This window comes from Medicago truncatula, chromosome 6, assembly GCF_003473485.1.
Source record: "Medicago truncatula cultivar Jemalong A17 chromosome 6, MtrunA17r5.0-ANR, whole genome shotgun sequence".
NCBI classification, from domain to species: Eukaryota; Viridiplantae; Streptophyta; class Magnoliopsida; order Fabales; family Fabaceae; genus Medicago; species Medicago truncatula.
Window position 1 is genome coordinate 39145715 of NC_053047.1, and position 60948 is coordinate 39206662.

Sequence of the window (60948 nt, forward strand, 5' to 3'; positions counted from 1 at the left end):
CAACAAATAACATATATATTTCACTAATAAATATCAACATATAACTTAACAAAATATCGATCATCTAATTTCCAAAACAGCCCCCACAACTTTAATCTTATTTTATTTTCAAATCTTATTCCATTAAATAATAAAATAAGCCACTTAATAAATCACATAATCATATAAATATATTCTAAACCTATTAAAATAATCAAATAAATCGAATAATTCAAAGAGGGCGTTACAAGTACCCCTTTTGTTGAACTCGCCATAGCGAGTAGAGTGGCTCGCCTCACGAGTTACTCAGTGGCAGTTAGCCTCACTTGGTGTTCTTGCGATCTTTGTCGCACGTGATGTTCTGAGTTGGTCTTTGGGGTAGGAATGAAGTTGTTTATAATTATATTGTGGTTCAGTGAGTCTGAATTAAAATGATTAATGTTGTTGGTTAATTTGAAATACATATATTATGTGGAAAATGTTTGATATAGAAAATATTGTTGTTTATATCATTCAAATTGTTATTATTAATGTTGCTATGTTACAAGTTGTTTTATGTTGCTGTCTCTGCTGTTGTTGATTATTAATATCATTAAGTTGCAAGTGTTGGTCTAAGTTGCAAAGTTGTAAGTTGTTGTTCCAAGATATTGGAGTCATATAAGTTGTCTAAGTTATAAGTTGCTGAGTCCATGCATACTCATTTAAGTTGAGGGTTTGATGCCCTGTGAGCCTATTTGCTCTTTAAGTTGAGGGCTTGATGCCCTGTGCGCCTATTTGCTCTTTAAGTTGAGGGCTTGATGCCCTGGTTGGTACCACATGCATGATTTAAATGTTGTAGTTGCAGTGTCGAGTTGAAGTCGTTGTTGTCGCATTGTCGTTGTTATTAAGTTGTCATCTATCAATGAGTTGTTAATGAAGTACTATATGAAGAATTATTATTATTAATTGATGATGTCTAAGTTGTTAAATGCATTTGATGAATTATATGCTTATTATTATTGAATGTGAAATCTCACCCCTTCTGTTTGAATGTTGCCTCTACGTGGGTAACGTGCAGATAACCAAGGATAGGTGTTGAAGTGAGTGACTCTCTCACGCGTCGTCTTAGGGTCGCACTGATACGTAACGGGATGGGGACCTTACTTGTTTTCCATGTGTTACGTAATTGTTATGATTTTATGTCAAAGATTTGCCTAGACTGAATTTTAATAAGTTGTTTAAGTTGAGGCCGTTGTGTCATTACGATATTTAATTTAATGTTTTCCGCTGCAATGAGATTTAAATTGATGACAGGAGATGATTGAAATAAATAGTAATTTTACTATAATTACATTTTAAAGAAGTGTAGCATCCTGTTTTAGTTGTTTACTCTGATTTTATACTAAAATTTTCAAGTTGCGAAAACGGTGTGTTACAAACGGCCGAAAGTAAATAAATTTGAAATGACTGAGGTTGAATGGAAAAATTCACAAGAAAGAGAATGACATTCAAAAACTAAAATTTAAGATTGAAAAGTTAAAGACTTAATTGCAGTTTTAGTCCCCTATTTTCATCAACTCATGAACTGGTCTGTTCATTTTAAAAGCACTCAGTTTTGATCCCTTTATACTATTTTTAGACTCAAAAGCAATGATGTGACATATTTTAAATGACCTTCTGTATAGTCTGATGATGTAGAATGGTCAATTCCAATGTAATTACCTGAAAACTCCCTTAAAGTGTCAATCTAAGTATGACATATCACCATTTTTAAGTTCAAAAATCTGAAAGAGGGACCAAAACTGAGTAATTTGAAAATGGAAGGACAATTTCAGTGAGTGAGTGAAAATAGAAGGACCAGAACTACAATTAAGCCAAAATTAAACAAATGACATCCAAAACTAAAAAAAATAGTTCATCATATTGTTGTGAGTTTCAGGGATTCTACATTGAGTTTGATCATCACGTTAGATTAAAAAAAAAATCAAACAAGTGATTTGACACCACATCTTCACACTAAATCTTAATGTATTAGGTATATGAATCATATCACTTGTATGTTGTTCAACATCTACTCTTGCATCCAATGTGAAATTTTAACTCACAATTGACACATTAACTACTTTTCCTAAAGTATGCGACTATATGCATTTATGATCTACCACGATGAACTACTCATGTTTCCCCGACAAAGTTGAACTGTGTTATGATATTGTCGTTGGACTTTACATGATAGCCAACACCGATGTTGATCGACTCAGTGAACACAAAGCAACCACACAAATGAGCATTATACCACGTATTTACACAATATTTTGAATTTGACAAAATTATAGCTCGTTCTTGAGACATGTATCCATACCAGTTGATTAAATAATTTAACAACAGACTTATCGGGCATATAAGATAGAATATATAGGACAAATTACGTATTTGTACATGTATTTAAGGGATTTTTTCGAAAAAAAGGATAGCTATATTTTTTTTAAAGTTATATTCAGTGTATGTAAAAAAAAAGAGATTAAAAGATAATGAAATAAACAAGAATTGATATATATATATATATATATATATATATATATATATATATATTTGTGTGTGTGTGTATGTATGTATGTATAAACTAAGATTTGGGTTTAAACTAAGACTAGGGTTTAGATTTGGTACCATATTCTAATATGTTGTCAATTGTTCATATATTATTAAATAAGGGAGAAAATTACATAAAAATTGGGGGGACATAAAACCTGACCCAGTCAACAACCCTAGCGGGCAAAACATAAAAAAAGATCTACCAAATGGATTTAATCCTGAACAATTCTAACAAACGATTATTATCAAACTGGTCTAAAGTTTGACGAATAAATCAATCGTCAACACGAAGTCGACTCACGTACCATCAACTCTCTGCAAAAACGACATCAAATTTTAACGACTTTTTCAAATTCATATAGTCCCATGACAATCAATCTGTGAAGCCTGGATACGAGATACAATACGAATACGATACTGCACCGATACACCGATACGTGAAAATTTCAAAAATCAAGATACGATACGGCTGGAATACGTTAATAAAAAAAATTATATAATTAAATGTATAATATAATTATAACCTTTTTTTTAATATGCAAACATATTAACAAACACAAGAAACTAGACTCGTAGCACATTAACATAAATATAAGGCTTAATACATCCTTTGGTCCCTTAACTTATTTTTGGTTTTCAATTTGGTCCCCTAACTATAAAGTGTTTCAATTTGGTCCCATAAGTCTTCTGCGGTTTACCATTTTGGTCCTCTCCGTTAGTTTTTAACCTTAAATGTCTAATGTGAACCAACTTTATAGACGGTCCACCATAGATTTTATTAAATCACAAATTTTTAACCATTTGATATTTTTTTTAAAATGGAGACCGTTGGATCATGGAGAGATCTATTGTAGCTTATAATGAACCACAAACACCTAATTTTTTCCTCCATCTTCTTCCCTATGTTCTTCTTCATCCCCGGATTCCAATCTCAGCCCCAATTTCAATCCCCAAATCCAATCCAATTTAAATCTAAACATCTATCTCCAACAACAACATCAACAATTTCTTCATGGCCAACAATAACAATAGCTGCAGCAACAACAACAATAAGCAAAATTCAAAAACTTGTGGAATACCCATTAATCCACAAGCAATTCACAATAGACAACACTGAAATCAACAACATCATTAATCCACATATCCACAGCTCAATTATCATACACGGATACATCAATTCCACCATCACAATTTCACCGTTGTACAGAGGAATTAGAACAAACCACTATTTATCACAATCTGCAATTGACAACACTAAAATCAGCAACAACATTAAGCATAACTCCACAAATCGCACATCAAAATTTTACATAAATATGGTTCCAATCCAAAACCAGAATTGAACAAAACTCGCAACAACATTGCCAGATTAAAACCTCCTAGCATACTCCTCAGCAACAATCATAACAGCAACACATTTTCTCTGAAGAGCATCACGCTTAGCTTTCATGGATGCAGATTCATCAACCACATCACCATAACCACCACCGCTAACAACAACAATTTCAGGCGGCGGCGGCACCACTTTCGGCACCGCAACTTGAATCGTTCCACCATCTTCCTTCCGTGAATCACCGAGGACGGAAGGGGTGTAGGGTTGACGGCAGCGATGACTTCAATTTGGGCTCCAGCGGCAGTGTTGTTTCCGTTTGGAATGGAATTCGTTTCCATTGGGAGAAGGAAAAGAATGGAATCTCAATTCTCACATATTTTGTTGTTACATCTTTTTTTCCGTTAGGGTTTTAAAAAAAAAAAAGATAACTCCTGTACACGTGTCACCTTGTCATTGGCTCTGAGTTTTTTTCTTTTTTTTTTACAAAAAAAATTATTTTTTTTTTAAAAAAATCCCAAAGCCAATGACAAAGTGACACGTGTCCCAGAGTTAACACGTGTCACCTTGTCATTGGTTCTGGAAATTTTTTACAAAAAAATAAAAAATATATATATATATTTAAAAAAAATTAATTATTTTTTTTTATAAAAAAAATATAATTTTTTTTTTATAAAAAAAATAAAAAAATCTCAGAGCTAATGACAAGGTGACACGTGTCCACACTTAACGTTTTTTATTAAAACTAACGGAAACCTAACAGAAGGGACCAAAACGAGACTAAAAAAAACTTAAAATCCTCAAACAATCTTTTTTTTAGTTAAGGGACCAAAGCGATACCAATTAAATAGTTAAGGGACCAAAAGAGCATTTAAGCCTTTCTTTTTTTTCATGTACGATCTTGGTGATGGTTGTTCTACCTCGCTGATTTTACTATTTTTGTTATGTTGTAAATGAATCTTTTATTTGTTTGTTGTGTTGAATGTGAATTTTATTTTTGGTTAAATGTTAATTTTTTCTGTTTTTTTCTTTCTTGGTATATTGTGTGAAGAAGTGGTGGAAGGAAGAAGATGAAGAAAGAAAAAAAAATTAGGTGCTGGTGGTTCATTGTAGTATATAATGGACCTGCAATCAAATGCTCACAATAATACAAAAAATATTAGACATTAAAAAACAAACGGATAGGACCAAAATGGTAAACGGCATAAGATTTATGGGACCAAATTGAGACACTTTATAGTTAAGGGACCAAATTGAAAACAAAAAATAAGTTAAAGGACCAAACCATGTATTAAGCCTAAATATAAATAATATTGACGATAAAGAGAGTGGGGATTAGTCATTTGCATACGCAAAATATACCAAAAATAGCACAATCAGTGTTATACATCAATGTTATATTATATCCAAAAGGAACATTGTTAGTGCTATACTATATCGATCCAAAAAAGAAGCACTATATCCAAAGTGGAAGGCGACCATTTTGGAAGAAAAAGTTGAAACCCTAATTTTTTAGAAAGGGGAAGATGAAATTGTTTATGTGGTGTGGTGTGGGTCGTACTGGCACCAAAGAAAGATAAAGAAAATGTGTATATATATATATATATATATATATATATATATATATTATAGTAATTTACTGTTTTTTTTCTTATTTTTTACAAAAAAAAAGGCTTAATTGCACTTTTGGACCCCTATCTTTTCAAAAGTTGTGGTTATGGACCCCTAATTAATTTAAATACAAAACAGCCCCCTATGTTTTGATTCTTTGACATTTTTGGACCCCCAAGGCAAAAAAATAAAAAAAAAAATTGACACGTGGCACCTCACTTAGAGTGCCACGTCAGCGTTGACCGAGTCAACAATGGACTAGGGGTCCAAAACTACCAAAGAATCAAAACATAGGGGGTTGTTTTGTATTTAAATTAGTTAGGGGTTCATAACCGCAACTTTTGGAAAGATAGGGGTCCAAAAGTGCAATTAAGTAAAAAAAAAACACAGAAATCAAATTAATATAAAAAACACGAGTATTCGTGCGTATCGGAAAGTATCGGAAAATTATCTTCTTAAAAAATAAAATTTGATATTTAGACTCTCCCGATACGTATCGGGCAGGTATCGATGCATGATGCGTAGGGGATACGATACGTCATCCATTTTGAAGTATCGGAACTTCAGAGCAATCAATAGGATGACTGAAATACATAACTATGAAAGCATCACATAACTCAATCTAAAACCGAGCATCAACCATTTCTTCAAAGCAGGAAGTGGAAATATTATTTAGACAATCCAAAGTTGTCCGACAACCAAGTAGCTATCCATATGATTTTTTTTTTTTTTATCAGGTAGCCTAATAGTTAGAATTCATCTTATAAGGTGAATAAATGGGATGTCCGAAATTCGAACTCCAATCCCTACATATAATAATGCATTGTCCTACCAACTGAGCTATGCTCAAGTGAACTATCCATATGGTTTATCTACCTTCTCTTTATCTTTTGGTTAAAAAAAATCATCTACTTTTTCTTTATTTTAACATTATTTTCTTTCAAAAAAAAAAAAAAATTTATCAATTTGGATTTACGTGCCAAACTAATATTTGGATAAACTCATACGATGTGCATACACAACAACCGTTTTAGGTTGTCCGTCCATATAACATATATAACTCTAACAATAAAATAATATATTTTAAAATAAGAGTATCAATTGTTTTTCTCAAATAATCTAGTAATTAAAATTTACTTTTTAAGATGAATAAATGAGATGTTAAAAGTTCAAACTTTGACCTCTATACTATACAATTCAGTTTAAAAAAAAGAAAAAATAATACATCAATTTTTTGTGGGAAATGAGACATGAAGTATAGTTGTAAAAGAGAATCAAATTTATTTGTTTTTTTTTAATGGACAATGTGCGCTTGGGTATTGTTAAGGCAACCAAAGTACTCCCTTCGGTCATTTATACAAGAGACAATTTGAAATATTTTTTGGTCTTTTTTATAAGAAAATCTCTTTAAATTTAAACTTTATTAAATATGTAATTTCATTTATACCCTTATTAAGTTGGAGACATGCAACCTATTCCAATGCAAATGCATTTATTTTGATACATATTCCCCATGTTGAACTACTTTAGCCGTACACACAGGCCAACACGTATTTCTTCTTGTAGAGGAAAATTATGGTTCATGTTCTCTTCAACATTAAGAAGATATGGGGGATAATTTAAATTAAACTCAAATTCTTGTGTTTCTACATTTGATGGTATTGTTGTATCATTATCAGAAATTGAATGTTCATGTGTAAAAGTGAAAGGAACATTCAAGTCTATGTTAAGAGGCATTTTTAAGTATGGCTGAAAGTTCATACAAAGCTCTCTTTATATAGAGAATGACTGGATGGTTAAACTTCATTTCTACTCTATTCAAAATTTGAAATTTCAAAAGTTTATTTGCTCAAAATTTTGGTCGAAATTTTTTGGAAAAAAGTGGTGGGAGTTTGCCTACTTTTTTCAATTTGAAATCCAAATGAGCTGTGAGAATATCAATAGCCACATTAAACCATAATAAAACCGATGTATTCTTGTGAAGAGGGAGAGGCGTGTTTGTGAGGCTTGAATTGGTACTCATACAATAGCTTTAATGATAGAATTACATTAATTGTAGGCGGTAAGGAAGGAGTAGTTTAGTCCAAGGATATTTTTGGAATATCAACTAGTATTTTAAAATTATTAATAGAAAAAATACATTTTCTTGGTCTGTGTGATTTTCTCAAATTGTCTCTTCTATAAAGGACCAGATGGAGTAATATTTTTTTATATAGAAACTTGTGTATTTACTAGTTTTACTTATGTTTTCAAGATAAAATTTCTTATAATGAATTTATTAAACAATGCCTTTAGACCATTTTTAATTATGAGGTCTTAATCTTTTAAGACTCGGTATCTATTACATACCGCATTAGATACCCCATTGAGGAGAAACTTAAGACCTTAGTCTTAAGTGTAACCCCCCACCTTTTTAATATTAAAAAAAAAATTGTGTTATTTGAACAACCATTTATGTAACCATTTTTTAGACAATCCATAAATTTAGAAAGAAAAGTAGTTATTGACACGGAAACCAAAAGAATAAAAAAAGAAAGTAAAACATAATGTGGTATGAGATATAAAGTTGTCAAAAAAATTATTAAAAAAAGGTTGTAAAAATATCATTTCTCTTAAAAAAAATGATATGTAACTATGTAAGGATCTAACGTTATTTATAGCTGACTAATGAATCCTTATTTAAGAAATTTGTGTGAAATGCTGAGTTGAAAGAGTTGAGTGTTTATTATATACTGCCATTAAATAATTATAAATAAGTGATGTATAAACGTGAAACATATTAGAACATCCACAATGAAAATATCCATTTTTGTGTACCAGTCTCGCGTGTATACATAATTCATTTATAATATTTTAATAGTAGTATCTAATAAGAACTCAATCCCTTCAACCGAACATCTTACACAAATTTATTAAATGAGATACATTAATCAACTATTAATAACTTTATATCATTACATATATATAAAAAAAAATATTAAAAAGTCTTGAATTTCACTTAAGAATGTACTCCTAATGAAAATACTTGATAGATGATACCGAGTCTTTTAGATCCATTCATTGAGGATTAAATGAGTATCTTCTCTTAGGATGTTTTTAGGGGTAACATTTGGGTGTCATAGTTTTTTGATGCTATTGGTGTCATAGATAGTTTTGTGTCTATCTCTCTTTTAACAACTTATTCTCTCATCTAAATAATTTATTTTAATCATTCTCTTTCATCTAAAATGAACTTATGTTACCAATGGCAATAAAAAAACTATGGCACCCAAATATTTTTCTTTTTTTAGAGCACTTGTTGGTCTAACTTTTTAAATTCTGTGTCGGCAATCGGACAAAGACTTGATGCAAAAGAGAACAGGTTCCCTATTTTATTCAATTTTAACATTGTGGGTCCCACTGATTTTCCCAAAATAGAGATTTTATACTGCAAACATGTCATACACCTAGTACCTTCTTCATCATTATACATGCAATTTCAGGCCAAGTCAGTCAAGGGCGCATGCGTAATTTAAAAGACTGTGTCACTTTCCAAATATCTATTCTAAAATATTTCATTTTTAAAAATAAACTCTCTTATTGTATAACAAGTACAATTCAAATTTTTAAAAAAATAAAAAATTCTTTATTCAATTGTTATTATAAAAACAATTGTTTTGTAGATTCATCGAATAACTTAGGTAATTGATGTATATTATAGATCAATTACATTGATCTATATTAAAGACCAATTACATCGACTATTCAACTAATCTAAAGTTCAAATTGTTTTTTATAATAACTAGTAACAATTGTTTTATAATAATGATTGGAGAAAATAAATTTAAATGATAAAAATTACAAAAACTTTTAAATGTATAACAATGAGATTTAAACTTGCAATTCAATACTTTTTAAGTAATATGTAACTTTTAATCCACACTTCTTATACAAAAAACTTTCTCTCAAACATGCGTTCATCAATTCATCTACGCTTCTTTTCAAACGAAAACTCTTTCATTTGCATTGATCAGGATTGATTGTTGTGTGGTTCTATACACAGTTTCACGCAGTAGTTAATCTCGATCGTAGATTTGTGATCCAGTTGTTCATATTTATCCAATGTTGATTTGACCGTTTAACACAGTTTATGATCTTGACCCTTCATTTTTAATCGGACGGCCAACAACAGTTACTCATCCACGCAGTAACTTTGACGCAGGAACTATGATTCATTGAGCATCACATTATATCCATGTGTCAACAAGCATGAAAGATCTTAATGTCATATTACAAATCTTTAAGCATCCTCTTGTTGTCTTCAACTAAAAGATACGTTGTGTAATTGTTAACACAATAAAAATGTGTGTGTGTGTGTCTGTGTGTGTGATGAAATGAAAGGTGGTTATAAAGAGAAAAAATGAAGCTTGTGATTGAGATATATAGCTACATCATTCATCACTAGATTGGTGGAGAACGGAGATCCAACCACGCCAAAAAACAGAAGTGTACGTACAAGAATGTTTATCATCCTTTAAGTCATGATAATTAAAGAATTTCTTTCTTTAATTTAAAAGTATTTTAGTGATTGACATTTGTCTACATCTATTTTTTCATATGTATCGTCGGTCAAGAATTAAACTCTTGATCAAAATTATTAAGGGTGTGTTTGGTTCAGCTTTAGATAGAATTGATTCTGACAGAATTGATTATGATAGAATTGATTGCATCATAATTGGTTTTGAGATGATTTATTTATGTTTGGATACGATAACGTATAATTGATTAAACAGAATAAATGTTGTTTGGATAGTTTTGATCAAAATTGCTTTTGAATGTATAATTACTAAAATGGACATAGCTAAATAAAAATAAATGGACATAATAGTTGAATGTATGTGCAGATCAATGTAAATATATTATTTAATGTAAATAAATAATTTTTCCTATATATTAATTTAAAAAATAATAAATACGATCAACTATTAGTCAATGATGGAATTAAATTTTTTTGACAAAATATTTGTTCTATGTATTTTATATTTTATGATAAAATATATTTAAGTTAAATAATAATAGAGTTTTTTTTTAAAAAATAAAAATAGAGATGGTTGGCAAAAATGATAAAATGTAGCGTAAAAAAAAAATACAGCAAATCTGAAAATAAATACAAAGAAATATAAATTACTAAATTAAGATTATTAAGTGCAATATAGTCCTAAAATATAAGTTATTACAATACTAACAGCATGAAAATAAAAATTACAAATAGATAATAGAATTTAAAGTGCAATAGAGTATTAAAATATTATTACCAAAACTAATTTAATGTGTATCATAGTACTAAAATATTGATATAATAATTTAAAGTACAATACTAATTAAGATTTCATGTAAAAAAAATCGATGTGGTTGGAGAAAGGGTTAGAGAAATTGATGATAATTAAGAGGGCAATGATGGAATTGATGACAATTAAGAGGGCAGTGATGGAATTGAGGATGTAGAATTGATTCTAGAAAAGCCATAAGTTAGGAATTGTAGCTATATGGAGAATTGCTTTTGGAGGATAGAAGCAATTTTGAAAAGTCAAACCAAACATATTGGAATGTTGTAGAATTGCTTTTGAAAAGTTGTAGAATTGCTTCTTGTACAAAAGCCAAACCAAACAGACACCAAGAAACATAACGATCTATTATTTCACTTGAACATAAAGAATGTTTTATAGCGTATTAGACAAAGTAAAATATTATTTTTTTGTAATGGTTGAAAGATAAAAAGGTTATCTTTGTATTTAATGAACATTCGTGGTGGTCGAGTCAATTGTCGTGTTTAGGTATTGGCCAGCCACTTTTTATATCTCGTGTGATCTGCTTGTTTTTTTTAGTAGTTTCTTCAGTACACCTCGTACTGACTGTTTATATCAGTCTTAATATAATTCGGTCGAACAAAGTTATTTAAACATTAAAAAAAATGGACAACCGTATAAATATATATCAATTATAATTACTTGTATAATAAAAAAAAAGGAAAAGGTAATTCACAACAAAATCAAATAATGCTTATTCTATATTAGACAAACTTTTAATTGTCAACTTATCTTTCAAAAAAAAAAAAAAAAAAACACTTATCTTGTGTCACACCATGTTGTTAGTTATTTATACATTGGCATTATAAGTTTTTTTTTTCTTCATGTCAAACCAAATAAATCCCTGAAAAAAAAAAAAAATATCTAGAATATCCCTTTGCCGTACTAATTTTAAAAATATCTCAACATCTATTATTATTATTTTTTTGATAGATAGATAAAATGACAAAGCCATTATAAACCTCACACACATAAGTGAAGGTACCGGGGTTCGAACCCCGATCATGGCATCCGGCCTAACAATTTCGGCATTTTACCAGTTGAGCTAAGATTTCTGAATATCTATTGTTTTATTAAATCATATTAAAAAATTATTCTTTCGATCATTATAACCTATTTTGAATCTGAATCTACCGACACTGCCTTCTTGAATCATTCGTCATAATTTTTTGAAGGTACGTTTTTGCTTTGCCTTCTTACAAAAAATCAAAAGCACCTGTGTCTGCATGTGACTAGCTATGGAACCCTTTCTCTAGGTCATCTGATTAGTACATAGTATATATTACTATATTCTGAGAGAGTCTTCGTATTCACGATAACAAAAATTAGATTAATAATATTTGTATGATTATTTTATTGTAATTTTTGAAACAATCTTTTTATCTCTTTTTATTAGTCAAAACCAATTGAGAAAAAGAAGAATATAGAGTAAGAACACAATATCGTTATGAGAGAGAAATTTGTTTAACAATTATTTTAAAATAGTTATATAAATATGATTTCTCAAAAGTTAATTTTGTATGAATTAATTTTATACTATTGATTTGATTAAAACTTAGTTGAATGTAAAGTGATTTTATTAATAAAAATGAGTAGAACAATATCATATGTAAAAGTCGTGTTTGAAGTTAAAAATCACAAATTATAGGTTTAAGTTAGAAATGGTACAACCCTCATAAAAGTGAGTTGATTATTTAAAATCTGAATGGAAAAATCATGTTTGGAATCAATAGTTCCAGGTTATCGCTTTCAAGTTAAAATTAATTTTGAAGGAAAAATAAATTTTATTTGACCTCAGTGAAGTATGTGAAAATCAATTTTATATCTCTAAAATCAAATTTGCTCTCAGCGTGATATTTAAAAACTTTACTTTCTTCTCATTCATCCGCCAAAGAGAGATGATTTAGGGTCAATTTTTGACCAAAAGACCCCTCTAACTCGTTTTTCTCTTTCCTTTTAATTGAAATAAGTACTTTCACATCTATTTCGTTTTTTATTTTGTGATTTCGACGTCTTCGTGCGACATTGGTTTCTTTGTCGTCTTTGTGCGACGTTGTTTGTTTTTCTTGTTTCTCTCATGTATTTGATCAGTACAGATTGTCAGATCAGCTTCGATCAAGTGCAGATTCAATCATTGACTTCAGCGTCATCCTCGTTGCAAATACGGAGATATGGTTATTCTGGAGATTTAAATATAGTCATATGTGTAGGCATTTGTACTTTGCCGTTTTATGCTATTAACATGGATGTTGTGAGCTTGTTCACAGATTCATCCTTTTTGTTTTTAGCGAATTTGCATTATATCGATGTACTCTATCAATTTGAATGAATAAATATATTTTATTTTGTCAAAAAAAGAAACTTTACTTTGTAACTTGAGCCCAATTGTACTACGTTTATATCATTCCCACCGCAAAAACAAACACATCATATATAGGTTTTATGAGTTATTAATTATATTTTATCATAACCAAACATTTGAGCTCATGAGCTTAGATTGGGAGAATCCGAATTCAATTTTTGAATGAAACAATTTTTAGTTATATTATACTTACCTCGTAATTGAACTCTGAATTATTAGAGTTCATTTTCCCTAAAAACCAAAGATTAACAACCAAAATAATTATATTTCATCCTAATTACACGAGTTAGGAAAGAAAAACATTTCTTTTGTTTGGTTCAATAATATTGTACCCTTATGATAACCAATGGTTTTATATTGTTATTTTCTGTATTTGAAGAAAAGAATAGTCTAATAGTCTATAATATACGCTTAAAAAACAATTAAACATTCATGAAATACACTCCCTTAAAAAAAATCATAAAAAACACACAAAAATAACTTCTTATATTCATTTGATCACGTGGCAATGCATTAGATGCACATCTAAAATGATTTTAGACTAATAAAATATATAAATTAATTAATAAAATTGAAGGGAAAAACTGAAATGACTACATGGTGGGCAAAAGATCTAAATATCAACAATCAAAGACAGACACATGGCAAGTATGCATCAGAATCATGGGTCTTTTTCAAAAATATTGGTAACTCCCTCTAAAAAAAATTATTGGTAACTCTATTGAAACAACAAACACCATTGAGACTTCTATATCTCTGAGAAAGTCTTGCATATGATCACAAGCTTTTGGACATAATACTTAGACACACATATAAAAATAAATTTTAATTTATTAATTAAAGATTAAATATCATTATTTTAGTACCCAATTCCTTGTGTCTAAATAAGTATTTTTCTCTGTTTGGAAGATTCAACCAATAATGAAGTTTTTAGACATTATATTAGAAGGAATGATATTTGAAAATACATTTTGTGATAAATTTTTTTACAACTTTCTATTTTATATTTATATTATTTTTTTACTTTATCTCTCTATTGTTTTAATTTTCGTGTAAATATCTATTTTTTCTTTGTAAATTATGGTTGTCTCTTAAGTTGTCAATCAAATGATTGTTCAAATAACACCCCCCTTATATATATTAGAGTGTTAGTGACACTCCCCTTATATTAGAGTGTTAGTGATATGGTCACCAAATTTTTCGGAGTAATATTCTTCGGCCAATACAGAAAATTATTTTCACATTTCTTTTCTGTAAAAAAAAAAAAAAGTCACCTCTTAACGTGAATAAATAGAATATTTGAAACTTGAACCCATATCATGCAATATTTTTTCCGGTGAGTTAGTTTAGTTGATAGGGTTAATGCAAAATACATGTAAGATCTGAGGTTCGAATCGCGGACACCACGAAAAAAAATAATATGCAATGTTTATATCAATCGAACAAATCCATTTTTCCTTCTCCGACTTCTCTCTAAAAAACCAACAAATCCACTGCCTTTACCTTTCTTCCCTTTCATCCAAATTTAACGCATCAAGATCTGGTTTTTTTTGTATCGTTTTTCTGTTTCTTTTATCGTTTGCTGTGTTTCAGATCAGAGAGTTCGGTGGTGGTAGATTTGGCATTTTTTGTGGTGGTTCGGTTTCGTAAACCCGAAAGGGTGGTTTCGTGAAATCGGATGGGTTGATGTTTCTGTGCTTGACTCTCTGATTCTCCAGCTCTGTTGAGATCTGCAGGTCTCAAGTCTTCAGGGTCACCTCCTCTCCGATACTGTCTTATTATCCATCTCAGTAAATATGTCTGTTATTGGATTGTGCTCGAAAGAGCTATTATACCTGCTGCTTTATTCAGGGGGGTTGCTGGTACGTGGATTTGTTACCGTGTTGGCGGTCGATCCATTCGCCAATTCTATACCTTTTTTGATTCTATGGATGTCCGCTTTTCACATTTTTTTGTAATCTGATTTCGTACTCGTACGAGGGTGCGCTGGGTTGCGTTCGTGAGAAGTGTTCTGTCTCTTAGGATTAATCAGGGTTGAGCTACCTGGTCTGGATTGTATTGTTTTATTTCCATTTGGGTGGTACCTGGGTCAGGCCTAATGTCCCACAGTCTCTGTATCTTTTGTTTTTTATTTAATATATTTTTGTTTCTTGCCTAAAAAAAAATTAAACTTAGAGGACTAGTTTTTCACTTTTAAAAACACTACAAAATTCTTTATTATTAGACAAAATTAAAATTTTAAATTTATTTAATAAACGGTGTATCAAGTTTATATTAAAAACTAAATATATCATTTATTCAATGAACTTAAAAATTAAATATACTTCGGTTGATAGCTATATAAACATTGATATATAGAGGTTGACATTTGAACAATTGATTTATCATTTCTCCATGCTTCATCTGTGTGGTTGCAACTACTTGACTATTTAATAAAACAAATTATAACGAATAGTTTTTCATTTTTATCAAATACGATCTTTTTGAATAAGTAAATAGATCTTTAAAATATTTACAATGAAGATACTCAATTTTAAATATTTAAACGGATCTCATGTGTAGAACGTGACTTTGTTATTGTTAACACGATGAGTAAATAAAGATTGATGGATTCCTTTACGGCACGTGTAAGGAGGAGCTTTATGAGTTGGCGCATTTGCATGAATAGAAGCTAAAGACACCGACTCCTGTTAAAAGCCGTAACTTACGGTATCGGTTCCTTTTGTTTTTCTTTTTAATTTTCCAGCACCTCTTGCTCATATTATGAAACTACCAATTCAAACCAATGATGTTGTGTACACAGTACACGTTAGTGTCAAAAATATTATAATAATCATTATGAGTAAAAAATATATAAGATATCAGCAGAATAGTTTGATGACTGGTTTGAAATGTATATTAAGTTCAAATGTTAGTGTTAAGTCTTACATTGTTATGATTAACTAAATGTTGCACATATAAGATAATGATTTGTATAGCCAGTATGTAACTCATTTAGATTAGTTTGGTGATGTTGAGTTTACTCACGTTAGCCAATGAAAGAAATATATAGAAAGAGACTTTTTTTCAATTACACAGTATATATCATAAGGAAAATGCTAACAAGTGTTATGAAGATATTTGATCTTAAAAATATTGCCAGTGGTCATCATCGAGAAACCTCTCCAATCACATGATTATGACATACAACCCCGATTTTAAATATTTGCAAAAGTAAAAATGAATTTGGTCTTAATTTGGACTAAATATGTTTTGTCTTTCGTTTATATTTAAAATCGGATAGAGTAGTTTGACTTTATAATATTATAGTCCGTCTGGAGCCTTGTGTTTGGATAACTTATAACTTTTTTGAAAAGAAAAGATATTTCACTACCTACAAACCCGTGATCTTATAACCTCGGGCGGGTTTGACCACCGACATGTTTACATTTTGAAAATCAAACCCTACCATATTTCAATGAAATATTTTTTTCAACCGAAGACACAAAAACCCATATAACACATGCTTGATGCACCAAATTTTATCATGTTTTATATGAATTTGACCAATTCAAATGTTTTTATTCACCTTTATTTCTTGGTTTGACCAACCTTTATTCAACTATCTAGGCATCGATCCTTTGAATTCGACGGCTTACCATTTTCAACTACATTTCATATTATTTTAAAGGGTAAACTTAGTCATTATTAAAACTTGGGTCATGCAAACTTGCGTCATAAAGACACAAGCTAAGAAGTTTAAAAGAAAATGAAAGATAAAATCGAAGGAAGTAGCTTAAAGGTAGACGTTAGCTTTCCTCTAAAAACTTTTATATTTAAAACCCGAGGAAGTAGTTTGATTTTGCAACATTATATTCTATCTTGAGTCTTGTGGTTGAATAACTTGTATCTTTTTCGAAAGAAATGATGTTTCCCTACCTAAGATATGATAGACCAAACTCGTGGTCTTACAACATTGTCAGGTTTGATCATTGACATGTTTAAATTTCCAAAATCAAACTCTACCATGTTTCAATGGAGTAACTTTCCAACTGAAAATACGAAAACCTGTATTAATATGTCAAATGCACCAAATTTTATCATGTTTAACATGAGTTGATCAATTCAAATGTTTTTATTCACTTCTAATTGATTCTTAATTTTACCAACCATTATTCGACTATTTAGGCATCGATCGATTTAAATTTGACTACTTATCATTTTCAACTACAATTCATACTTTTCTTAAGGATAAACTTTGTCATTATAAAACTTTTATATTTAAAATTGGAAGAAGTGGTTTGACTTTGCAACATTATAGTCCATCTTGAGCCTTGTGTTTAAATAACTTATATCTTTTTTTTTTTTTTAAAACGATGTTTCACTACTTAAGATATGATAGAACAAACTCATGATCTTACAACCTCAACCGGATTTGACCACCGACATGTTAAAGTTTCCAAAACTAAACTCTACCATGTTTCAATGAAGTCTATTTCTAACTAAAGACACGAGAATTCATATAAACATGTTGGATGCACCAAATTTTATCATGTTTAATATGAGTTTGATCAATTCAAATGTTTTTATTCACCTATAATCGTTAATTTGACCAACCTATATTCGACTATCAAGGCATGGATTATTTGAATTCGATTGTTTATCATTTTCAACCACAATTCATATTATTTTTAAGGGTAGACTTTGTAATTAGAAAACTTTTATACTTAAATAGGGAGTAGTTTGACTATGCAACATTATAGTCCATCCTGAGTCTTGTGGTTGGATAACTTATATCTTTTTTTGAAAGAAACGACGTTTCACTATCTGAGATATGATAGACCAAACTCGTGATCTTATAACCTTAGTCGGGTTTGATCACCGACATGTTTAAATTTCCAAAATCAAACTCTACCATGTTTCAATAGAGTATTTTTTTTTTCTTCAATTGAAGACACAAAAACCCATATAAATATGTCGGATATACCAAATTTTATCATGTTTAATATGAGTTGATTAATTCAAATGTTTTAATTCATCTCAAATCCTTAATTTGGACAACCTTTATTTGACTATTTTGGTATCGATCGATTTAAATTCAACTTCTTATCATTTTCAACTACAATTCATGTTATTTTTACGGTAAACTTTGTCACTAAAACGTTATTAACAAACTAGTGCTTAAACATCATTTGAAGGTAGTTCCATTATTGATGCTCTGAAAAGAGACGGCAATGAATAGCATAGCAGAGACGTACTGATACTATAGTACATTTTGGTGCCCCACTATTGAAGGACATTTATATAATTTTACTCCTATATTATATATCTTATCTATCTAATTGGGACCTTTTGTCAAAAAAAGAAAAAAAATTGGGACCTAACTTTTTTATTTTTAGAATCTTCAACTAGTTGAAGGTGAGAACGACAAGGGAAAGAACGTGTTACTTCTGCCTTGCATTGAAAACATACAATTTAGATCGGGTTTTCTGTAATTTTCTTAGCTGAACTAAAAGTGGTTTCCTTCAAAAAAAAAAAAAAAATGGTTTTTATGGTTGAAAAATCGTTTTAAACATTAAATTCAACGTGTAAAATTGATTTTGATTAACATTGAGTTGCATATAAAATAGGAAAATAATGGGAAATGTTAACTAAGGAATTGCAAAAGGATATATTGTATTGAAAACGGTGTATTCTAAAAGTTAAAGAAAATAATATTTTCAATAAAAAAAACTTAACTTTTCTTTCCACTTTGAGTTCTTTAACGAGTGCCTTGGGGTACTGGTTAACTAGAATCTAAAATAATTTTAAATTATATTTTTTGTTCCTTAACTGATTATATAGAATCGTTTTGGTCTCTTAATTAAAATTCTATTTATTTTAATCTCTTAACTTCTCTCCGTTACTTATTTTGGACCTTTCCATTAGTTTTAATTCAAAAACGTTATGTTTTCTTCATTTTTTTCTCATCTTTTTCATCTTCATATCATCTCTATCAACCTTCAACAATAAGAATCCCAGAAAAATTCGAGAAGAAAATGAAGAAAACCTAAATTAATTTATGCAGAATGTTTCTTTCAATGTCAATAATTTTTTTTTAGATTTATTAAATAAATAATATATGGAGTATATAATATAGATCAAATACATTTGTTATTCGATGAATTTAAAAAGAAGCAAATCTATAAAATAATTTTATACCTTTAGAATCAATTTGAAGTTCTCAAAAATAGAACTAAACATAACTTTTTTTTTTTTTTTTTTACGTTAACATACACTTGTGTGATTGTTTGATTGACATACTTCAAATAAACAACAATCGTTGATCACTTATAGACATAAATGAAAAAAAATAAGATTTTGATTCTAATCACAACGTTTGATCTAATAATTTCGATTTTTTAATCGATCAAATTATATATGGATTTATCTTTAATAAAGAAAATTTATCAAAAAGATAAAAGAGCCATTGATATGATATGAATATAATATGAAGAGGCGAGTTTTTTTATGCTACTTTTAGTCTTTTAAAAAAATAAAAAGAGTTTAGATAACATAAAGAAAGAAAAAAGCTGCAAATGGGGGGTTATGTGAATGTGATGGGTTAGGGGGATATCAGTAAAGATCAATATTGTGTCTCACTCTCATTTCATCATCTATCTTACTTTTTCCAATGCCACGACCATACGACATCAGGTAGCCACGTCGATATACAGTACAATAATCACTTTATTCTTTATAATGTTATATAGTCTTTCACAATTTTATATTGATTTTTTAACAAGCCCAAATATAATATATTAAAAATCTTTGATGGCTCAACTCGTACAAGACGTACTGAACTGCTTTTTTTTTTTATCCATCTCACATTAATAACTCGGCCTCTACCACCTATAGGTAGTTTTAGACAAGTTTCCTTTGAGGTCGATGCCTAAATCCCAAGTATAGCTCGTAATAATCTATCTTCCGGAGCATATGAGGATTCTTTCGCCATTTGAGGCGTTAATTTACCCACTAAAATATCCCCTGTTTCTACCCAAGATCCCAGAATCACAATTCCATTTTTGTCTAAATTTCGGAGTAAATGGGCTTCTAGATGTGGAATTTTATTGGTGATTCTTTAAGGATCATGGCTTGTCACATGAGTCTGAATTTTATATTTCCGTATGTGAAAAGAAGTATAAATATTTTCATAGACCAGACGTTCACTAATGAGTACAGCATCTTCAGAATTGTAACCTTTTCATGACATATAAGCTACTAATACGTTTTTTCCTAAAGCGAGTTCACCGCCAACAGTAGCAGCACCATCTGCTAAAATTTGCCCCTTTTTTACGCATTTACCACCAACAAAGATGCAATATCAAGTTACAGGTGCATAAACAACGCACTTCAAATGAAAAAGCAAAAACAAAAAGATTACATCATAACACCATACAACATCTCTAAAAAAAGCAAAACCATACAATACAAAGAGTGGTTTTACCGGTCATGATATTGATTCAATTTAGTTTTGTATAAAAAGGTAAATTGAAATTAATCTCTACTATTTTTACTTTAGATACAGTTGATCTTTTTTTTACAAATAGATCATAGATTACTTTTTTTTGAAAGGTCATAGATTAATTTATCATTTCGTATGATTATTTTTTTGTTAAAGACTATTTTGAACCATATACCATAAAATTATAAGACTAAACTTTTATCACGAAATTAACATCATAAAGGTTCAAACTCCTACTCCTGCATATAACATGTAATATTTCTACCAACTGTGCTAAGCTCATGAGGATACACTGTTGGAAATTTAGGTCTTAATAAAAAAACAGATTTCATAAAACATGTTCAACAATTATGAATCAACAACGGAAGCAAATAAAACATTGAACATGATTATAATCGGATCTACGACATGTTTGAATTATCAAGGATATTAAGAATTAGGGTATTATGAATATCTGGATAGAGCTTTCATGACAGCCCTCTCAACAGCAACCATACACAGAGAGAGGAGGTGATGATCTGAAACACACAATATAGGGTTAGCGGCGGCTGATTTGGTTCTTCCTCAACAGGTACCTTTATACCTCAAGTTCTCTTCAGATGGGGAGAAGAGAGAGTTTGTCGTGTTTGATATATTGGGGACCATAGCCTCTTTTATATTGGATGGCCATTAGGGTTTCCCATTATTCCTTAATGGGTCATCCGGACATCCACTCATTGAGTCCATATCAACTAATTAATTATTTAATTAATTATCCAATTAGAAATCTAATAGCCTTATTACTTAATTTGATCACTAATCAACTAAGACCCACAATTGATAAATATAATTATTGTTACAATATTTATCCACATAATAATATTGAAATATAATAAATAATAAAATATTCGAACATACACCACAAATATTTTTTTAATCTATATTATATCAAATAGAGTCATTCATTTTAAGAAACAGAGAAGATCTCAATCCTAATATATTGAGAGAGTCAAGGAGCAATCACATAAATGGATTGTACACCACATTTTTTTCTCTCTAATTTTTTTTAAATAATTTGGGGCAATTTTCTACTTTTTTAATGAAAATAAATTTATCTAAAATAACCCTCAATGTGAAATTGGTGGCATGAATGGATCATGTCTACGGAAAGAATCATATCTTAGACTACATCATGATAGAATAGACCATACTTTATTAAAATAATGATAAATAATACTAATATTTTTTTTAAAAAAGTTTATCTAGCTCTAAATGTCATACTAGATGTCACAAAAAAGTTTTAAAGCCAAATAACATTTTTTTAGGGAACTTATTAACATACTTATTCAAGTAAATAGGAATAATAGTACTACAATTATTATGTTAAATTTTCTACTTTGCATTAAAAAATTTAATGACTTTACTCAAAAAAAATTTAATGACTTAAAAATATTTTCCTACATTATGGTTTTTGTATATTTAAATATGTTATTATAAACTATAATTGAATATATTATAATAATTATATCTTTTAAAATATCATGTTAAATATGAAAATAAAACATAATTTCATAAATTTATTAGTTTGTAAGTCTATTCTAAGATAAGCCAAATAATTTACTTAAAACAATTTTTCCCCTTCAAAAACACTAAGTAGGAGTGCACCAATTAACGAATTCTTAATAACGAAATAAGATAAACTTTTTTTTTGAAATAATATATGTTTAACAATTCACACCTTAAAATAAATAATTGAAAAATTCGATGTTCGAACTCTGACATTTTATATTTCAGTGTCTATACCAATTGCGATATTCTCACAAATAACATAAAATAAACCTTTTAAGTAGCTAACATGTCATGCTACTCTGTTGAAAAAAGTAATATTCATTCTTAAAATTAGGCATATGTCAAATAACAATAGAAGAAATCTAGACGGCCAAATTAGACTAAGATCTTAGAAAGCCTAGTTAGATCCGATACATTGTCACCTCTAATTAAAGTATAAAACGAGTGGAGGGGAAAAAGATTAGTAGAAAATAAAGTGTCCGATCCCAACAATGTCAAAAGTAAAAGTAAATTGAATTATGGGAACTGATAAAACCGTCCAAATAGTGATACATAGCTTCATTGAAAAAAGCCAAACAGTTGGTGGTGGTTTCGTTTCTACAAGCATCCATCCAACAACGATGTGTTGTTTGACAACTTGGAACCTTCTTTACTTGTGTTTTGATTGATTGATTATAAATTAAGCAAAGATTTGTCAAACAAAACCTTATTTAATTCTAATATATGTCTAAAAATAATATGCTTAAACAACCATCTTAGTCTCTTGATATGTGATAAGTTTTGTTGATAATGTATTAAAATTGTAATCACATAATATTTTTATTTATTTTAATCATCAAATATGTTTTTGTTGGTTATTTTATTCTTCTTTTGTTTTTTGTTAGTAAATTAGCTTTTAATCTATCATGAAAGAGTTATGTTTTCTATCAAAAATAAAATGAAAGAGTTATGTTGATGATCTCGTCATAGACCTCATGAATATAATATTTTCGGTTGTAGAACCCTATTACATAAATGGTTAGATCATCAACAAAACTCCTTTCCTGTTAGGTTCAAACATTAGACGATCTTTTTTTTTTTTTTTAAGGAAAAGATTAGCCAATCTTTTGATAAATAGAAAAAGTGAGAGGATCCAATTTGTCTATCAAAATGCAAACATATATTTGATGATGTATTGCAATTTTGATACACTAAAAAATTATAAGGACAATGTACGACACAAGGATCATATTTAGTGTTTAAAATAAATGTTATTTGAACAAAAAATTTGTATATGTTTTGAAATATCAATGAAGATTCTTTTTACATATTTATTGAATGACTAATATATTTTATTGATATTATAGATCAGTTATGTAAATTACAAAATAAATTTGAAAAAAATATTATATTTCAGATCAGATGATGTATCTCAAAACTTATACGATATCGAAATACGATATCAACTTTTTGATTGACTTAAGTGGTAAAAGACTCCATTTTGTTTTTCTTCTCTCTTTGAAGGAACTTGAAAGCTTCAAATAAGTGAAAAATTTGATAAATGACTCTTCCTTATGAAGTTGTAAAGAAAAACACTTATCCAAAAAATTCGATTGAAAGAATAAAACTATTTGTGTATTCTTCACATATTTCTTTAATCACGGTTAAATGACGATGAAATTTTTTGTATCAATAACATCTTTATAAAAAAAATTGGTTAAATATGTTTTTGGTCTTTATAAATATACAAACTTTTCGTTTTCGTCTTCTTAAAATTTTGTTAAACTTTTTGCCCTTCAAAAGTTTTTCATCACTACTTTTAATCTTTTCTCTTAGTCAACTTATGTATAGCCTTCTTATTTTTTAATGAAATTGTCTAGAAATAGGTAGTATATCATGACAATCTCTCTCCTTTAAAACTTGTAGTTCATTAAAAATTCAATTAATGATGTATGCGGTTCATATTATGGACCACATACATCATTAATTGAATGAACTTAAAAAGTCAATTTTGCTTATATTTAGAAACGGATGGAGTAACAACAAATTGTGACAAAAAAGATAAAAGATAAAAAAGTTTTTTAAAATTAAGTTAAAAGACAAATTGTATAATTTTGCCAAAAAATATATTAAATAGTTCAATTTCCAACTTATTGAATGCATCAATTTCTATAAAAACTTATTTAAAGATTGTCAAAGAGTGTCTTAAATGTATTCGTTAGCATTTCCTATAAAAAAATGGTTGAAAGAACAAAACTTATCGCTTATTCTCCATAAATTTCTTTAATTACAATTAAACGACGATAAAAATTTCACATCAATAAAGAAAACTTAAAGAGATTTAAAAAAAAAGTAGATAGAAAAACAAAACAAAACCAATCCAATTCCAAACCATAAAAAAAGTTAAATAGTTCAATTTTCAATGCATTAAATGTATCAATTTCTATAAAAACCTTCTTAAAGATTGTCGTTGTTTTAAAGGTACAAAATTTGATCACTATTATATGTAAAAATCAACATTTTAGATTTATTCAATTAATGATATATATATATATATATATATATATATATATATATATATAATCTTTATTATATACCACATACATCATTTAATGAATTTTAATGAATAAATCTAAAATATTGATTTTTGCTTATAATTGTGCACGGATGTGTACTCGTTAACATTTTTCATAGAAACAGTTAAAAGAACAATTGTAATCATTTATTCTCGATAAGTTTTTTTAATAGTAGTGTTATTTGAACATCCATTTGTTTGACAACCAAATAAACAACCACGTTTATACAAAAAAATGTATATATTGACATAAAAACCAAAGTAATACAAAGAAAATAAAAATATAATTCAAGTATGAGACAAAAAATATCACAAAAATTATTATAAATAATTGTATAAATGACATTTCTCTTTTTTAATCACGATTAAACGATGAAAATTTCCCATCAATAACATCTTAACAAAGAAAATTTAAGAAGAAAAACATTTTAAAAAATAGACAGAAAAACAAAAACCAAGCCAAGAATCTACCTTCACCACCATATGTGGTGTGACCTAACCACTACTGACCCACTCACGTCTCTCAAATTTTCCAAAGTACCAAATCTCTTAAAACTTTTTTTATTTTTTGACGCAACTAAATCTAAAACTTTAAAAATACAAAAGTTGAATAAAGAACACATGATGTTTCCTAGGCATGTGGGCCCTACCACCGGACTTCAAATTTTAATTGAATTTAGTTTATTGTCAGAAAAGAAAAATCATCTGTCTGCAGTAATGGCCAACGGATCTTACACGCAAAAAAAGGAAAATGCAGAATGGCAGACACACCATGAATTCTTAACTTTCAAAACTCTATTTATCCCCTTTATTAGTTTTTAATTATCCTTTTTTTTCACGTAACTTTGTGGCTAAAATAAGGGGGTCTTTGGAGTTCGAACCCTAACTCCTGTATAAAATAATGCATTATCACTACCAACTGAGTTATACTCACGGAGACTTTAATTATCCATTTTATTATCTTAAATTAAGATAAATCTTGAGAGCAAAACTTAATTAATAGCTACAAAGATAATATATATACATGTGTCGCTTTGAACATAAGATATACACTCTTTAGTCATTATTATAAGAAAAATTAATATTTTAGATTTAATAATTAAATAATGTATGTATTATGTAATAAAGATTATATACATCATTGTCCCGTAAGCATAGTTCAAAAGGTAGGATCAATACATTTTTATATGCAGGGGCAGGGGTTCGAATCCCAGACACCCTACTTATTCACCTTATAAGGTGAATTCTAATCACTAAGCTACCTGAAGAAAAAAAATATATACATCATTAATTAAATACATCTAAAATGTAAACTTTTATTTATAATGATGACCGAAAAATATACTACCACTTCTTCACATTTAAAATGTATGAGTATATCCACCAACCTATTTGATGACAAAATAAATAAACTAAGATAATGTATATGGACAATTTTTTTAAGGAATGCATATGGACATATTTAATACTTGCTTTTTAAATAAAAGGGAGGGATCTAGAAATATGTTAGATGGGAAAAATTAATTCTAAGTAATTTATATTTAAATAAATACTTTAAAATGAATAGAAAATCATATTCCATGTCCTTTTTATTTGCATCTTTTGTCACTCTCACATGTATCAAGGAAATACACTAAAGTTAACATGTCCATATTGTCTAGTTCAAACTTTTCATTTACTTTTGCCTAAAAAAAGTTTTCATCTCTACAAGTAAACTAACAAAATCAATAAAAGTATATTTAAAGAAAACTAAATAATTTGGTAATTTATATTTAAAAACAAATTTTAAAGAATATTTGTAATTAAGGATATATAAAAATTAATTTTGTCTTATAAGTGAAAAAGTAAAGTTTCTCAAAAAAAGTGTCGCTATCAATTTTCATCATTGTTTTAATTGATTTTGATCTAATTGTACCGTGTTATTATGTTTTAGTGGTTAACGAGTTTCTTGTAAAATGAATTGTTTGTAGGAATAAGAGATAAATTTTTGATTATATTTTAGTTATCTTTCGATCGAAATTTAAAATTTTAGGATCCTACTATTATTTTTCAGTGTGTAGTTTGCATTTGTGATGATAAAAAGTACATGAATAACATCTCTAAAATATAACAGACAATATTAATATTATTTTATTGCTCTACTTCATTCAAATCTAAATTTAAGTTTACGATGTTTTGACCAAAACAAAATAAAAGAAATTAAATTTACGATGTTATAGTTGTATATAAATTTTAGATGATGTTTATCACTTTATCTACGAATAAAGTATAATAAAACAAGATAGTCAATCAATTAGCTTATGTGTGCATCATTCACACACGTTTAAATAAAGCAACTGTTTTTGAATAGTAAAAGTAGAAAATGTCCAAAATTATGGTTTTTACACACACGCAACTATTTTAGGTATTTGGTCAGAAAAGGAAAAAGAAATTAAAAAACAACGAGACATCCGTGAAAGAACTTTGTTTTATTATTTACCCGATTTGCACGCGCCTATCACAATCTTAAATTAATTAAATTAAAAATAATTAATTATTTATGACAAAAATTAAATTAAATAAACCTTATCCCACTTTTCCAACTATTATATAAACCCTTTCACCCTTTCTCTCTCTCTTCATCACTCTTTACTTTCTCTCACTTCATTTCATTTCCACCCTTTATTTTCTTTCTCTTCATTTTCTTTCTCTCCAAAATATGGAGAATTCCACCGACAAGAGAAAGAGAGTTGATGATGAGTTTGATGAAACTCAAACTCACTGTGTTGACTCAGTTCATGCTAAGATTCGTAAGATTAACTCCTTTTCTGATTCTGATGATGTTAACTTAACTGAAACAAAGACTGAAACTCAGCTTACCCGAGTCGACTCGAGTGAGTCGAGTCAGGTTTTTGATTCGGATGAGATTTTTAATATACTTGATGATGAAAACAATGCTCATGAACGTGATTCTGAGCCTGACTCAGTGATGGGTCTTGACTCAGTTATCAAAAGCTTTGAAGAAGAGATTTTTGCACCTGGGACTGAACCAGGTCTGACTGAACCGGAACCGGTTCAGGTCGACCTGGTTCAAATGACCGGTTCAGGTGAGATGGAGATGAACTTAGGTTACTTGTTTGAGGCTTCTGATGATGAACTTGGGTTGCCACCAACTGTGACTGAACCGGGTTTAAATGAACCGGGTTCGGATGAACCGGACAAGGTGGACTTGACCGGTTTTGTTGGGTTTGATGATGATTTTACCGGTTTTGATGGGTTTGGTTATGGAACTGGGTTGTTGTCGGAGAGTGACGGTGGTGCTGAAGATTTTGTGACTGGGGATGGGTTGTTTGAATATGGTGAACCGGCGGCGGCGGATGTTTTGTGGCGGTCGGAGTCTTTACAAGCTATGTAAGAAGGTGGCGTTGAGATTTTGGGGTGGAAAATGTAAATCTGAGAAAATGTTGGGGTAATTTTAGAAGGATGAAAAAATGGAAGATTAGAAATGTAGGTGATAGATGTGAAAAGGAAAAGTTTGTAGGATTAAGATTTGTTAATGGTTCTTTTGTTGAAATTTAATTTAATGAGAAACAAATTGGTCCCAAATTATGACATTGTTTTGTTTTTTGCATACTTAATTATCTTTTCTGGTTTAGACGAGGGTTCTTGCAAAAAAATTACCTTGAAAAATACAAAACTAAAATAGTTTTTTATTTTGGATGTGGAATCTTAAATACTTTAGTTTTACACCAAATGGGATTCTTTTTACTAAAATATTTGTTCAACTGAATTGATGAAATATATTGAAAGAAACACAATCGAACATAATGCATAAATAAAATTACCACATCTATTTTTCTTGCTAGATAATCGAAATGGTAAAGTCATCTTAGGCTCACACACATAAAATAAAAGGTGGTGGGATTCGAACTCCGTCGGAATATATAACTTAATAATTTTGACATTTTTATCCATTAAGTTAAGATTTATTGGATAGTTATCGCATCTATTTTATTAAGGAATTGTATTATTTGAAAACTTTTGCGAGAATTCAATTTTTTTTTTGGTCTAGTAAATCACTAAAATTAAACTCACATATAAATATCATTCAATATCATTCATCTTTTTTTTTAAGAGAAAATAAAAGATCTAAAAATATTTTAAATTGCGGTTGTTGGTGATCGAGTTAAAGATTTTGCGATTTAGATTGTATTGTACGATGTGTTATAAATTTCGGTTGTTGCACTGCTGAACTAATCACAGACGGATGTCACGCTGGTTTTAAAACATTTAATAATTTTTATTTCAATTTTGTGGAAGACATGATTCCTCCAAGTGTTTCTTCTCAATTATTCCTTTAAATGTGGATTGTTTTTTGTATGGTTCTTAACTAAATTCACCATTATTTTCTCAAATTCATAATTTTCTCAAAGTTTGTTGTATCCAAAAAATATGTATCTTTAGTTAAGAACTATACGAAAAGTATCTAAGAAATTGTACCTAAGTTTTTTATTTTATTTTTTATCTAGTAGTCTAGTGGAGATGTCCGAGGTTTCAACCCTGACCTCTGCATAAATTATGCAATATCCCAATCAACTGAGCTAATCTGAACAACATAAATCACTTTTAATCAGAACTATTTTTAACCAAAATCAATTCTCCAAAATAAATTCTATCACAATTCATTCTTTCCACCTAACAATCAAACACACGCTAAGAATGATATCCCTTATCACTTCAACTCACTTTTCTTCTCTGATTCTAATTTTTTCTATAAGGTTTTGTAATTTACGATCAAATTTATACAAAAAATGTGATTTTTATCCATCTCATTTGAAAAAAAATAGAATCCTTGACGTAATAATGATTTGTCGCGATAATTATTATGATTTTTTTCACTTCGTTCAACGAGTAAAGTGTTAACAACCATTGTCAAAGTCGTTTTGTCGCCACCGTTTTCTCGATATTAAAATCCTTTTTTCCTAGACTTATATATTGACACCTAAGTCAAAGTTAGTGTATAATGAATCAAAACAAGATAATTAACAAATTGTAAAACTAAATATCGTAGTTAATAGGCATACAAAATAAAGAAGAACATGCATCAAATAAATTTGTGATAAAAATAAGATAATTAATAAATTGTCGAACTAAACATCGTACTTAATAGCAAAATAAGGAAAATCTACCAACATAAAAAAATCTACACCATAAAACAAATCATAAAATAAATCCAACAACCAAAAGGATAAAATAAGTCTAAAAAAAGAAAGAAAAACGGTGTAAGCGGGTCGACCAGTCCCATTTTTACAACGAGTTAAGCGGAACGAACCAACTATAATAAACGAGTTCAAAATTTTGACTTAACCCAAAAAATAACCGGTTAAACGGACCGCCTCGACAGATTTGACCCCGTTTTACCACCCTTATTAATAAGGAAGTTACAAAAATGGATTCATATGTTTGATAGAAAGATAAAAAATTAATTTCCAAATATACAACATTTCCAAAAATAAAATAATTTCCACTTTCCCATGTTTTTACTTCCCAAGAAAGTTTAAATAACCATCCAACTACCAGTCATACACCTCATGTTTACAAATAAATCATAAACATGCTATCAATCAATTATAATACTTGGATCATTAAAAATATTTGATTTTAATCATGTTTAATTTATAGAGCCTAGCAAAAAATGTTACATGTGATAAGCTAAAATTTAAAATGTTGGGTCTTGCTGATAAGTGTTCTTATGATATTAGTTAAGTAACAAGTGCCCTTATAACATAAGTTAAGGTAATCAAAATTAGTAGTTTTACATTGAAAACAATAATTCGTAAACTTTTTACAAGTTGATTTGACCATTTTTTATTACTCTCCAACACAGAATTTCTATTTTTATTCCCTTATCCAATACCCCACCCCAGAGCACTATTTAGCATTTCCCTAAAATGTTTCACAAACAACAAATTTAATTTCTTTAAAAGAGTATTAATTGATATAAAAATATCACAAAACATCTCTATTTTATTTTCGTGAGCTGTCGTGTTATCGCATATGATATATGATGAACGTTGATTCTCTAAGCAACTAAGATCATTTCTGATGACGAGGTCTTTACCTTTTAAGACATGATACTTACTATATATCGTTATTGGATTTTTTTTTTTTTTTGGATCTTCTAAGACTCAGGATCGCACTTAAGACCCTTATTTTTAATTGGACTTCTCAATACTATTAAAACGATCATTGTATTGTAGGAATGTAAATGATGAAGAGTCAGTGGTGGAATCGATTTAGACCTTTTGTCATAGGATCTTCAGAGCATCCACAATGGTAGTCCACTAACATGGACTCCTTAAATGTATCTCATGCGTACACATCACTTATTTATAGTTTATTTTTATTTTTATTTATTTTATAATGAAAGTACCTATTAAGGACTCAAATGACAATACACTAATAAGACTCCAATAAAGAGTACTTAAATAGATCCCACTAACTTTACATTATTATACAAAAATTATTTATAACTTATTTTGTAAGTGAGACTAACCCGTACATATTTTATTACTTCTTTTACACATGGAACCCGTTGGTTTCCCATGAGAGAGAATCCTTATATAGTTGTTTGTTGCTTAATTGGACTCATTTTTTCTTTCTTTAATGAGGTCCTTAACAGGGAGTGGTCCTTATCAAGTAAGGAACCTGCATTAAAGATGTTCTTAGATACCGTAATTAAAAGATTATAAAAAATGATGTATACACATAAAATTTGTTTAAGAACTTTAAATGAAGGTCTCCATTGTGGAGCCTCTAATACAATTATTTATTCCCTCTAAAAAAAATGAGTTTATTATTCATAAAACATTTAAACAAAAATGAAAAAAATGAGAAAAATAAAGCATGTACGGTACTTAGCTATGAAGTTTGTCCTTTTGCTAGACACCAACCACTTCTGTAATTGTACTACTCACTCGCTATATGCTGCAGAGAGTAATGGAGAATCCAAAGAAAAGCATCCACCTCGTTATCAACGAAGTGGTTGATGATATTTGTTTGTTCGGTTACACATGTCTTTCATGCAGAAGTGTAATGCATAGACATACTTTAGATTCAGTGAGTAGGCTTGTCTAGGTTAAGATCTTCTTTTTAAATGAAATTATACATAAGAATATATTGAAAATTACTTTTCTCCTTTTTGAAATTATTTATTATTTTGATTTAGTGGAAGTTAACTTACATAAGACATTTTTTTATTGGGAGTTAACTCACGTCGGTATTTTAAAAATACCTCTTGAGAAGTTAGCTTTTGAAGCACCCTTTTGTCAAGTAGATAAATTAGAATCGACAACTTATTTTTTAAGAAATAGATAAATTTTCGAAAACAACTTTATGTAAAAGATAAATTTGAATAAATTTTTATATTTTCAAAACAAATGTAAATTAGCTTAAGTTTGAAGATATATGTTTAAATCTAAGAAATTGTTTTTTAAACTTTTAAAATTACTCTCACGCATTTGAGAATTATTTTAATACTCTAACAACAATTAACAGATGTTCGCTCTAAGTTAAATATTATAGAGTGAACGATATTTAACTGCCATTGACGATATTGAAAGCAATTTCAAATGCATGAGAGTAATTTCATAAGCTTGAAAAGCAATTTCCTTAAAACTAAACTAAAAAGAATAAAAGGCCTACTAGAAAATGTGAAAGGCCCATCTAACTAAGGCCCACACAAAACTAAGAGAGAATAAATACAAACCAATAAAAAAAAATACACCTTTATATTATGGAAATGTTAATTTGCGCCCTTAGAGCACATGTTAAGAATTCCATAAATAGAAATTATGCATTGAAAATTGTGTTAATTTATTGGTAAAAATGTTTAATATTAATTTTTTCATTAAATTTTTACTATTATTAGAATGAAATTAATGCTGCTCTAAAGACACAAGTTAACATGACCCTTATACTTATCCCGTCTCTAAATTATAATCGTTTAAGGTTTTTACACACAAATTAAGAAAGACAATAAATTAGTCAACATACATACTAATTTTACCAAACTAACCTCACTATTTAATTATTTTATTATTTAAAGTTAAATTATTTAAAAGATTAAAAGTCACATTAAGACATTAATTACAAAGGTGGTATAAATACAGCCGAGCCAATTAAATGACATGATTTCACACATGGCTCAAGATGGCTGTTTTCAAGAAAGAAACATGCAATTACAGATAGACAGAGGAGTAAAAGGCATGAAGGGCAAAGTTGGAAAAAGTAATTTAATTCCACATAGAAATCACAAAGCGACTATAATTTTGCTACCTTTTTATTTTTTTAAAACGTCAAACATTAAGAGACGGTGGGAGTATTATTTATGGGTTAAGGAAGCAAAAAATAACATGTTTACATTGATTTCAACAACATTTTGAAGAACTCTCTCTTCAATTTTTTTTTTTTTAAGGAACTCTCTCTTCAATTTAGTTGATGAACTATAGAAAAATACTCCCTAAGACTTATTAATCTATCAAGATTATCTCGGAGCCATCTCTCTTAAGAAAATGAGGACTAACTTGATGGATTTATGATAGTTTAAGGACTACTTAATATATTTTTTATAATTCAAGGATCAAATTGAAAAGAAAATAATAATTCAAAAACCAAATCGATGGTTTATTCCTAAAACTAATTGAGAATTGTTGTTCCCACATTTGATAAGGCTGTGTAACACGAGTAATTTACTTTTTTGCCCCCTCGGCAGTTAACTGCCGAGGAATTAAAAATCCGGCTGCAGTTAATTGCCGAGGAAAACCTCGGTAGTTAACTGCCGAGGAAATCTGAACATAATCATACACAGAACCAGAACAAATCCATTTTCATAAATTGCAAGCAAATAGATTGCACATTATCACAAGTAAGTTGTGTCAATCATTTTAATGATAATGTTAATTTGTTTAGGTTGATTTTTTTTTTAAAAATTAGAGTAGTTTGCATGTGGTTAGGGTTGATTTTAAAATCGACAATTTGATGATTGCTTGCATGTGTGGTTTAGGAATTGACAAATGAATGTAGTTGTTGCTTATGTTGTTTAAATCATAATGTGGTTTTGAATGGTGGCAAAAGAACACAATTTGAATATGTTTTATACTTTGCACACAAAGTGTTTGATAAAATGTCTCAATGATAATTTTATTGATTATTTAGTTAGTTTAGGTTATGGAAATGATAGAAATGATGTTAATTATAGTTTGGTTAAGTGTATATTGATTTTTTAGTTAGTTTAGGTTACGAGAATTATGATGGACACAAATGATTTAGTTGTATAGAAATGATTAAGTGTATGTTAATTATTGAATGATATTTATGTTATTATGGAAATGATGGAAATAAATTTTATTATAATGATGATTATATTGAATGATTTTAGGTTATGAAAATGATGTTCATTGTTGTAATTTTAATGAGTTTGATTATGTTTATGTTTAGTTTAGGTTTAATGTGTTTGATTAGGTTATGGAAATGATGTTAATTATTATATCCACTTTTATATGTGTTTTTTTTTTAAAATCTTTTCTTTATGTTTAATTATTTTCTTTATATTCCTTCAAAAATTATTTTCTTTATATGTGTGTTTGTTTAATTATTATATCTACTTTTATATATGTTTTTTTTTAATTCTTTTCTTTATGTTTAATTATTTTCTTTATATGTGTGTTTGTTTAAACTATGTTTATTTTTCTATTATTTCAGGTTCGTAAGCTCCGTGTGGTAAAACCGATTAATCATGGGGCTAAGATCTTGAGTCTCAGACGCCCAAACGAGAATCATGATTGGTTTTGAGATCCGCTTAGGGAGAGCGGGTTACATGACTTGGTATATCTGGGCTACGCCACTGTGCCTCATGCCATGCTGATGACTCTGCGAGAGGTGGCATCCCGAGACCAACACCTTTCACATGCCCTTGGGGGAGATGACTGTGACCTTGGATGATGTCGCATGTCTCACGCATCTTCAGATTGAGGGGCGGATGTTGAGCCATGGGAAGAAGATGTCGAGACATGAGGGAGCGACACTACTTATGAGGCACTTGGGTGTGTCGCAGCAGGAGGCAGACAAAATTTGTGGGCAGGAGTACAGTGGGTACATTAGCTACCCTAGGCTGAGGGACTTATATACGAGGTACCTTGGTAGGGCCAACGTATTGGCTGATACGGAGGATCCAGAGGAACTGGAGGAGCGGGAGAGGGTTAGGACTTATTGCGTGAGGTGTTACCTTCTCTACTTGGTTGGATGCTTGTTGTTTGGCGATAGAAGCAACAAACGCATCGATTTGGTCTATCCGACGACCATGGAGGACGGCTACGCAGGGATGCGTAATTATTCCTAGGGAGGGATGACACTCGCATACCTATACGGCGAGTTAGCTGAGGCGTGTAGGCCTGGAGACAAAGCTCTTGGGGGGAGCGTGACACTGATGACTGTAAGAAACTTATAAATGTGAACCTTAACTTTTATTTTTTTGTTATATTTTTTCGTGCGTAATAATTTATAAATGTGATTTGTTTGGTTTGTGCATGCATGATTTTTGGCGCATTTTCCTGGCTTTTACAGTGTTGATCCCAACACTGACTACATGGAAAACTATCCGGTTGCAGCGAGGTGGAAGCTTCAGAAGGGTCACGGAGAGGGGGTTACGTATAGGTCACTACTTGATCGTATGCAGTTTGATGACGTATGCTAGAGGCCGTACGAGGAGCACAGAGAGATCCATGATTTTGAGGAGGTTTTATGGTATTCTGGCTGGATTATGTGCGGTGTTCGTAGGGTGTACCGTCACTTGCCTGAGAGGGTTTTGAGGCAGTACGGATACGTCCAGACCGTCCCCAGACATCCGACGGATGTTGTAGAGCTGCCACCGCCTCACATTGTGTAGGCGTTCGTCGACTTCCGCACTCACACGCTTAAGGCGGCCGATTGGGGTGAGCAGGCAGGAGAGCAGACATGGCGGATGGCTATGTGCTATGGTACACTAGGGTGTCTCACCCTCAGATCTTGCCACCTCTTTCAGGAGATCTTCCGAGGCCAGCAAATGAAGAGCAGATCATTGCACAGCAGTGGGAGCAGTATGAGGTGAGAAACTCGCTTGACACCTATGACATGGTTTGTGGCGTTGTTGCCTACGCTGATGCGCAGTTAGGCCAGGAGCATGACCCCTCAGCAGTGGTTTCAGGCCATGAGCCATATTAGGGAGCAGATCACGCCGATTTTGACCAGGAGGCGAGGCCAGAGGCCGAGGAGGAGGCAACATCAGCAGGACCAGGAACAATAGTAATATTTTGTTTTTTAGGACTTGTTTTTTAGTTTTGGTGTTTTCATGACATTGATTTGTATATTTGTACTTTGATGACATTACTTTTAATTCCATGAGATTTTTTACTTTGTTTAATGTATAAAAATGTTGGTTTAATTAAGTTGTGCATTTGCGCCAATATTTTTTTGTGATTTGAACCGTTATGATGAATTTCAAACGTTTGTGTAATTTGAACCAAATGTCGGTTTAATTTAATTATGAACAATTGTAAAAAATATTGTATTTTTCTTGTTTATGTCCGAGTTTCAATGTTGTATGAATTATTTTGCCTTTCGAAATGATCTACTTTAATTAAAGGTAAAAAATGGCTGAAAAAATGGCTTGGAAATGTTTTAGAATCATGAAGAGTTCATTGTCTGCATAATTTATTTTCCTCGGCAATTAACTACCGAGATTTTCCTCGGCAGTTAACTGCAGCCGGATTTCTAATTTCTTCTACCGAGAGGGCAAAAAAGTAAATTACTCGTGTGCCACAGCCTTATCAAATATGGGATCAACAATTCTCAAACTAATTAGGTTAACTAATAATGTGTTTTTGGTTGTTCTTCCCTTTGGGTCCCTATATTGTCGCATAAAAGTATAAAAAATACAGGCTATCCTTTCCATTTCTTTGGCTGGACTCCTTTTCTTTGCGTGTTCATTTTTCATTTTTCTTTACTCATTTGTTTATTCTTAAAGCCTAAATGAGTGTTTTTTTTTTCTTTTTTTCTTTCTTTCTAAAGAAGCCTAAATGAGTTGCTGACAACTTTAATTAAATACATTTGTAAAAAGAAACTTTAATTAAATATAGAATGTTCATTAATGTTAGCCCGTAAACATTTACAAGTTGACACTACTAGTGAACTTAAGTATATTTGGTTTCATTTTGGATAGGATAGAGTTGATTAAGTTCGACATTTCAAGTGTTTTCGAATAAAACTTATTTTATCTCTAAAGTTGATCCTTACTTGAACTTAAAATTACTATATTATATTATAATTGAATTTTAGTTTCAAACATATTATTCAACTCATTGTTACGATCGGCCCAACTGCGTCACCAAACTCCAACTGGGTTGCTCCGCGTTGTCTGTTGCTGACGGCAATGCTTCATTGTCGTTGAGTGTGTTTTGTGCTCCGGTTGTTTCTAAATAGATTTGTGCTCACCGTTACAGATCGCGTAGGTGCTCTGAATGTCTCATTCAATAACAACGTTGGCCGCGGTTGTTTTGGGTGAGTGAAGGAGTTGAAAATCACAACTTTGTTATTGTGATTTGTGTTTATGTGTTGTTGGGTTTATTCAGGTCAGATCTGTTGAAAGTCTGGCGTTGATTGGGTTTTGATTCAAACTTTGAAGTGGTGTTGTTATGCTGGCACGAATAGGTCTTTGTTGTGTTGATGCATCGCCTCTTAATTTGGTGTCGTACAAATGCACGAGTGCGGTAGACCGTTGTGTATATTGATTTTCTTTGGATAGAGATTTGTGCTTTTGAAGCGCATTGTGTTGTTTTATTTTATATTTACTACTTTTAGTAAAATACCTTATTACTAATTCTTGTTTGTCTTCACCCTTCTATTCGTAGAAAAACGAGTTTTGATAACCCACGTTCAATTGTAAGTAACTCGACCAAGATTATTCTAATAAGAATTCAAATTCTTTGTAGTTAATTGGAGAGTCAACTACTCCCTTGAAGCAATGAGATTAAGCTATTTGGAGGGGAGGGAAAGAGAAGAGAGGGTTTTGGAAGAGGGGAGGGAAAGAGAAGATAGGGTTTTGGAGGGTGATATATATATATATATATAGAAATTGAGAAATCTTTTAAATTAAAAAAAAAATAGATTTTTTTTAAATAATGATAAACTAATCTATATGATTAGTATATTTTTAATTTTAAGAATATTATATCAATATAGATTGAATTTAGAAAATACATATAAATTGAAAATCTTCCAAAACTCTCATCCAATAATACAATTTCTAAGTTCCCCTAAATGAGATGGATTTTCTATTATTATGAATAAAAATTAACCCCCAAAGTCTTTTTTTTTTTTTTTTTTTTTTTTTTTCTAGTTATTTCTTCATTTTTTCTAAAACTTATCCCTTCCCTATCCTCCGAACTCTCAAACAAAACCTTAGTGTTCATTTAAGATATAAACGAGTATATAAGAAACATTTTAACCAACAATGTCGATATAGTTAAATCGACATCTTCACCCAAATTAAAACCGAAATTTTTTCATTATATGCGTATGCGTTTCATTTCGTTTAAAAAAAATTCTCTCAAAAAAAAAATTTCGTTTAAAAAATTGTCAAAAGATTAATAAAGAAAAACATGAAAGATTAATTAATTATTTGTATAATCTTATCCAATAAATAAAATATTCTTATTAAAAATCGAAACATGCAATCTAAACCTCAAACATAGTTATTGTTTGTCTCTTATCCATACAAAGGTTGCCACTTCCTACTTCCAACAACATCATCACTTTCTCTCTACTCTTTACACCCTCTAATGGCATTCACCGTAGCTACATACGGTGGTGCAGGAATCCTCTACAACAAGACCACCACAACAACACCCTACACCCTCCTACCATCTTCTTCAAGAAGAACACTTCACATAGTTTCAGCTAAGAAGATTTCTTCACGTTCAAGAAGGAACCAACCAACAGAAACTGTTGATGAGAAAATAGAACCAAGGAATGAGGTTGAAATACCGTTTTACTCTGATGAAGATTGGCCTTTTGAATGGAGACCTCCTGGTACTTACAAAGATCCTGATTTCTTTGAAGGTTCTCAGTGGAATACTGTTGGGTTTGTTGGAGAATGGTTGTGGATTCTTGGTGTTCTTTTTGCGGTATAATTCAACTTCTATCTTGTTTTTCTTTTGTTTCTTTCAAATTTATGAATTCAAGTTTTTTACTTTTTTTTGTTGCTTGAGTGGTTGTTTGTGCATCTTATAGGATAAGTGTTTATTATATAAGCTATTATGAATAAGCTACAAGATAAAATAAAGTTTAAATCTTTCGAGATAAGGTATAGGTTGTTTCATTAGTATCTTGAAGGGTTTTGAAAATAAGTTGAGAATGAACATATCATAAGTTTTTTTTTTTTCATGAGCTCTTCCAAACAGTCTCATAAGTGCTTATGCCGGTAGATAAACTCAAATAAGATAATTCATACAGGCCCCTAATATAGTATCCATTCAAGGCCACAAACCATTTATATCTACGCACCAAGCCTGATAGTATTGGACATGTATTGGGAATGAGTTAAGCTTGATTTAAAAACCTAATAGTATGTGTGTGTATTTTGGTTGAGTGGTTTTTTTGAGTATGAGAGGAATTTTGGATGAGGATAGAGTTTACTTTTGAGCTTATTTAGTGACATAATCTCTTATCTAGGAACATGTTTGGATTGGCGGTGAGTTTGAACTTTAACGAAAGCATGGTAACATCGTAATTTTATTGAAACTCTGAAGGGTTGTTTCTTGCCAAAATCACACTGGGTCATTTGATTATGTCAAAATCACGGTCAATTTAAAATTTGCACTATAGTGAAAATGAAGGTAGTGAGAAAAATTGGTTTGGATTGTGATGTTAAGGTTTTTGAAGAGTCTACGACCACATCAAGATCCTAATTGTTGCCACATGATGCCATATTTGAATTCACTAGGACTATATATGGATTCTTAGTGGCGTTTTCGCAGTATGATTCAACTACCATCTTGTTTCTTGTTTCACTAATTTATACTGTGAATTTGTATAACAGAAAGATGTTACTTTTACGCTTGATTGTGTTGCAACAGAACAGAACAGAACAGAGTCCAATGTGATTCATGTCGATTTTGGTGCATTGTATTGTTCTATTACTAAATTTAAAACTACTACCGCTAGTTTCAATTTATTTTTAGAATTTTGAATGGCATAATTCCTCCTTACGTTATGTGTACTTTGAAATACTTTTTCGACAATTGACTATAGTGGCGTAGTCGCCTTACCAACGTGCTAACTCTTGAAATTGCAAGTTTTTGGGAAGTTGTTTTGTGAGAATGATAGTTAGTTACCATTGTTTTTACCTAATATAATACTTGACCATTTTAACAAGCTATTTCTCAAGGTTTTCCTTAAAAATTGTTAGACTAGTTTCTATGTTCTAACAATTTTCTGCATACATACTTCTGATGTTCTTATTCGCTCGTTCTCTTTGATGCTGAGGAATGTCTTGTCTGGAGAGTCTGACTTTTTAATCTAGTCGTATTATTTAGGCATGTATGTTCTGTTTTTAGTTCTTTATAAGTTCATCGTGATCGCAGGTATTCGGTGGTGGGTATGCAGCCATAAACTACAATCTAGGCGCATCAGATTTTAAGGAAACTCCTGCATACAAGGAATCTCAGTCTCAAGAACTTTTAGAACAACCCGAAACATCTGAATCGGACATATTCGACTCCAATCCTACAGAGGTAGCTCCTAGTTTGAACTAGTCCATCCATAGATACAAGCAAACATACCTTGTTTTAGCATATATGAATCCAGTTGAATGAAAATTTCAAACTCCATTGCACTCAATTTGTAAGGCACTGCTTCTGCAAATACACTGAAGTGTATCAATTCTGAGGCAAAATTGTCATGTTGGTGCCTGTGTTGTATATTTTTTTTTTCAATTATTAGAAGCTGCAACTTATATAGATAAAAAACCATTGAAATTTAGAGTTGATATTTGGATTCGATGTTGCACATGGATAGTGGTTTGTATGGCTTATATGTGTGTTTTGATCTGCTTTGTTTGGTTTAGTATTTTGTTACAAATGTTGCCAAAATGATGTTATGATTCACTTAAGTTATGTTTGGATTGACTTATTTGAGCTTATCTACTGATATATACACTTGTGACCTTGTTTTTGGAGAACTTATTAAAACAACTTATGACATGCTCATATAAGCTGTTTTCGGCGTATTTCCATTAGCTCTCCATTATAGCTTATGAAAACAACTTATTAATTATACAAAAACAATTTGACTTTATTTTATTTGTGTTATAGAAATAGCTCATTCACAAGCGTTGAACACTTATACTTTAAGCTGCAAAATAAGTTGTTTATTCAAACAGGGAGTTGTTTGTTCAATTCAAAGACAAATTACGAAATTGGCTTAATCCTTAAACAGTTGAGAGAACAGAATGTTTTATAATTATCTAAATATTACAAAAACAACTTCAATTAAAGGAACAACTTTTTAACAGTACATAAACAGACATAGACAAACAAACAATTCACTCTCAAACTCTAAAAGGAAATAACACAACCAATCTAATATAATTTCTAAGAGGGAAATATCACTAAAACTATAAAGTTGTAGATATGGTATTAAGGCACTCATATGAACATGAATATTGTTATAGCCATGATAACAATTATTCCATTCTTTGCATTCAAGTTAATAGCTTCACTTCTTCCTAATCCAAATCCAATGATGCTTGGTCTTGGTGGCACTGAAAATAGTGGAGAAGCTACAAAATCAATAGAGAAAGAGGATCAGTGAAACCATGATTAGTTCAATTTCCAGGACCAAAAAAAAAGAATTAAGAAAATTACAAATATATGTAACATAGGAAGCTAACTTATCTTTCTAAAGATTCACATTTCCTATTCATTTTGTATCTTAGATTTCTTAAAATGATATAGAAGATTAATGAATAATTTAATAAGAATATGGAAAATGGTTTGTATACCAGCAACAGTAGAGTTGTTCCTTGTCTGAAAAGAAACTTGAGAATCTGGTGAAGATGAAGGAGGCACATGCATTTTCACACCTGACAAAAATAGAGGAAAATCAGTTTTTTGTGTGAAAGAATCACTTTTTCAAAAAATAATCAGTTTTACATTTTTATACATGTCCTAAGTATGCTAATAATAAAATTGAATATAAGAATTAAAAACTGATAGCATTAGAAGTAAGAGTTAGAAACAAGCCTAGGACTCATGGTTTGAATGTAATAATATATTGCAACTAAATTATATATAATCTTTAGTTATATCTGAAGGTTAAATGTGATTGATTATGTGACCTGGACAAACTGAATTATCAACATGAAGGTTACAAAAAGTTGGGATCTGTAGAGCAAGTGTCCTATTGATGGGGAAAGAGGTAAAAGTAGTGTTGTTAAACAAGAAGCAAAGACAGTGTGGCTCTTGGCTATAGAGTTGCTCAAGGTTGCTACAACAGCCGGTGGCCGGAGTGCTAACCGCGCCTTGCACGAACGGCATGCAGGGAAAGAGAGGAAGGAGGCTTGATGTGCATGGAGCTATTGTAGGGCTTGAGGAGGTTGGTTGCTGGGAAAGTATGTTGGGTGGATAAGAAATTATCAACAAGAGAAAAATGTGACAGAAGAGAGAAACTAGATTGCTATGAATAAGAGAAGCCATTGTGTTGAGTGATAGTGTGTGAAGAGAGAAATGTTTAGCAATGTGTCTAAATAGCAAATTTAGAAGTTTTTTGAGAGATTTTACATGCACTATATGTGAGTTTTATCTTGTGGAAAAAAAGTGTGAGTTTTATCAATCACACACTTTTTGTTTTTTTAACTAAACCAAGGTTTGCAAAAGTATATCAAAAGGAAAATCATGTATTGTTTGTTCATGTAATACATGAACTAACAAGTGGTTGGACTCAAATGTTTGATGACTTTCGGTTAAAGACGATTTTTTTTAAAAGAATTTGGATTTGAATCATGACTGAAATGATAATTAACTAGACTTTACTTATGTTCAGATGAATTCTTGATTATTAGAATTCCTTCTCCAATAAACCGGAGGGTTAAGACAAAAACAGATTATAATGTTTTAAATTAGATTAAAGTGTGTAAGATCCATACTTTCCCTTACTCTCACTCATATTGCAAATTAGAAGTTAAGATTCCACAACCTAAACTCTTTCATATGGTCTCTCCATGAACACTTGCAAACTTATGAAAACTTGTTACATTGCCTAGAAACTTATATATAACAGTTCTAAAGTTCCTTTGCGCTAGATTATAATTCAACCTAGTCTTACATTAAGATGCACACAAAAATCTTTTCTACAAGTTAGGATCAAATCCTTACCTCAATTGCAAAGCTCTCAATCCAATCCTACAAGTGATCAATATGTGCATGAGCACCCACAAACACATAGATTTTAGTTTCTACATTTCTTTAGTAGTTAAGGCTGACAAATTGAGAGGTTTTGGAAAAAAATGTTTCTTCTCCAAAACCTCTACTATGGTAAACAACAAGCTTAAGATATGTTAAAGTCTAACATGAAAAAATGCTAGGTTGAATTTGTGGGATGTCACATTTGACTGAGGGTCTTAACCACTGGAAATTGTGTGAAATAGCATAATTTACAGAATTATGCTCTTCTCTCATCAAGTTTCACTTCCATCCAACCAAACTGACCAAAATACCCCTGCGCTAGTTAACTAACGCATGTGTAAATCAAACGTGACTTAATTTTACACATGCGTGACTTAAGTCACGCCGCATGAGTTAACTCACGCTCCAAAGTCAAAGTGCAGATGTTGATTATTATTAGGTTGAATACATATAGCAGGTTAATGATCCTTAAAGATAAACGGCAAGTCAGTCAACTCAAAGACATTGATCTCCCATACCTTTCGTCTGTGGAGAATTTCAAATTCATCATTAATTTAGTTATTGAGCATATTCTACATAATTTGTTCAATTTTAAAATCAAGAAAATGAGTTAGTCCAACAAATTAAGAAAACTAAATATTTGTTCTACTTTCCAGTAATATTTGTTCTCCAAAACATTCACCACATTTCTGTTAAAAAATGCATCATTACTTTCCAACCAATATATTCTTAGCCAAATTGAACCATGCTAAGGTAAACACTCTAGATGAATTTAAGAAGAGTCAAGTCACCCCAATAATGGTTTTATGATGCATAACAAAGTGAGTGTGAGTGTTAATTAAAAGAACAATCACATGGGGATGAAACTTTAATGCAAATAACTTCACTTTGGCTCCCATGTGCCTTGCTTGGCTGCTTCTGTGTATGTTTCAATTCAATTCACTTGACTTTGGAATATAATAAATTAGCGTGAGTTAACTCCCGCGGGGTGTAACACATGTGTGAGATAACTCATGCGGCGTGACTCACGCATGTGTAAAATTAAATCATGTTTAATTTACACATGCGTTATATTTTGGTCAGTTTGGTTGGGTGGGAGCGAAACTTGCTAGGAGAAGAGCAGAATTCTAATTTACAATCCTTTTGAGTTGGTGAGGCCCAATGCGTAACCATTATGGTTGAATCAAGAGCTTGCAATGCAATTGATGAATCACGAAGAGACAAAACCCTAGGCACCAATTTAAGCTTTGATAAATTAAGGGTCTCACTAACGAATGTCATAATGGCACTCTTTAAGGATTCCTAAGTAAGAAAATGTCTACTAAAAAAGTTAATTAGTTAAATTTCCAATGCACAAAATTCATCAGTTTTTATAAAATCTTAATATTTAAGGTTGTTAAAGAGTGCCATTAGAACATTTGTTAACATTTCTCTTAATTAAAACAAATATATTTTTATACCAAAAAAAAAAAACAAATCATTTTATGATTTGTGTCCTTATTGCTATGAACAAACTACTCCTTCGACCCAATTAACATTTACAAAAAAATTGTTGCCCGTAAGACTCGCTACAAATTACTAAATAATATTAAATGCATTTATATGCTCTCTCCGTCCCTATATGTAAGCACCATTTGTATTTTTCATATTTCTTAATAAAAGTTGATAATGCAATTAATGTGTCTATTTTGTATGTTGATATTACTAAATTGTCCTTTGTTTGTTTGTGTATTAAATTTCACTTTTTCATTTTTCAAGACAAGTTAATAGTATTAATAAGGGGTATGTTTAGGAATAATAATAATAAATCTATCTAGTAATTTGAAATGGAGTTTATATTTAGAGACAAATTTTTAGTCAAAATGATGCTTAGATATAGGAACGAAGGGAGTAAAAAAGACAATTTATTACTCTAACAACTTTTCTTATTACCTGTATTATTATTATTTTTTTGGTAAAATATTCTTATAAAAAAGGACAGAGGGAGTAATAAATATAATAAAGAGAGCAAATTAACTTCTTATTCACCCCCTCTCCTAAATTGATGCGGTTGATGAACATCAACTTGCTAACAAGAAACTGATGACGTGGTCGTGGAACAAACTTGGTAAAAATATCAACAACTTTCAATTGATTGCTCACAGGAGGAAGAGATATTAGTCGATCATCATAGGCATCACTGGTTGAATGATAATCAACTTCAATATGCTTCTCATAAAAAAGAAACTTCAATATGCTCAGTGTGTTCATGAAAAACGAGATTTTCAACTATATGGATGACACTTGTATTATCGGCATAAAGGGAGGTTAGCTCTATTTCAGGAAAATTCAAGTTCAACCAAAAGACCACGAAACCAAATTATTTCTGAACAAGCTAAGCAACATACATGACACGACACTCAAATTTATTAGAAGATTTAAAGACTCTCGCATGTTTCTTACTTTTTCATGAGATAAAGGAATATCCAAAAAACATGCACCAACCAGTGACAGATCGCCGAGTATCATGACACCCTTCCTATTGGACATCACTATAAGAACTCAATTTGGGAGCAATTCCAAATCGGAAAGAATAGACCACAATGAGATTTTTTCGAACTATAAGTGTGTACGATATAACTTATCTTGATATGTATTAGCAACACATCCTCTTTTCATCCCTCATTTCATAATTTGATGAAATTCATATAGGTTCCACCACTTTTGAAATAGGTCTCACTAATTAGGTAAGGAGGTCCCCTGAATTAGTGAGACCCAAGTGCAGCTAACTCAACCATAATTTTAGAGGGATACTGTAAGAGACAAAGAGAGTCTCCTGCTAAGTGTTCTCAACTCATTTTTTGTTGACATATAAGAATAATTTTGTACGAACAAGACATTAAAAATGATTTTTTTTTGCACAGTATTTAAAATATTCATATAGTTGATAATATTATATGCTACCTTCTTTTAAATTTTAGAATGTTTAGTATATAAGTTTAAGTTATTTTGCTTTTTCAAATGTACTTAATTATAGTATCTAATCATCTTTGAGTGAAAGTGCAATTTTATGTTTTGTTTCCTAGTTTTATTTTATAAGAAAATGTTATAAGATGAGAACTAGTTTTTAAACACACTCAAAACACAAAAAAAAAATGATTCTCTTAAAAGTTATATGAAAAAGAGATGCATCGCAAAATCACTTCAAAAAAATATTATCCACTTAATAAATGTATTTTCTTAGGTCATTGAATCTTTGTTTATGATTTGAAATCATCTATAACATATGTTGTTGTGAAGCATGATCAATTAATTGCCAATTAACAACATAAATCAAAAACTTATTTAAGCATAGATGATCTTTTATACAATTTTTTTTTTCATGTACTGAATTTAATAATTATTGTATCTTATTGAAATTCATAAGTAGAGAGTTATTACTTGCAAGCTTTCATCTTTTTCTTATGATTACCGTTAACAGTTATAATATAGTGTTTGCCTTATATAGCGCAACTAGAATTGAAAACATCTACAAAATTACTTGGAATCTCATACAGCTGACACCTATAATTCTAACCGCTGGACTTAACAATGTATAGAGTCCTAACGGTTGGACTTAACAATGTACTCTATTATATCTTCTACCATAAATCATAGACTTTGTAAACCTAAAATATGTTATATGATACATGTATTTGTCATGTAGCAAGATTTAATAATTTCCATATAGATGATCCTTTTTATGAAATTCTGCTGTGTAGTGCGATTGAATAATTTTGATATAGATGATCTGTCATATGATATTTGCATCTGTCGTGTAGCAGAGTTCAATAATTTCCATAATGAAGATCTGATATATGATGTGTATATGTTGTTTAGCGAGATTCACCAATTGCCATAATCTACAACATAAATTGAAGGTTTAAATAAATATAGATAATCTGTTATATGATATCTATTACTATTTCAAATGATATGTACTTTTGTTTATTAAATGTTTATTTTTGGAGGGAACAATTACATGTTATTATTGTGTAACAAATACCTCATTTGCGATTCTTTTAAAGCGATTCTTTCACAAAAAATGTTGTAAAAAGTGTTATTTTTGTAATGTGGGAAAATTGAGTTATCGAGATGAAGGTTACAAAGAGGTGGGATATGCAAAGCAAATGTCCTATTGACGGGGAAAGAGGTAAAAACAGTGTCATTAAACAAGAAACAATGAAAGTTTGATTTTAGGTAGGGTGATCTTAAACATTTTGTGGGCCCTTCGTAGGGCCGTAATCTAGCCGTAGTTGAATTGTGGCAAAAATTTGTGCCTAGTGTGACAACCTAGCTTGCACAGGCTATGGTCCGACCCTCACTCTAGGCTATAGAGCTGCTTGAGGTTTCTAAAGAATCGGTGATCGAAATGCTAACTATACCTTGCATAAATGGTGTGCATGAAAAGAGAGGAAGGAGGCTTGATGTGTATGAAACTATTGTTTGGTTTCAGGAGCTTGGGTTCTCTAAAATTATATTCGGTTGATAGGAAATTATCAACAAGGGAGTAATGTGAAAGGAAACAAAAACTAGAGTGCAGCGAATAAGAGAAATCAGTATGTTGTGTGTAATGGTGTATGAAGAGAGAAATGTTTAGCCATGTGTCTAAATAGAGAAATTAGAAATATTTTGTATGAGTTTTTACATGCATCAGGTGTGAGTTTTATCAACCATACACTTTGTTTGTTCATGTAATACATGAACTAAACAAATGGTTGAACTCAAATGCTTAATAAACTTCGATTAAAGGAGAATCCTTTAAAAAAAACTCAAATGGAAAAAAAAAACTTAGCGTTTTATTTATTTATGAGAAAAAATTTAAAACTAAACATAGTGAGATTTACTATCACTACCCTTAATTACAACCACAGGTTGGTTCTAATTAGGGAAAAGGAAAATTTAACTTATTTTAAATAACAAACATACACTAAATTTTCCTTTTCCCTAATTTATTTTTTTATAAAGTTTTTCTTCTGTATTCATTCAAGAGGAGATACTAAACTTTATCATAATAAAGAGATTATACTTCTGTTGTGAAATATCCATGACTAAAATTGAGAAATGATATTTGTATAACCTGTTTATGACAACTTTTGGATAGGGATGACAATTGGATCCAGATCCAATGGGTACTCGCAAAAATACCCACAATTAGTAGGGTAAAACCCCGCTTTTATGGGTCTGGGCATGGGTACGGGTAATACCCACAAAATTAAATGGGTATGGGCACGGGTAAGGGTACTATACTGCCAGACCCGCAACATAAATTATTTATTTATTTGTTTATGTATAATTAATTAATTTATTTAAATGTTTAAGCCTAAACCTAAACTTAAACCAAACAACTGCTTAATACAATAACAACTCCATCATGCCGGTGTATAATTTTTTTAGGGATATTTTGGATGTTTTCTATTTGACTAAATACCACGATTCATATTATTTTATGAGTTAATTTTAAAAAATTGAGATCGTAGTTTTATTTCATTTGTGATGTTTTTTTTTTGTTTTTTCATAGTTAAAGTGCGGGTATGAGCACTTAGGTACCCATAGGGTATGGGGAAGGGGACTAAAGTTGTTGCGTACGAGGGTACGGGCACGTGTACGTGTATTTTTTATAAATGCGGGTATGAGGACGGGCATTGTAGTACCCTACCCATCGAGTACCCATTGACATCCCTACTTTTGGACAACCTCTTTCTCATACTTATATAGTCAGGTCACGTTCTTACTCTCTCAATTGTTTTTGACCAATAGAAAAAGAGAAAAATAAAATTATCACAAAATGATTGTTCAAATATAATTCCTCATTAAAATTTTCACATGGAACATACACAACACCTGCACACACTATTAAATTAAAGTATTTACAAGAATCAGACCACAATTCATTCTTGCACTATGTTAAGAACTTTTCAACACAAAAAAGTATGTTCGTTCTTTGTTTATCTAGTGGCAGGCACAAACTAGGAACAAAGAAGCCAAGAATAATTTGAGGAACAACGCTACATTGCATAACATGTTTCTAATAGAATAAGATTCTACAATTCAAATGAGAATCATTTTTATCAAATGGAAATGCTAACCAGCACATAATAAACTTTTTTACCTATTAAAGTTTTAAGGTCCACTTTTAATCTTTTGCTAGCTCATTCATATTATTTTGGATTTGAACACTCTATCCCTCTCACTCTCTTCAATTCCTCTCTGATTTCATGACAGTGAAGGCAAGCTCTCTAATTCATAACTATGTTTGGTCTCTTTCTCAAGCTTTTCATAAGTACCATATTCTAAATAATTTTTCTTTTGTTGTGTAGCAGTATTTTTGTATGGTGATGAGGATCAATATTGACTGCAATGGTTGTTATAGAAAAGTGAAGAGAACCCTTCTTGAAATGCCAGGTAAATAAATAAATTTTAAGTTCAAGATTGAAAAATGAAATTACTCTTTAATTTTATTAATTAGAAATAAAATTTCATTTTTTATCTTTAGCTTTTTTTCTATTATAATTTCCAATAAGATCATATTTTCTATGCATGTCTTTTTCAATTAGAAACAAATTATTTTTTCTTTAATTTTTCTTCATGATATTTGTTCCGACACTCAAGTCTACGGCGTGCTTTTTCTGAAGTATATAGCCCGCGTAAATCTTTATAAGTTTTTACGGTTCAGTCATATGTAAAAAGCACCTCAGTGGTTAGAGGAGTGTCGGTGTTATTTATAAACTGAAATACTATTGACCTTGATTTCCAAACAATGAAATTAAAACTTTTGGTGTACCAAAAAAGTAGCCCCACGTGAAGACTAAGGGGCTAATTGGTCGATCAACCTCGGGTGTGGCGTATGTTTGACTCCTATTTCTTAAGTATTGTCCATTTTCGATCATCAGTAAAGCCATCGCAATTTTGTCATTTACACAAGCATGCATGTGGAAAGATGAATATGAGTGTTGTTTATAAATTAATTTTAACCTCTATTTCCTTAAAAATGATCTTTAGTGTGCTCAAAGAATATATATTTTTTTCTAGTATCATTTTCTTAATACTGATCAAGTAATCATATCCATAAATTGTTTTGAAATTAATAAGTATGAATAATATAGGGTTGGATAACTCAACTAGTTTAAACTAAGAGATAAGAAGTTGGAGATCCAGAGTACGAATCTAAACAAAGGAGAAAAACTAATTTAAAAACTAATTATAGCGTATAGTTCAAAAGATCATGCATAACAATAATTTATCTGCTAGGTTATGGATATTATGTTTACGAGAATTGATATTACCCGCCTGACTTCCATTCAAGTGCAATTATCCCCAAGATGAATCATGTTATTACTAACATTTTTTGTTAAATAAAAATATTAATGTACAATATAGTCTAATTTTTTTTCATTGATTTTAATTGCTTCTAGAGTTGGAGAGCCATTTCTTAGAGAAGAAGCAAACCAGGGTAATTGTGTGTGGCAGTTTCATCCCTCAAGATGTTGCAATCAAGATAAAAAAGAAAACAAATCGAAGAGTTGAGATATTGGACATACAAGATTTGAGTGAAAACAATGCTGAAAATATAGAAGAACAGAAACCAAGCACTAGCCCCCAAAAGCCAATTGAAAGAAATATGTTTGGATTGATAGAAACAAAGAGAGAAATGCCTGCCCTCAATCATAGAGTTCAATACACAACAAATTGCCACTTTTAAATCATTAGAATAACACTAAATTTTGTAATTTTGATCATTCTAGTGATAATTTTTCATAATTTATACTCATATTTTTGTAAGTGGGTTTAATATACTTGAAAAGATAGATCTTATTTACTTTTGTTCATGCCATGAAGTTTATAATATACATGTTAATTCTCTGATGATACCGGACCTCAAAACTGAAGAGAGAAACTCTAAACCAATCAAATGACTTCTAGAAAAATATGCCTATGTTATGTTCAGTTCAAAAAATTGATCTACATATTTTTCTTATTCTTAATATATTATAAAAAGAATTTTAAATTGACAGAAGAATGAGTAATAATATATGAGAAATTTGTTATATCAATTCCTTGATACTATACTAAATAAAAAAATAAAAATAAAAAGTAACCAAAAAAAAATACTATTTACATTTTACACTACACTTTGGTGAAGTACTTCAAATATGTATAACTTTTATTACTTTTTAATGAAAGAAACTTCTATTACACCACTCAAAGTAACTTTACACATGCCCCTCCACTAATACAACATACATATTTTATTCATCTATGTATCCATCATTATACACCTCATATATAGATACATGAGGTGATAAGATATGTTACATACGAACCAACTCACTCAAAAACAAAAGTTTAAAATACATCAATACACACACACATTTATTCTACTGATTGATCATATCATATCATATCATATGCATGCATACATCCATATATATCATGGTCTAGTGTCCTTGTCCATGTCCAGTACATGATCCGGTACCAGGAAGCTTCTCCTTAATCTTCTCCATGATCCCTTTCTTCTCACCATGGTGTTGCTCATCACCATAGCCAGTTGTTCCATGACCTGTTCCAGTGCTTCCATAGCCAGTTGTTCCATGACCTGTTCCAGTGCCTGTCCCATAAGTATTTTGTTCAGTACCAGGAATCTTCTCCTTAATCTTGTCCATAACCCCTTTCTCTCCATGTTGTTGATGACCTACACCACTAGCACCATAACCAGTTGTTCCATATCCTGTTCCTGTTCCTGTCCCTGTCCCATGAGTATATTGATTTTGATCAGTACCAGGAATTTTCTCCTTAATCTTGTCCATAACCCCTCTGTTATCTCCTCCATGTTGTTGATGACCAATACCAGTTGTTCCATATCCTGTTCCTGTCCCATAAGTACTAGCATTTTGATCAGTACCAGGAATTTTCTCCTTAATCTTGTCCATTACCCCTCTATTATCATGTCCAGTTCCGCCATATCCTACTCCAGTTCCGCCACCGGTAGCTCCATAGCCGGTTGTTCCAGTTCCTGTCCCTGTTCCATACCCGGTTCCACCAATGTCAGTGTTTCCATAACCACTTCCAGTGTTGGTACTTCCATATTCAGTGGTTGTTCCATAACCACCTACACCACCTGCATTAGATATAATTATTAGTTATATTAGTTAATTACAACACATTTCCCTCGTCAACACCGATAATTATTTGAATTTCAAAAAAATAAAGTAACATGTAGCGACGTCCTGTCTGATTTGAATTTGAAACAAAATGACATAATTAAATGTAATGAAATGCGAGGGGCGGTAGCCCAGGGCACCGCTTTTTTGGATGTCAAAATTATTATTTGTACTTAATAGTTAGTATTAAGTAGATATATTTATTTTTAATTCGCTTTGATTAATTCTATTGAAAATATATTTGTAGATAACTTTAATTATAAATGAATATTTTGCAACTAAAAATGCAAGAAAAAATATTGAAATAATTAAAAAGGTACAATTTATTGTTTCGTCCAGGACACCAAAAAAGACCTACGCTGACTATTGACACATCTTCAATAAAAAATATTACTCCTACGATAAATTACACAAGCCAGCGAGTTAGATTAGTTTCATTCGGTGACATGTAACAATGTTATGTGTTGGACACAAAAATATCAAAAGATATGCCCCATAATCCTAACTTAACCAATAAAAATATCAAAATTATTAGACTACGTTATGACCGGAGTTCAAACCCTGACACCTCCATTTTATATCTGAATTACGATGATTTTGCTATTTCGTCTATATAAAAAATGTAAATAGTTAGATAGAAAGACTAATTAGTTACCTGTGTGGGTCCCTCCACTACCAGTGTGGGTTCCATATCCTGTGCCAGTACCTGTGTTGCTCCCAAAACCTGTGGTTTGATCAACTCCAACTCCATGATGTTGTTGATGATGTCCATGACCATGACCAGTAGCACCGGTCATCCCACCACCACTAATGGGATTGCCATATTGATCAACTTGGCCTTGACTAGTCAATGGGTTTCCATATTCATCAACCCTACGTGTTTGATCACCATAACCTTGTTGATATTGAGACATTGTTATAATTCTTCTTCACAAACAAAAAATAACGTGAAGTGTTTTTGTAGTAATGTAGTGTATAAAAAGATTGAGATTGTATTGGATTGGATTGCTTTGATGTGGTTGAGGTGGTGGAACATGTTGTGTTTTTATAGGCAAATCAAAGTATGTGACATGAAAAAAAAATCTTATGATAGGGTCGGTGAAATTGATTTGGATTTTGCAAATATCTGACACGTGCTAACGTTGAATCGCCACGTACAAGGATACGTGTTGGTGTGTTTTATGAAAAAGGAAAGTGATGTTGTCGTTTTGTGATTTATAAGATGACACGTGCTTTGTGCGAGTATGAGAGGGTGTTTATGTAAAGAAGAACTTGTGATTGTGAAAGTGTAAAATGGATAAGGCTTCATTTAGTTACACTTGCTTTTTTAGGAGTAAAGCTGACCATATTATGACTATATAAAACAATCAGAAATAACTGTGATCTTAGAGAGTCAAGAGGTATACGTAGTGTCAATCAGATTAAAAAATGTAAGATGTTGCCAAACTAAGTTATCCTTATTTATTAGGTATTTTCATAAAAAATAAAAGATTTAAGCACACATACATAAATGAATAAAATTTATAATTTTTTTTTTTGAAATAAAGTAAAATTTATAGATAAAAGTAAAAAAAAGATTTAAGCACACATACATAGATGAATGAGTTAATTAATCCCTTAGATATTTTACACAGATTAAAAAATGATGGATGCTGCCAAACTAAATTAACCTTCTTAGTATTTGTAATGTATACTTTCGACCATCATAAATCTAAGTTAAGAAATCATAATAGAACGATTTTTTTAATGAGAGAAATATAATAGATACTCGCTCGGGAAAAAAACAAACATCCAATGGAGGGTTCGAAAACTAATTGCATTACAAAGAAGAACCCCTTAATTTTTTAACAATTTTATCAAATAGTCTAATGGTTAAAGTTCACACAATTTAATTATGGAAAAATAAAGTGTCCAGATTCGAACTCCGGCTCCTGCATATAATATGCAATATCCCTACCATTATATCCATAAACCATTTTTAAAAGGTGATTTTGATGACTTCTACAATCTCTTCCAGCTCCCACATTCTAGAAAAAAATCCTCATTTCGAGCTGTCCAAATTTTCCAAATCCTTGCATACCAAATGAGTGTAAGCCCCTTTCGATATTTTTTAGTCAAAGCAGATGAAAAAAATATAGTCAAGGATATTATTGGGTAAAACACCCTGGTCTAATCCATTTAAAAATTGCATACCAAAATCATTCCAACAAAGCTACTACATCTACAAAACAAGTGATCATTCGCCTCTTGAATATCCGAACCCCACACACAATCCGAAGTCACACCAACTGGCAAAGCTCCTCTTCAAGATAAGTTTGAGCGAGTCGGAAGTCTACCAAAAGTTAATTGTCATGAGAAAATTTGGACTTTTTGGGGAGTCAAACTAGTCCAAATTGTCCTTAGCCCTCTTCTAGACGCCACACTTAAATCCGGTGGAGGAAGAATTTTACCTCTTAAAAGAGTCATATAAGGATTTCACTATGAAGACGTTTGTAGATTCAAGGACCCAAATCCATTTATCTTTCTACTTTTTGACTCAAATAGTATAGAGAATATTCAAAAGTTCACCCAACAAATGCTCCTCCCTTCCAAAAGATCCCTTCTCCACTCAAAGTCATAACACCACTCTTCATCAACTCATCGTCCCATTTGGCTAACCTTATTATTCTTTTGAGTGGATAACGAAAAAAGTCTAGGAAAATTGGATTATAGAGATTTCCCTCCTATCCAAATATGATGCCAAAAGATCGTTGCTTCTCTATTACCTCTATTTTTTTTTTTTCACAAACTCCCAAGGCTAATCTTGGATGTTTCCTAACCCCTTTCCTAAAGCACATAAATCTTTTCACCAAAAGAACAAATTTTGATCTTATCTCTAGTGAGAAGATTTAATGTATAATCACAATTTCCGACATATTTCGCATTCAATACATCTTTTCACAAAACCATTCTAATCTATTCTTCACTTGTGTTTTCAGAGGTTGTATGAAAAGGTGCAATTCAATGAAGTAACATGAACATTAATATACTATAGAGTATAATTCAATGAAAAGGTGTAACTCAGTATATAATTTGAAAGGAATAAATGTAAGAATATTTCAGCACATTGATCAATCTGTTCAAAATATCTTAACCAACTCAAAAACTGATAGGACTCATGGTTTGAATGTGAATTAAAAGATTCATATTAAATGAAAAAAAATAGTAGATATTTTGAGCTACTAACTTCCATTCCGTTATACCTTTATATTAAGAGTTTTTTCTATCATATGCAAATTTGCACATATTAAGAAATTTAAAATGGCAAGTTTGTCTTGAAACTTATGTATTCTATATTAAATAGGAAACGTTTTAATAATAATTAGTGTTTTTCAATAAAAAGTTACTACATTTAGTTTCCTTTAACATGTGCAATATTGCACATGTTAGACAAACCCTTATATATATTAATCCAATGTGATAATTTTCTTGTGTTTTAAACTTCTCCGAATGTCCCAGCATCTTTTACCAAAGATTACAATTTACGATCACAAGGTGATAACATATATAACATTGATTCTTGTCCTTTTAAAAACATAATCATTTTTTGTCAAAAGTAAGGATAAACATAAATACTGATTGCACTAGATCATCATAACACATCACATATAATATATCCCACCCTTAAAAAATATAGCATACATCCCTTCAAAACAAGGGAATAAATGTGGGAAACAAAACTATGATAAGGGTGGCCTAACGAAATATCACTCTCTAGAAATGAAAATTGTTGTTGACATATGTGGTTTGACTGAGAAACACCAATAATTTATTTAAATACCCCTCGACAATTAACTGCCAAAAAATTTAAAAACTGATTGCAAAACTACCGAGTAAAACTTCGGCAGTTAACTACCGAAAAAAATGAAAACCTAGAATTTTCATCATCATCTTCTTCGTTGCATATAAACATGTTCTATAAATTTGACCCCTTCTAAATATTATTACTTGAATATATTATGAAGTTTAATTGGTTTGTTCACGTAAGAATTCTTGCGAGATGTAAAACGGTGATAATTGCTGTAGTAAATAAAGCTTATGTAGAACAAGATGTAAAGGGTGATGCCATTACCATGTTTGATCTATTTTTAAGCAGCTTTTGGCTTGGAGAAGGAACCCGGTCTTTGATTGATAACCTTCTCATTGTAGCCATTGATCGAACGGCGATGCCAATTTTTGAGATTGAATAGCTATAAATTGGAGACATAAGGTGTTGATTTTGGAGGTGAACAAACCAATTAAACTTCATAATATATTCAAGTAATAATATTTAGAAGGGGTCAAATTTATAGAACATGTTTATATGCAACGAAGAAGATGACGGTGATGAAAATTCTGAGTTTTTATTTTTCTCGATAGTTAACTGCCGAGGTTTTTTCGGTAATTAATTGCAGTCGATTTTCTACTTTTTCGACAGTTAACTGTAGAGGAATAATTGGATAAATTACTTATATTTCTCAACAACAATTTTCCTAGAAAATTAATAACAACATGAGAGCCACTCCACCATAATCTAAAAGATACGCCAAAGCCAGCTAGGACAATAGAGCATCTACCCAAATAGTCACTATGATTATTCCGCACGAAGCAAGTAAACTGTATTGGAGATACACGTTTATAGTAGCGTATTAGTCCTAGTAGATAGTAGTATAAATATATATCTTGTAACCACCTTATTTAATCTCTGTAAATTTTTTTTGTTTGGTTTTAGTCTTTGCTCTTTGTAAAAACATTGCTTTTGGATCCCCGCTGTTAGTTGAACACTAAATAAAACCAGAAGTTTACCATATTACCACATGGCATAGAATTATTGGACCATGTGGCACTATAAAAATGTTTTTTTTTTATCGAACACCACTAATTTTATCAAACACTACAAAATCAATCCGCTAACTTATTATCCGTCATCAATTAGTTTCCCCGTTATCCATTATAAGCTCATCACGACTATTAACCAACTCGACAATTCTCCACTACTTTTTATCAAACAAAACCTAAAAATATTTTATTTAAAGTTTTAATTTGTCTTTTTTTTTATTTAATTAAATAATTTAATTTTATCTTAATTTTAACTTTGATCTAATCCTAATTTCAATTTTAAACCAACCATTTTAAAAAATCAAATACAATCTAATGAAATAAAAAAAAAAACTATAACAAAAGTTTTCACCTTTCGTTGATGATTCTTGTTTCTTAATTAGTGCCGCAGAAAAAACTTTGGCGTGTCCATTATTTTACCTGATGAAAGTTTTGGCTGGATTAGGTTTCATTGTTTTTACTCTAACTTCAAAAAATGCTGTCCATACTCAAATTTTAGGTGTCATAGTTTTTCTTTGTTTTCTTTCTATTATACACAGGAAATGTCACTAAGGTTTAAATATTGAATTCTTATGGGAACCTGAAATTCATAAACAGAAATTAAGTATAATCCGTTAAATTCTACATAAAAGATTTTTGCAACTAATCCACTGGGTTTTACTCATCACTTAACGGTATAAACACACACACAAACACACACGAGCTCACACACACAGACACACTCAATTACAAGTATATCATAGCAAATCATAAATTTATTAAAATAAGATCTCTTAAGTTTCAATTAATTAAACTCTTGTTTGTCAATTAAAACAATAATACTCCACTCAGAATAATATAATAAAAACAATCATCTCAACCACACTTATATATTGTTATTTCTAAAACAAATATTATTTTATTATACAACCATAGAAAAGTTGAAAATCACAAATTCAAATCTGCATTCTAACATATCATATCTTCACGTAACATAACATGATGCATACATTTGAAAGCAAATTTTAAAATGCACTTATTTATTTATTATATTGATATCATGTGCATGTATATCCTTATTCCTTTATTTATTTATTTATTATATAGATTTTATATGCATGCATCCATATTAAAGCTTATAGATCTCATGGTACATATTCTTGTTGATGAGTGCTTCCTGCTTTAGTAACATCACTACGTCCAAAACGAGTTGTAGCAGCAACACCACTACCTCCACGACCAGGACGACGACCTATACCAGCACTAACTCCGATATCAATACCACTATCTCCCGCAATACCATTTGTTTTAGCAACACCACTATCTACCGAACGAGTTATTCCATACCTAATCCTCGTCTCTGGTCCAACCCCAATTAACCCAATCTGGCTTGCTGGAGCTTCATCAGTTATTCCAATTTGGCTCGTCGGAGCTTCATTGGTCAGTCCATTTTGATTAGTTGGGGCTTCACTGGATAGACCAGCTTGGACAGCTGGGGCTTGTTGATATTGAGACATTATTATCATTAGTATCACTAATATCATCATCTTCATAGACTAAAAATTAAAATGTTGATTTTTGTGTTGATGTAGTAATGCAAGATTAAGATTGTAGTTTGTTTTATGAGTGATGAAATGAAACATCGTGTTTTTATAGGCGAATCAAGGTATTGAATATGAGAAAATGTATACAAGGTCGGTACATTTGATTTTGATTTTTCAAACATGTGATGTGACATGTGCCATTGTAGATACGCCACATAAATGGTACATTGGACCTAATACAGTCTTTTTTTAAAGATAATTCTGTAAAATATTTAAAGATATTAAATAAAAATTATCAGTATTAATGTAAAAAAATTATTTAATATATTTTACTCTTTTTTGTGTAAAAATCCGTTAAATATTTGTATTGCAGCCATTGTAGATTTTATTTGCTTATATATGCGTAAGAAAAATTTTATTTGCCGATATGAGAAAGTCGATATGATAAAATTTTGAAAGCACATGATTATTTTAAAAATATTAACATTATTGTACCAATTCTATTAAACATTTATTTTATTTTATTTTATGCAAAACACCATTAAATATTTACATTGCGTCCATTGCAGATTTTATGTGCTTATATCTACAGAAGGAAAGCAAATTTTTAGGCACCAATATTTTTTTTTTTTGAACAAATCAAAATGGAATATATTACTCAAAAACAGAGTAATTCACCCCGCACAAAGTGTGCTAAAGTGATGTACCAATATGATAAAAACTTGAGGATTCATGACTATATTCAAAATATCGACATTAATGTAGTGTTTCAATTAATTTTTTATTTTATTTTATATGGAAAACAACGTTAACTATTTGCATGCACTCATTCTGGATTTTAAGTGCTTATATATGCATAAACAAATTTTTATGTACTTATATATGAGAAAGTCGATATGATATATTTTAAAAACTCGTGACTATTTTCAATATATCAACATTAATGTAGTGCTTTTATTAAATATTTTTTATTTTATATGTAAAACACCGTTAAATATTAGAACCGCACTCGTTGATACTAGATAACCGTTTGAAAAACGATTTTGGAGAAAAATATGTCTTGTTCAGTTGTTGATATTGTTTGAGTTGTCTCATTTTTTATTTGAAAAAAATTTGGTTAGTCGTTCAAATTGACTTTGTAATATACGCGAAGTTTGGAAAATGACCTAATAAAAAAAACATAGATTCTACCCATGAAGTTTGAGACTCTTCCTTTTGTTTCCCTCTTATTTTTCCCTATAGACAAAGTCCAAAAAGATTATCTAGGGGTTGAATTTTTTCATGATTTTTTGCAGACATGTAAAGTGAACCATTTTGTTTACTTTGTTGTACTTGTCTTATGTTCCATACCATTTAACACCTATGTTTTGCATATTATTTTTATGATTAAATACGTATTATTTGGATCCTATAAATATACTAAATTTTTGTTTTAGTCTCTTTAAAATTTTCGTTAGACCCTATAAAATTTTCAATAACAACTTTTGGTCCATAATTTTAAGGCAACTCATATATTTTTTGATGAAATTGTGCAAAATGTGTAGAATATTGTAAAAAAACTCTATTTTTTTTTTTTTATAAAACATTAATTAAATATGAATTTTTAACCACCAAAATATAAAAAATCGTATTTAATTCATGTTTTGTTAAAAAAATATAATTTTTTTGGGAGTGTTTCTTATAATATCATAAACTTTTCTGCCAAAATTTATTAAAAAAAATGAATTTTACATATGAGTTTACTTAAAAAGATAGACCAAAAGTGAAGATGGAAAACTTTTTGGAACAAGAAATCGAAGAATTTTTTTGGAAAAACTAAAATGAAAAGTTAGTTTATTTATAGGGATCGAAAACATAATTAACCCTTATTTTTATTTTACCGTGCATGAGACGCCAAACTATGAAGGAGTGTGACGGATGGATACAAGTCATCCATAGAACAGCAGCCCAAGGAAGGATGGGAGCAATCGGCCTTACAAAAGAAAAAGCAGTCTTTGCGGAAAGTTTGCCATCGGGAGAGTGTAACCAAACTAGCAAATCCGAAAGATGACTATTGGGCAACACCATGGTACCAATGCGTGCTGCCACTTGGGGAACATCGAGTAGCTCTTGAGGAATGTTCCATTTTCC

At 30.4% G+C, this 60948-nt stretch overlaps 5 protein-coding genes across 5 annotated transcripts; 3 read left to right on the top strand and 2 right to left on the bottom strand.

Annotated features, from left to right (window-relative positions):
- Positions 1–27396: 27396 nt before the first annotated feature.
- On the top strand, positions 27397–28374 carry LOC25496852 (uncharacterized). The gene has a single exon (XM_013597561.3). It carries the CDS (start codon positions 27482–27484, stop codon positions 28175–28177), a length of 696 nt encoding a protein of 231 aa, XP_013453015.1. The 5' UTR covers positions 27397–27481; the 3' UTR covers positions 28178–28374.
- A 10170-nt stretch (positions 28375–38544) lies between these two features.
- LOC25496853 (uncharacterized) lies at positions 38545–40970 on the top strand. Its single transcript, XM_013597562.3, has 2 exons — positions 38545–38981; positions 40440–40970. Exons 1-2 carry the CDS (start codon positions 38637–38639, stop codon positions 40608–40610), a joined length of 516 nt encoding a protein of 171 aa, XP_013453016.1. The 5' UTR covers positions 38545–38636; the 3' UTR covers positions 40611–40970.
- A 297-nt stretch (positions 40971–41267) lies between these two features.
- Positions 41268–42608, bottom strand: LOC120576135 (non-specific lipid transfer protein GPI-anchored 10). The gene is made up of 3 exons (XM_039827149.1): positions 42194–42608; positions 41858–41938; positions 41268–41635 (listed from the first exon to the last, which is right to left on the bottom strand). The coding sequence occupies exons 1-3, from the start codon at positions 42549–42551 to the stop codon at positions 41502–41504; spliced, it is 573 nt and encodes a 190-aa protein (XP_039683083.1). The 5' UTR covers positions 42552–42608; the 3' UTR covers positions 41268–41501.
- A 6785-nt stretch (positions 42609–49393) lies between these two features.
- On the top strand, positions 49394–51616 carry LOC112422548 (heavy metal-associated isoprenylated plant protein 9). The gene is made up of 3 exons (XM_024785646.2): positions 49394–49507; positions 49601–49682; positions 50693–51616. The coding sequence occupies exons 1-3, from the start codon at positions 49496–49498 to the stop codon at positions 50977–50979; spliced, it is 381 nt and encodes a 126-aa protein (XP_024641414.1). The 5' UTR covers positions 49394–49495; the 3' UTR covers positions 50980–51616.
- On the bottom strand, positions 51421–53473 carry LOC25496855 (dehydrin DHN1). Its single transcript, XM_013597564.3, has 2 exons — positions 53094–53473; positions 51421–52395 (listed from the first exon to the last, which is right to left on the bottom strand). Exons 1-2 carry the CDS (start codon positions 53350–53352, stop codon positions 51716–51718), a joined length of 939 nt encoding a protein of 312 aa, XP_013453018.1. The 5' UTR covers positions 53353–53473; the 3' UTR covers positions 51421–51715.
- Positions 53474–60948: the final 7475 nt, after the last annotated feature.

Bases quoted from the DNA above. Each gene is read 5' to 3' on its own strand.
- LOC25496852 (XM_013597561.3), top strand. From the start codon at position 27,482: ATGGAGAATTCCACCGACAAGAGAAAGAGAGTTGATGATGAGTTTGAT.
- LOC25496853 (XM_013597562.3), top strand. From the start codon at position 38,637: ATGGCATTCACCGTAGCTACATACGGTGGTGCAGGAATCCTCTACAAC. The intron at 38,982-40,439 runs GTATAATTCAAC...TCGTGATCGCAG, and splicing joins TTCTTGGTGTTCTTTTTGCG to GTATTCGGTGGTGGGTATGC.
- LOC120576135 (XM_039827149.1), bottom strand. From the start codon at position 42,551: ATGGCTTCTCTTATTCATAGCAATCTAGTTTCTCTCTTCTGTCACATT. The intron at 41,939-42,193 runs GTCACATAATCA...TATTTTTGTCAG, and splicing joins TGATAATTCAGTTTGTCCAG to GTGTGAAAATGCATGTGCCT. The intron at 41,636-41,857 runs GTATACAAACCA...TTGATTTTGTAG, and splicing joins GAACAACTCTACTGTTGCTG to CTTCTCCACTATTTTCAGTG.
- LOC112422548 (XM_024785646.2), top strand. The intron at 49,683-50,692 runs GTAAATAAATAA...AATTGCTTCTAG, and splicing joins AACCCTTCTTGAAATGCCAG to AGTTGGAGAGCCATTTCTTA.
- LOC25496855 (XM_013597564.3), bottom strand. From the start codon at position 53,352: ATGTCTCAATATCAACAAGGTTATGGTGATCAAACACGTAGGGTTGAT. The intron at 52,396-53,093 runs GTAACTAATTAG...TATCTAATGCAG, and splicing joins TAGTGGAGGGACCCACACAG to GTGGTGTAGGTGGTTATGGA.